A 70407-nucleotide genomic window follows, 5' to 3' on the forward strand; every position below is an offset into this window, starting at 1 on the left:
GCAAGCCCCGGTGCATTTGCCATCTCCTTGTTGTTTTAAAATCTTTATCACCTTGTTTGATGCATTAGGTGATAGGAGTTGTGTGCTAAACCGTTGATGCATTTCCTTCCTTGAAAATTTGATTACCCTTCCTTGATACCCTTTTTGAAAAGAATTTTCTGATGCTTAGCCTTGCTTTAGTAAACAAAAATGTTTTGTTTTAAAACAAAGGTGACGCTTCAGTGGGTGGGAATGTTTTTAAAAATAAAACTTGATGGTGAATCCATCATGGCCATGATGGGTTCAACATCGGAAAAGATGTACCTCTGCCAGGTACCAAACTTTGGGTTTGAAATGATAAAGCTGAGATCGGGCGGGTGACTTGCACGAGAAAAAGAGTCTCGGTGTAGTGTCCCCGTCTGAGTCCATTAAGGACCGTGTCGATGTAGGCTTGATGATCGAGGACCCTTTAGCTGGTCACATTCCTCATCATGGGTAAGCTTAGCCTCAGGCAGGCTAATACCAGAATAAGATAACACGCACTGGGAGTGGAGAGATGGCGAGAGTAGTGTGTACCCTCCGTGGCAAGAGGCTGGACGGTGGTGTATCTATGCTCTCGGTTGGCATGGACCTAATCTGGTCTTAAGAACCCCGGTGGCGAGTTGACATATGCAAGGGTTAAGTGCTACATATGTCGTGTGATCGGAGATCCTCAGCTGAGTATAATCGATTCGGATTGCCGTAACTTCGTGGATATGAAGACTTGGTAACTGCCCTAAACATAGCATTCCAGTAAATAAGAAGGGTTGTTGAAAGGAAATTGGCTAGTATAGGTCAAGTGCTTGAACTAGGGTAGAAAGAACTCTAGAACTCAGGTAATAACTTAACTTGCTAATAAAATTGGACTTTTAAGGATCCATTATTAGTAAGCATTTCTGCAAACAGAGTCATTGATTATTGAAAAGCCCTACCTTGAACCACAAAGGCCAGCATATCATTGAGCGTCTTTTATTTTGATAGGTAAGACTTGCGAAAGTACACTTCGTACTCAGGGCTTTGTCCCATGTTGTTTTAGGTGAGGAAGCGGTAAATTTTTGCTGCTTTTGTTCAAAGGTGGTGCCCAAAGAAGAAAACCAGGAGTGAAGCTTCGGGAGGAAAGAAGCCTCCGTTAATCTTTTTGTTTGATGTTTACCGGGAGGGGTTTTTGCCTCACAGTGATGTAATAACACTTCAACACTCTTATATTTTAACTCTGGTCTGTAATAAATACTACTCTTTCTTACTTTTCAATAAAGTAAAATATGGTAACTGCTTCCGCATTTTCGTACCTCCGATGTATTGTAATGTCTGCGTGATGAGTGAAACATTCTTGGGAAAGGTAAGGTATATAGATACCGAACTTGTCAAGTGATTAAGGGGCACCTGCAGGGTTGTCTGAAGTCCGTTGGACAAGGACAACTGTAGGTGGGCCTAATGACTTGGGAGGTTCCGTCACAAGTATAATAAGGTGCAAGGGTTGAAGAGTGCTAAAGAGATTTGGGACGTACTCAAGACCGCGCACGAAGGAGATGAGGTGACCTAGATCATCAAGCGAGAAACGATCGAGGGGGAGCTCGGTCGATTCATGCTCAACCAAGGGGAGGAGCCACAAGCCATGTACAACCGGCTCAAGGCCTTGGTGAATCAAGTGCGCAAACTCGGGAGCACAAAATGGGACGACCATAAAATAGTCAAGGTTATTCTAAGATCACTTGTTTTCTTAATCCTACACAAGTTCAATTAATTCATGGTGATCCTAGATACAAGCTTATGTCTCCCGAGGAGGTTATAGGGAAGTTTGTGAGCTTTGAATTGATGATCAAAGGCTCCAAACAAATCATCGAGCGAGGCGCCACCTCTACACCCGACGCCTCCAAGCTCGACAACGAGGAGATGACGCTCATCATCAAGAGCTTCCGACAAATCCTCAAACAACGAAAGGGGAAAGACTACAAACCGCGTTCCAAGAAAGTTTGCTACAAGTGTGGTAAGCCCGGTCATTTCATTGCTAAATATCCATTATCTAGTGATAGTGACAGGGGCGACGACAAGAAGGGAAAGAGGAAGGAAAAGAAGAAATACTAAAAGAAGAAGGGCGGCGATGCCCATGTATGCCGGGAGTGGGACTCTGATGAGAGCTCTACCGACTCCTCCGACGACGAAGACGCCGCCAACATCGCCGTTAACAAGGGTCTCCTCTTCCCCAACGTCGGCCACAAGTGCCTCATGGCAAAGGACGGCAAGAAGAAGAAGGTAAAATCTAGAGGCTCCACTAAATATGCAACATCTAGTGATGAGAGTAGCTCTAGTGATGATGAAGATAACTTGCTTGCCCTTTTTGCCAACTTAAACATGCAACAAAAAGAAAAATTAAATGAATTGATAGGTGCTATTCATGAGAAGGATGAACTCTTGGATAGCCAAGAGGAATTCATAATTAAGGAAAACAAAAAGCATGTTAAAGTGAAAAATGCATATGCTCAGGAAGTAGAAAAATATGAAAATTTATCTAATGAGCTTAGGAGTTGCCATGATTTGATTTCCAACCTTAAAACTAAGAATGCCAATTTATTTGCTAAGGTTGAGAAATTAAATGTTTGTGATGATTCTCTTGTCAAACTTAAAAATGATAATGCTAGTTTGATTGCTAAGATTGACAAGTTGAATGAATCAATTTCTAGCCTTAAGATTGAGAATGAAAAATTAATTGATAAGGCGAAAGATTTAAATGTTTGCAATGATGCTATTGCCAATCTTAGAAATGAAAATGACATGTTACATGTTAAGATTGATGAATTAAATGTTTGCAAACCCTCTACATCTATTGTTGATCATGTTTCTATTTGTACTAGATGTAGAGACATTAATGTTGATGCTATCCATGATCACCTAGCTTTAATTAAACAACAAAATGATCACATAGCTCAACTTAGTGCTAAGATCAATGAGCATGACTTAGAAAATGAAAAATTTAAATTTGCTAGAAGCATGCTCTATAATAGGAGACGCCCTGGCATTAAGGATGACATTGGCTTCCAACAGGGAGGCAATGTTAAGCTTAATGCCCCTAAGAAATTATCTAACTTTGTTAAGGGCAAAGCTCCCATGGTTCAGGATAACGAGGGTTACATTTTATATCCTGCTGGTTATTCCGAACACAAAATTAGGAGAATTCATTCTAGGAAGTCTCACTCTAGCTCTCATCATGCTTTTATGTATAAGAGTGAGGCATCTAGTTCTAGGCAATCCACTCATGTTAAATTGCCTAAAAAGAAAACTCCTACTGCATCAAATGAGCCTATTGTTTCATTTAAGACTTTTGATGCTTCTTATGTTTTAACTAACAAATCAGGCAAAGTAGTTGCCAAATATGTTGGGGCCAAGCACAAGGGCACAAAGACTTGTGTTTGGGTACCCAAGGTGCTTGTTTCTAATGTCAAAGGACCCAAGACCGTTTGGGTACCTAAGAACAAGGCCTAAACTTGTTTTGTAGGTTTATGCATCCGGGGGGCTCAAGTTGGATCATTAATAGTAGGTGCACAAACCACATAACTAGGGTGAAAAGGATGTTCTCCTCTTATGAGAAAAACCAAGATCCCCAAAGAGCTATCACATTCGGGGATGGAAATCAAGGTTTGGTCAAAGGACTTGGTAAAATTGCTATATCACCTGACCATTCTATTTCCAATGTTTTTCTTAGAGATTCACTAGATTACAATTTGCTTTCATTTCTCAATTATGCAAAATGGGTTACAACTGTCTTTTTACAGATTTAGGTGTTACTGTCTTTAGAAGAAGTGATGATTCAGTAGCATTTAAGGGAGTGTTAGAGTGTCAGCTATACTTAGTTGATTTCAATAGAGCTAAACTCAACACTTGCTTAATTGCTAAGACTAATATGGGTTGGCTCTGGCATCGCCGACTAGCCCATGTTGGGATGAAGAATCTTCACAAGCTTCTAAAGGGAGAGCACATTTTGGGACTAACCAATGTTCATTTTGAGAAAGACAGGATTTGTGGCACATGTCAAGTAGGAAAGCAAGTTGGTGCCCATCATCCACACAAGAACATCATGACGACCGATAGGCCGCTTGAGCTACTCCACATGGATTTATTCGGCCCAATTGCTTACATAAGCATCGGCGGGAGTAAGTATTGTCTTGTAATTGTGGATGATTATTCTCGCTTCACTTGGGTGTTCTTTTTACAGGAAAAATCACAAACCCAAGAGACCTTAAAGGGATTCTTGAGATGGGCTCAAAATGAGTTTGGCTTAAGGATCAAAAAGATTAGAAGCGACAATGGGACGGAGTTCAAGAATTCACAAATTGAAGGCTTTCTTGAGGAAGAGGGCATCAAGCATGAGTTCTCTTCTCCCTACACGCCTCAACAAAATGGTGTAGTGGAGAGGATGAATAGAACTCTACTAGACATGGTGAGGACCATGCTTGATGAGTACAAGACTCCGGACCGGTTTTGGGCTAAGGCGATTAACACCGCCTGCTACTCCATCAACCGGCTCTACCTTCACTGAATCCTCAAGAAGAAATCATCTGAACTCCTCACCGGTAAAAAGCCCAATGTGTTTCATATTTTAGAGTCTTTGGTAGCAAATGTTTTATTCTTATCAAAAGAGGTAGAAAATCTAAATTTGCTCCTAAGGCTATAGAAGGCTTTTTACTATGATATGATTCAAACACAAGGGCATATAGAGTATTTAACAAGTCCACTGGACTAGTTGAAGTTTCTTGTGACATTGTATTTGATGAGACTAATGGCTCCCAAGTGGAGCAAGTTCATCTTGATGAGCTAGATGATGAAGAGGCTCCATGCGTTGCACTAAGGAACATGTCCATTAGGGATGTGTGTCCTAAGAAATTCGAAGAGCCTCCACAAGCACAAGATCAACCTTCATCTTCCATACAAGCATCTCCACCAACTCAAGATGAGGAACAGGCTCAAGATGATGAAGAAGAAGATCAAGAAGATGAGACACCTCAAGAAGAGGGCAATGATCAAGGGGGAGATGAAGTAAATCAAGACAAGGAAGATGAACAAGAAGTACAGGGTCAAAGACCGCCACACCCAAGAGTCCACCAAGCGATTCAAAGAGATCACCCCATGAACTCATCTTCGGCGATATTCATAAGGGGGTAACCACTCGATCTCGAGTCGCTCATTTTTGTGAACATTACTCTTTTGTGTCCTCTATTGAGCCATACAAGGTGGAGGATGCACTAAGAGACTCGGATTGGGTGTTGGCAATGCTAGAAGAGCTCAACAACTTCACGAGGAATGAGGTATGGCATTTAGTTCCACGTCCTAATCAAAATGTTGTAGGAACCAAGTGGGTTTTCCGCAACAAGCAAGATGAGCATGGTGTGGTGACAAGGAACAAAGCCCAACTTGTGGCCAAGGGATATTCACAAATCAAAGGTTTGGATTTCGGTGAAACCTATGCACCCGTAGCTAGGCTTGAGTCAATTCGCATATTACTTGCCTATGCTACTTACCATGGCTTTAAGCTTTATTAAATGGACGTGAAGAGTGCCTTCCTCATTGGACCAATCAAGGAAGAGGTCTATGTTGAGCAACCTCCTGGCTTAGAAGATAGTGAGTACCCAAACCATGTGTATAAACTCTTAAAGGCGCTTTATGGGCTCAAGCAAGCCCCAAGAGCATGGTAAGAATGCCTTCGAGATTTTCTTATCACTAATGGCTTCAAAGTCGGTAAAGTCGATCCTACTCTCTTTACTAAAACTATTGCAAAAGATTTGTTTGTATGCCAAATTTACGTTGATGATATCATATTTGGGTCTACTAACAAATCTACTTGTGAAGAGTTTAGTAGGATCATGGTTCAAAAATTTGAGATGTCTATGATGGGGGAGTTGAAGTATTTTCAAGGATTTCAAGTCAAGCAACTCCAAGAGGGCACCTTCATCTGCCAAACAAAGTACATTCAAGACATACTCACCAAGTTTGGAATGAAGGATGTCAAACCCATCAAGACACCCATGGGAACAAATGGGCATCTCGACCTCGACACGGGAGGTAAATTCGTAGATCAAAAGGTATACCGGTCGATGATAGGATCTTTACTCTACTTATGTGCATCTCGACCGGATATTATGCTTTCCATATGCATGTGTGCAAGGTTCCAAGTCGATCCTAAGGAAGTTCACCTTAGGGCCGTGAAAAGAATCTTGAGATATTTAGTTTATACTCCTAAGTTTGGTCTTTGGTACCCCAAAGGATCCTCTTTTGATTTATTAGGATATTCAGATGCTGATTGGGCAGGGTGTAAAATTGATAGGAAGAGCACATCAGGGACTTGTTAGTTTCTGGGGAGATCCCTGGTGTCTTGGGCTTCAAAGAAACAAAACTCAGTAGCTCTTTCCACCGCCGAAGCCGAGTATATTGCCGCAGGCCATTGTTGCGTGCAATTGCTTTGGATGAGGCAAACCCTCAGGGACTATGGCTACAAATTTAGCAAAGTCCCTCTCCTATGTGATAATGAGAGTGCAATCCGCATGGCGGATAATCCCGTTGAACACAGCCGCACTAAGCACATAGCCATTCGGTAACACTTTTGAGAGATCACCAACAAAGGGGGGATATCGAGATAGCCTATATTAACACCAAAGAACAATTAGCTAATATCTTTACCAAGCCTTTAGATGAGAAAACCTTTACCAAACTTAGGAATGAGCTAAACATTCTTGATTCTCGGAATTTTGATTGATACTTTGCACACATAGCTCATTTACATACCTTTGATCATATCTCTTTTATATTTATGACTAATGTGTTTTCAAGTATATTCTTATGCTTAGTCATAGAATTGAAAGGGAAATGGAGTATTCGACAAAGACGACGCTTCCACTCAACTCCATCAGTATTATTTACTCTTTGCCGGTATTCCGCCATCTCTCCACATTGGTATAATCTTTCGCTCATATATTGTTTGCCAAAGGGGGAGAAAAATTAAAATAGGGCTCTCAAATGTCTCTGTTTTTGGCGATTAATGCCAAATGGGGAGAAAGTATTAGCCCAAAGCAAAAGGACCGCACCACCACCAATTTTAAAGTTTTTAAAAGAAGTTTTCAATTGGTTAGTATTCTTCAAATTGGTATCTAAAAATAATTAATCTTCTTTCAATTGGTAAAGCCCTCTTGAACACTAAGAGAAGAATTTCATTCAGGGGGAGTTTTGTTTAAGTCAAAGGAAAAGCATTTGAAACAGGGGGAGAAAATTTCAAATCTTGAAAATGCTTCTTTCAATTTTATTCATATACCTTTGACTATTTGCAAAAGGACTTTGAAAAGATTTTGCAAAAGAATTTGCAAAAACAAAACTAGTGGTGCAAATGTGGTCCAAAATGTTAAAATAGAAGAAAGCAATACATGCATATCTATTGAAATGATTATATTGGTCTAATTCCAAGCAACCTTTGCACCAACCTTATGCAAACTAGTTCAATTCTGCACTCATATATTTGCTTTGGTTTTTGTTGGCATCAATCACCAAAAAGGGGGGAGATTGAAAGGGAAATAGGGTCAAACCTTTTTCTAAATGATTTTGGTGGTTGAATTGCCCAACACAAACAATTGGACTAACTAGTTTGCTCTAGATTATATGTTCTACAGGTGCCAAAGGTTCAACATAAACCAATAAACAGAACAAGTTAGGGTTCAAATGAAAGGAGCAAAAGAAAACCGAAGTGTGCCCTGGGCTGGCGCACCGGACTGTCTGGTGCACCAGGGAAGATCAACTCGAACTCGCCACCTTCAGGTTTCTGGAAAAGCCGCTTCGCTATAATTCATCGGACTGTCTGGTGTGCCATGCGGAGCAACGGCTACTGCGCCAACGGCCGTCTGCAAAAGCAATAGTGAACAGTGCGTGTCTGTGCATGCAGAGTCAGAGCAGCGCCAGAAGGCACACCGAACAGTGAACAACACCTGTCTGGTGCGGCACGAGACTGTCTGGTGCCCCATGAAGTCAGAGCTCCAACGATCGAAACCGTCAGAACCCTAACGGTTGGGTGACGTGGCTGGCGCACCGGATTGTCCGGTGCACCCTTCGACAGCAGACTTCCCCAATGGCTGTTTTGGTGGTTGGGGCTATAAATACCCCCAACCACCACACTTCAATGCATCCAAGTTTTTCAGACATCTCACTCAATACAAGAGCTAGTGCATTCAATACAAGACACAATTAGATTGAATCAAAGTCTCTCCAAGTCCCAATTCCACTCAAAGCAATTAGTGACTAGAAGAGAGAGTTTTGCTCGTGTTCTTTGAGCTCTTGCGCTTGGATCGCTTTTCTTCTTCCTCTTTCTTGTTCTCAAGGCACTTGTAATCAAAGCAAGGGACACCAAGTTGTGGTGGTCTTTGTAGGGGTCTAAGTGACCCGTTTGATTAAGAAGAAAAGCTCACTTGGTCTAGGTGACCGTTTGAGAGAGTGAAAGGGTTGAAAGAGACCCGGTCTTTGTGACCACCTCAACGGGGAGTAGGTTTGCAAGAACCGAACCTCGGTAAAACAAATCACCGTGTCATCCGCTTCATTTGCCCTTGATTTGTTTTTTGCCCTCTCTTTCGAACTCGATTTTAATTCTAACGCTAACTCCGGCTTGTAGTGTGTGCTTAAGTTTATAATTTTAGATTCCGTCTATTCACCCCCCCCCCCTCTAGGCGACTTTCAGCCACCATGCTCGGACTTGGTTGTCGGATAATGTGGGGACTTGGACTTTGCCTGATCGTTTTTTTGCATGTCACGGAGCATCGATCATTCGGTCAGTCGAAAGAACCTTTTTCCAAATGAGTTGAGAGGAAGACTTTGTAAAGCAGTGGCATTGCTATCTTATCCGATTATATACATGGAAGTTTAGCCTATTTTTGTTATCGTTATCCTATTACACGAAAAGAAGTTTATCTAGTTGTTACGTGAGACGTGAAAGAGAAACAAAGTCTTCACGTCACACGTGACATAAAACGATGGAAACTCGTGCATTAGAGGCGCATAGATAATGAAAGAGAAATGTGCCCTTGGGCCATTTCTAAAGTGTTTTAGTGATTAAGTGCCCAACACCTATTCTCTAAGTGTTAATTTGTGCCAAAGATTGAAGAAGTGCAAATCATATAACAAGGTACGTTTCTAGACTTAGTACATTGATTTGGGTACTAATGTATTGTGTCTAAGTGCTAGAAACAGGAGAAAATGGATTGGGGAAGTGTACAGCCAACTCCTACTCGGTCTGGGTGCACCAGACTGTCCGGTGGTGCACTGGACAATGTCCGGTGGTGCACCTGACAGTGTCCGGTGCGCCAGGCCAGCCTCCGGTGAACAGGTCACTCTCGGGACTCGACGGCGGTGTACGGCTAAAATTCACCGGACTGTCCAATGGTGCACCGGACTGTCCGGTGAGTCGTCCGCGGCGAAGTCGTCGCTCTCGGGAAAAGTTCAACGGCGTACGGATAAAATTCACCGGACTGTCCGGTGAGCCAACGGTCGACTGCGCCAACGGTCGGTCGCGCAATCTTCGCGCAACGCGTGGGCGCGCTAACGGTCGGCAGGGGGCACCGGACTGTCCGGTGTGCACCGGACAGTCCGGTGCGCCAACTGCCACAAATCTGCAACGGTCGGATGCACCAGAAAAGGAAGGAGATCGTGCACAGGACAGCTACAGGGACTATCTGGTGGCGCACCGGACTGTCCGGTGCGCCACCCGACAGAAGGCAAGATTAGCCTTCCAAGATTGTCTCCAATGGCTTCTAGCTGCCTTGGGGCTATAAAAGGGACCTCTAGGCGCATGGAGGAGTCACCGAAGCATACTTTGAGCATTCTAAGTCTTCCACACTCCGTCTCTGCGCACTTGATCGACTGTGTTAGTGATTTGAGCTCCGTTCTAGCTGTGAACTCGTTGTGCTTCATTTGAGCTCAAGTCTTGGCTTATGTGCGTGTGTATTGCTGCGGATTTGTGTGTGTTGCTTCCCATCCTTACTCTAGTGCTTTCACTGTGATCTTTGTTGTAAGGGCAAGAGACTCCAACTTGTGGAGATTCCTCGTAAATGGGAAAAAGAGAAAAGCAAAGAAAAGCCGTGGTATTCAAGTTGATCATAGGATCACTTGAAAGGGGTTGAGTGCAACCCTCGTCCATTGGGACGCCACAACGTGGAGGTAGGCAAGTGTTATACTTGGCCGAACCACGGGATAAACCATTGTGTCTCTTGTGTTGTTTTTCTCTGTGGTTATTGTGTTTCACAAGAACTCTTCTATAGCCACTTGGTTCTATTGCACTAACACTTAACCAAGTTTTGTGGCTATTAGTGTTGAAATTTTACAGGATCACCTATTCACCCCCTCTAGGTGCTCTCAGATAAGTACTACTCCCTCCGTCTCAAATTAAAATTCGTTTTAGATAACTAATATATGTATATAATATTTGATGTATGTGTTTTATATATATCTAGATTCATTATCATTAATTTGATTACACACATAAAAACCAAAAGCTAAAACGATTGATATTTTAGAACATGAGTATAATACTAGGGCTACGACTAATGTGTAATCATGCATTATGTGTAAGCATTCATTGGATTTAATGTGTAAGTGGTCCATTGGATTATGATTTAAGGCAACGACTAATATGCAAACAGGTATAAGGTATAAACGTACAAGTAGACTTTTTAGTCCGTTAGATCTATATCCAACAGTAGATATAATTGTGGTTTGTTAAGGAGTTTTTTATAAAACTATATCATGTGGTGGTGGAAGGGTTTAAGTGCTAAATATGATCTGTCGTTGGATCTAGATCAAACGGATTAAAATATACCCGCTTGTATATTACTAGATTTAATGGTAAATATAACTATGATCCGATTTGAGTTTTTTTTATATAAACCTTGCAGTGATAGGAAAAAAAAGGGGCAATTGTGTTCCTGTCCCTAGATGAAAGTGCAACTGTGATTTTGCCCTTCAAAATTCGACTTTGTGATTTCGGGCCTCTTTTTTGAAAACGGAAAACACGTTTGCCCCTGTTTCTGTTACCGTTACTGCAAATTGGATTAAATCCATTTTAAAAAATAAATGAAAATATGAAATGACCATACTACCCTCTATCTATTACAGCACACTAATCCGCTCGAGTCCGTCCCGAAGCTCTCATCTCTGCTCTATCCCAACTTCCCAAGAACCCTAGGCAGCAAATCTTGAAGCGGCTGGTCCACCGACGGCGCGGCACGGAGAGGGAGCACGCCCTCGGCGATAGCTGGCTCGGCGGCGCCGGTCGGGCGGACGCGCTCGGTGGCGCTGGACGCCTGGACGCGGGCGCACGCGTTCGGCAACGCCTGGACGAGGGCGCTCGTGCTCGGCGGCGCTTGGAGAGGCGGCTCGGCAGCGCCTGGAGAGGTGGCTCGGCATTGGCTGGTCGAGCGCACGCTCGTCGGTGCCTGGAGACGCCGGTCCGACGCACGGCTTGGGCTGGAGAAGCGACGCGAGCTGCTCTGCAGGAGAGGCAACGCCAACAGCTTCTACTTGCAGTATGGACTCCCAAAATGACTTGAGGTTAGACTAATTGATGTTACATTTGTTGGTTTACTGGTAATGGCGAATTAGGTTGTGATAGGTTTCAAGAAATTGTTCTTTGTAGGTCCAGTGATTTGCAAGTTGTTGTTAGAGTTGGTTCTTATGCTGCTTTACCGGATGGGGAACCAAAGCGCTATTGTCAAGCTAAAACTTTGTCACCATTTCGTTTAGAAAGACAAAAATGTGGTCTGCTCACTCTGGTAGATTACATAGGTGACAATTTCATATGGGGCTCGAAGCAGTACATAAGCTTATGGCGTTCAACCTTTGATGATATTGCTGTAGAGATAAAAACTGATGAACATCTTCTACAATGGTTTGATCTTAATCTTGAGAATGGGATTATGTATATTGATGCTGAAATCAAAGATTTTGATGGGCCTTTGCAAATTTCACCTACCAAACGTCGGTGTCATCCTAGAGTGAGGAAGAGATTGACAAATGAGAAATGTGTAGACCATCCTGCTGATCCGCACCAAGCCACAAATGAGAGCACCAAAATGGCTAAAGCTGTTAATAAGAGCAAAAAATCTAAAATTAAGGGTTCACATCATGATGACGAGGGTGCATATTCTGATACCGATTCACTTAGAGCGTTCAGTGATAGCAGCTATGACAGTGAAATGGCTGCATCATCGGACTCTGACTTTGATTCTGATCCTGAATTTGATCCTGACACTGAAATAGTAGATGAGGATGATGACGATGATGTCCCTAATTTTGTTTATGATGTTGATGACCCATGTATAGATGTTGGTGTGGTATTCCCAAATACTAAGCAGTGCAAGTCAGCAGTATTACACCATGCCATCTTGAATGACCATGGTTTTCAGACTGTGAAGAGAGATGCTATAAGATTTACAGCCAAATGCAAGAGGGCGGACAAGGGATGCAAATGGCGCTTTCATGCTTCTACTAGTACCAAAAAATATGTCGGTTGCAAGGTAATCTTGATACTTACATAGTAGATGTTTTCTGCAGGTTTCAGCTATTGGGAATACTAATGTTTTGATTCTATGTCTGCAGGTTAAGACAAATGGACCAAAGCACACATGTGGTTCGTACAACAATTGTGCAGATAATATGGCTACAAATAGATGGGTTGCTGATAGAGTGGTCAATTTGTTGAGGGATGATCCAACAACTGGACCAAAGTTCCTGCAGGACGAATTGAAGAAGAAGTACAAGATAGTAGTTCCATACGATAGAGTCTTTAGAGGCAGGGAGAGGGCGCTTGACATGATAAACGGAAAGTGGGATGATAGCTATGATTTGCTGCCTACCTATCAAGTTGAGCTATTGAGATCTATCCCTAGTAGTGTTGTTGAGCTAGACACTGAAACATGTCAAGGTGATGTCTGTTTCAGGAGGTTCTTTATAGCTCTTAAGCCATGCATTGATGGTTTTGTTGAAGGTTGTAGACCCTATATTGCCATGGATAGTACTCACTTAACAGGAAGGTCAAGAGGTCAATTGGCGTCAGCTGTTGCAGTTGATGGAAATAACCGACTGTTTCCAGTGGCTTATGGAGTAATAGAGACAGAGTCTAAGGAAAGTTGGATTTGGTTCATTCAGAACTTGAAGAAAGCTATTGGTTATCCGACAGGTATGGCATCCAACAATACTTCTATTTTAACTTGCTTTCTGAAATTCAAATGCTAACATAGTACTATTGTGAGATATAGGTCTGGTTATCAGTACGGATGCGTGCAAAGGACTTGAGGAGGCTGTCCATATTGTGTATTCTGGTGTGGAGCATAGAGAGTGTATGAGGCATTTATGGAAGAATATGAAGAAGAAGCAGTACAAAGGGGCACTTTTCTCTCAAAATATGTGGGCAGCTGCAAAAAGTTGGACCGTTGAGAAGTACAATTACCATATGAGGAAGATAGAAGAGAAGGCTCCAGATGCCATTGCATGGTTGGATGATAATCATCCATTTGTGTGGACAAGAAGTAAGTTCAGTGAACTATCTAAGGTAGATTACATCAATAACAACCTCTCTGAATGTTTTAATAGTTGGGTGGTAAAAACCAAGGACAAACATATTGTGGACATGCTTGATCAGATAAGGCAGATGATCATCAATAAGTTTGTTGAAAGAGAAAAGATAGCTAGAAACATGCAGGGCACAATAATCCCATCTATCATTCAGGATTTAAATGCTAAAAGCAAGGCTATAAAGGATCATGAAGTCTTAATATGTGGAGGTTTTACTGCTGAAGTTACTGTGTCCACAATAAGGCATTCAGTCAACATGGATCAAAAGACTTGCAGTTGTAGGGTTTGGCAAGTAACTGGGAAGCCGTGTAACCATGCTTTGAGTGTTATTGCGAAGCTTAGTAGAGATGTTCAGATGGAAGAATTTGTTCATGAATACTTCTCTGTTGATCGGTTGAGAAAGACATATGCGGGTGTCTTCCTTGCAATTACATCCAAGCATCAGTGGGCTCGTGTTGATTTAGGCTATAAAATCTGCAAGCCTAAACTAAGGAGGAAACCAGGGAGGCCAAGAAAGAGTAGAATCAAAGCATCTGATGAGATTGGCACAAAGAAGAGGAGGAGATGCACTGAATGTAATGAACTAGGTCATTTAGCAAAGACATGTCAAGGAGGTCCTACAGCAAAAGAGAGAAGGGTGACGCTCTCATCTTCAGTAAATGCATCAGCAGTGGGTAGTAATGATCCAAATGTGGCTCACACATCTAAGTAAGTCATTTCTGCTATGCTATACTAATTTTAGAGATGATTACCATACAAATAGCAGTTAACTAATTTTTATTCTCCTATATGAAGTGCTTCTGAAAGTGGAAGTGGAAGGGGAAGTGGTACTGGAAGTGGGGGAAGTGCTTCTAGAAGTGGAAGTGGAAGTGCTCCAAGCACAAGTGCTCTTGCATGCGCTCCTGGAAGTGGAAGCACAAGTGCTCCAAGCACAAGTGCTGCAAGTGCAAGTGAAAGTGGAAGGGGAAGTGTAGGAAGAAGAGGAAGAGGGGGGAGGCTTGCACAATGGTTTGGAATTTAATGATCAAGATAGCATCATGAGGTGTTGTTTCTTTTGTATGACAATGTAATGGGTTCATGGTACTTTGTCATGCTTTTGTGAGACTTTTGTTGAACTCCATATGTACTACTTTGTTGGATTTGTTATGTGACATTGTGTTATTCTATATCTATCTTTGTTGTTGAAAATACTATCGAAATTCTGTTGCAATACAGTCAAAATATTGTCAAAAAGCTCTTGAAATACTGCTAAGCTGTTGTGTGAAAATCAGGGGTAAAATCACAATTACAGAACAGTCCAATTCAAAAGGAGGGACAAAATCACAATTATAACTGAAGGGTAAATTTGTCTTTTGATGTCCTAATTCACACCGTTACTGCATCTAACAGAAACAGGGGCAGACTTGTATTTCGTTTTCAAAAAAGAGGCCCGAAATCACAAAGTCGAATTTTGAGGGGCAAAATCACAGTTGCACTTTCATCCAGGACAGGAACACAATTGCCCCAAAAAAAAAAAACATCGACCCCATCCATAACTGACCCATCCTTGATCCTTCCTCTCCCCTTCCCGGCGCGGCGGCGCGGCGCCGAAACCGACCGACGCCGCTTATCCACTTCGCCCGCTCCCATCGCGGCTTGCTATTCTCATCACGTCCATCGGCGGTCCCTCTCCCCGGGACGCGAACTCCTCCGCACCGCCTTCCACCGAAGCGAAGCACTCTACCCACCTTCCTGCTGCCGCCCTCTTGTGCACGGGCGTGGAACGTAGATCTGTCTGTGCTGGCACTTGTTTTTTGCTTTCATTGGTAAGGAATCCCTAGCTTGCTAGAGGGCTCTCGATTTTTATGTCCGTTTGGATCTATAATTTTGTTGAGGGTCTGGTTGTTTGTGGTCGGGGTACTATTATCTATATATCCTCCAAAAACCATGAGTTTAACTTAACCCCTACGCAACAGATTTATGGATTTTCATTTCGATAGTTGTTTATTCTCTTCCAAAAAATGGTTGCTGAATAAGTGAAGTAGCTTCTTAGCACAAAGTTTCAATTCGTAATTTATTGGTGAGAAAGGGGAGGAAGCAGCAAAGGTAAAAACAAACCATTGGTTTTTTGTTTTGTTTTGTTTTTTGAGAGGAACAAACCATTACTGGAGACAAATGTGTTTTCACCATTTATGTGCCGACTTGAATTACCAGGAAGCTGATGGTGTCCACTGCCCACCATTGCAAATCTAATCGGACTTAGTTATGTGAAGCAAGTATTAGGTGCAAGCATGCAAGCGAACCCCCTGGGTATTTAGATCATGATTCAACCATATATGCAACCATAGTTTATCAAGTGAACTTTTGATCAAATTGCGTGAGCTGGTGGGGGTTTAAATGTTAAATGTGATCTATGGTTGGACCATGATCTAAAGGATCGGGAGGCTTGCTTCCACGCTTCGCATAAGGCTTGCTTGAACAGCAGTCTTTTCCCTTGGTCAGTGATGCTATTTTTTTTTTTTTTTGGTAAATACATATTTGCGTAGTCCATTCTGCAGGTGTAGCCAAAGGTATCACCAGCATACAATGTAGGTTTACTAAAGGACTTCAAACGATTTTGAGGTCACACTTTTTTTAATTAAATTTGGCCACACTTGGGCATGTTGGGTCTCCTGGAGAGGTGGTTCTGTCAAGGCCTAGAGGGAGGCTATCTGTCTCAAGTTTTAATTTCAGGAAACTTTGCCCACAAATCCATTAGCAAACTGATGACGTTACTACCAGAAACAGGATGCTAAATTGCTATATAGATACACTTTCTACACTCCAATACAAAGCAGATGGTCTAATCTAGTAACCAATAGGCAGGACACTAATCTAATGTTTGTACCGAATGATGGGTAGCCATAAGCCCATTTCCTTGTATTGTACGAAACTTTCTATTGTTGATTTAATGATAATTTACTTTTGTTAATGCTGTGCAGGTCAGTATTTTGCAGCTAAAAGGATAATTCACATTTGTTGCTATCAAGGTTTTTGAAAGTTTTATATGATTCAGAGAAATATATATTCTTCGGCTAGTGGGTCTGCTCATTGATGGAAGGCAACCAGATTTTGGTCCAGTCAGAGCAGAGCCTTATACCAGGTGTGCAAACTCTTGTCATCGGTCAAGAGTTTGCAGATGTTGACACTTGTCGGAGGGCTGTCAAGGACATGGCCATTGCTTTGCACTATGAGCTCCGTGTGGTGAAATCTGATCGTAGCCGTTTCATCGCAAAGTGCTCAAAAGAAGGTTGCCCTTGGCGTGTGCACATCGCTAAGTGCCCTGGTGTTCCAACTTTCACTGTCAGGACTTTGCATGGGGACCACAAATGTGAGGGTGTTCTGAACCTGCATCATCAGCAGGCTACTGTTGGTTGGGTTGCTAGGTCTGTCGAGGCAAGGCTCAGGGATAACCCTCAGATTAAGCCAAAGGAGATACTGCAGGATATTCGGGAGCAGCATGGTGTCGCTGTTTCTTATATGCAGGCATGGCGTGGAAAGGAGAGAAGCATGGCTGCAGTTAATGGTACTCTTGAGGATGGATACCGCCTTCTTCCTGCATACTGTGAGCAGATTGTTAAGACGAATCCTGGTAGCGTCGCAACATATGGAGGTATTGGACCAGGGAATGCCTTCCAGCGGCTGTTTGTCTCGTTTCATGCATCCATTTATGGTTTCTTGAATGGGTGCAGGCCCCTTCTAGAAATTGACAAGGCTGACTTGAAGGGAAAGTATCTTGGGACATTGCTTTGTGCTTCAGCTATTGATGCTGATCACATGATGTTCCCTCTAGCATTTGGTGTTGTTGATTCTGAGAGTGATGATAACTGGAATTGGTTTATATCGGAATTGAGGAAGATGCTTGGAGTTAACACAGATAAGATGCCGGTCTTGACTATACTTTCTGAGAGAAAGCGGCAAGTGGTTAAAGCAGTTGGATCTAATTTCCCCACTGCTTTTCATGGTTTTTGCCTGAGATACGTGAGCGAGAGTTTCCTTGACGAGTTCAAGAATACTAAACTGCTTAACCTTTTCTGGAGTGCTGTTTATGCTCTCACAGCATCAGAATTTGATGCAAAGGTAAATGAAATGATGCGAGTTCAAGATGTCATGCCATGGTTACAGCGTTTCCCACCAAACCTGTGGGCAGTCTCTTGCTTTCAGGGTATCAGATACGGCCATTTTAGTCTTGGGATAACCGAGATATTGTACAACTTGTCGCTTGACTGTCACGAACTTCCCATCGTGCAGGCCATCGAGCACATAAGGCACCAACTGACTTGCTGGTTTGCTGAGCGTCAGAACTTGGCACAGTCATACAACTCAGTTCTTGTTCCGTCAGCTGAGAAACTTGTTTCAGAAGCCATCCATGACTCGCAGTGCTACCAGGTCCTTCGAGCAAACAAGGTGGAGTTTGAGATCGTGTCGTCGGAGCGGACAAACATCGTGGACACTGAAGCTAGGTCCTGCTCATGCCGCCGATGGCAAATCTACGGCATTCCATGCGCACATGCTACCGCCGCGCTGCTTTCGTGTGGCGAAGACCCGCGCTTCTATGCTCATGACTGCTTCAGTGTAATGAAGTACCGAGAAACATATTCGCAGCCAATACATCCAATTCCAGACAGGAGCCACTGGAGCAATTCTTCTCCCGGGTTACAAGGTGTGGCCAGCAAGGCCGATGTGATGATGCTCAGCCCACCCAATATCCGGAGGCCTCCTGGTCGACCCAAGATGAAGATTCTAAAGATCGAGAGCATGAAGCGGCCGAAACGGATCGTTCAGTGTGGACGATGTCATCTTGTAGGGCATTCTCAAAAGAAGTGCTCTCTGCGAAGCTGTGACTCGTATCCACATTGATGTACCCTGAACTTCGTTTTATTGATAATTTAGGAATTTCATTCTTGCTTGTTCGTATCAGGTGCAGGTAGTTCTCTTATGGAAGTGCTACTGTAGTTGCTCTGCCTCTGAAACCATGTCGACGTTGAGTCTATGATGGCACTGGAAGTGTCTATACGCAAGCCGCCGTTTCAGGTCAACCACAATCTGTCTGTTTCTTTTTAATGATTTTTGCAGTTATGGTTCTATACTTCTATTTACGATCTAGTGACCCCTGATCTAGGGTTCAGTTCAAGAATTTTAGTTATGTTATAGCTTCTTCTATCTAAACAGGTCTAGCTATACGAGCTCTAACTTTAAAAAAAATAAAACCAAATGCTAGTTTTATGAAATCTTCGAAACTCCTCAAAGGTCTAGCTATACGTAGCTATAACATGCTGGGTAACCTACTCATGAAGTTATACGGAAATTACCCAGCATGTTATTAGTTATTACAAAAACTGGAGTACATGTGGAAGCGAAATGACCCACTTTAACAATATGTTGGAGTTGTTTTATAGTGAAGCTGTAATTTTGAAGTGAAGTCTTACCAAACAGTGCCAGAATTTATGATTTTATTTTTTATGACTTTGATTTAAGGGCCAATTTGGCAAGACTAGGACTCGGACTTCTAAATGACAGCTTAATTTTTCACGGAGTTGAAGCCGTTTTACAAAACAATAGGCAAAAAGGCATGTAGCACATTTTTTTTATAATATTTGTCAAGTTAAGGAGATGAAAAATTGGCCTTTTCTTCAACGGAAACCATTTATTTGATACCGGTTCGGTAGGGCTTGTCTCGATGTCTGGATGTTTATGTATATGTTTTTACCCTCTAGATTATATATAATCTAGCTAAAATAAATTAAAAGACAAATAAACAATATACTATAATTTAAATATGTAGATCCTGTTTGTGTTTTTTAGGATTATATAATCCAGCTCATATATATTATATATAAGCACCTAATGACTTACTTATGGATTATCATAATTTAGATATTTAGAATATATAATCTATGTTGTTTATATATGTCTCTTAACTTATTTAAGCTAGATTATATAATCTCAAGGGTAAACAAACAGAGCCCTAGATTATAATAATCCATAAGCAAGTCTTTAAGTGTTTATATAATCCTAAGCTGGATTATATAATCCTAGAAGAAAACAAACAGGGCCTTAAACCTATATATGTGTTTTAACCGGTTTGGTGTAAATTTTAGTTTAAACTTTATAACAAACAACTCTAACAATTGAGGTAAAATAAAATCAATATGTACGTACAGACAAGGGAGCTGAAAACATGCAGCTGCTGTTTGACGAAGTACGTGCGTGCTTTGGATACACAAAGAAATATAAGAAGTCTGGACAGATAGCTTCACATGAGTCAAAATTACAAGGTCAAGCAGAAACACCGGCGGCTGTTAAAACCCAGGTGCTCCAATCAGGGTCGTGTTCACTCGAGGCGCCGATGAGAGCCTATGACCAGCCAAAGACGTAGTCGAGGATGTAGACGAGGACCAGCGAGAACGGGTAGAGCATGTAGGCGACGAGGCAGGTCCAGAGCGGGAACGTGGTCCGGAAGCTGGTGAAGAGGGCCATGACGACGCAGACGAGCAGGATGATGAGCACCTCCGACGAGAAGTCCCATGTCAGGTTCCTGAAGTAGATGAGCGCCAGGAACACGCCGAGGCACAGCGTGTTGTTCATCGTCACGCCGCCATACACCTGCCGATCAGTCAACCAAGAAGAAGCGTCATAAAAAAATGTCTGCTGCGGACGGCGCATCAGTCGCCCACGTTGGGTGTTTGTCAGTGGTACAGGTGCAGCAACGCCGACCACGTACGTACCTCGGAGAATGTGAGGGAGCAGGTCCGCTGCTTCTTCCTGCTGGCGAAGATGATGGCGGAGACGGCCTCGCTGGAGTTGGTCGCGAGCGGAAGGGCGATGAAGGAGATGAAGAAGGACGGGATGTGCGTGGCGTTGGAGAAGTTGTGGACGGCGTCCACGAGCGGGTCCGCGAACGCGGCCGCGATGGCGGCGCCCAGCAGCAGCAGCGCCACGGCCTTGGCGATGCACCACCCGGGGTTCTCCACGCTCTCCACCGCCTCATCGGACCTGTCAACCAGCTCGTTGTGCTCCTGCCTCGTCCTCTGGACAAATTCCATTCCGTTCCATTCCATTCATCAGTGCTCTGCCCACTGCCGTCCACAATTCCTAAGCCTACCGGAGGCTGCGGGGGCGGAGCAGATTACCTCGTGGTATTCATTGATGAACTTGGTGGAGAAGGCGCCGCCCACGGGCACGCTGCGCTTGGCCTCGTTGAGCCATTTCTTCATCCCCTGCACAAACTCCTCCTGCTCAACGACATCGTTGCGGGACGTGTCGAAGTCGTCCATGACCTTGTCCACCGCATCCGTCCTGTCAAAGTCAACCTCCTCGAAGTTGATACCGACGATGAGGGCGTGCAGCTCAGCACGGGACAGGGATTCGCTCTGGTCCATGTCGATCTTGCGGAACAGCCTGCGCGTCAGCATAAGAAAAGGTCCATGACATCACCATCTCCATCTCCATGAATTATTATTAGTGCTCTCCTATCCTACCGTGGTTATGCAACAACAGGATGTTCAGGGGAACGCACTTTCTGATGACGTCGTCATTGGGCGTGCCATCATCGTTTAGCAGACGGCCGAGTGACTGCATCTGGGCGTGCCTCAGTATCCCAGAGATCACGTGCTTGTGCTTTGCGTATGCAAGCTTCCTCCTCTGAATCCAAGGCTGGAAAACCTGGTGCAAGATTTGAGGATCCAATTTCACTGTCGAAGTTATCCTTACAAATCTTATAACCTGCTATCCTCTCAGGAGACTGATTTTACTTACCTGATACAGACAGTAGGAAAGCACGAGCAAGAATGACACAATGAGGGCCAGCAACATAGCTAGACGCTGCCCGTGGTGGGTCTTCAACATCTTTGGGAACTGAGCGATGATGAAGGGGATAACAGATAGCCCCATGATCCGCGCTGCATAGCTGGTCTGCACGTCGGTTGTAATACCAGTGCCTGCCACCAGTTTTGCCAGTCAGTAAAAAAGGAGACGATTGTTCAGGACTGGTGATTGAGTACATGACAGAGACTACCATTATATTAGGTGGTCTCCATTAGAAACATGTTGCATAAGGGAAAGCATTATACCAGTCAAGCTGAAGCCCTTGGTGTCTGTTACATCAACTGCCTCACGGTTTGGCCCAAGGTCACATTTGCCAACAACGACACAGGTCCCCCAAAGCAGGGTGAGGAGGAAGACGGTGGAACCAGCAAGCAGCCCCATTCCGATCAGTACCTGACTCTGTGCCTCCTCTTTACTCCCGGACAGGCCAGATACTGTAACATGATCAACAAACAGATCAGGATAAACCTTTTTCCTTTTTTAAATGGCTGTAGGAGTAGCGAACCATTCTGTTAACAGAATCGGATGAAAATAAATATAACGATGTGGTGCCCAAACCAGAATAATGATATGATCATATGAGGTTGTTGTACAGCACCGCAAGGTGCTATGTCGTATCCATAATGTTGACACCTTTTTCGGGTGCCAAACACTCAACAAGAACCGGCGGCGGTGCTCTCTGCACAGGCGCGGACGGTCCGCGACCAGGGACCGGACGGTCCGCGACCTGGAGCAGGGGCAAAGGTTCCCTGCCTGACGGCCGGACGGTCCGCGCCTACAGGCCGGACGGTCCGCGCGTGCGCAGGGGGTGGCGAAGGTCGCCGGCGGCGCCTGGATCTCGCTCCCGGGAGGGACCCCGTCGGGGAGGAGAGATCCTAGGTGTCGTCTAGGCTCGGCAGGCCGACCTAGACTCCTCTAATCGACGTAGAGTCGAAGAGAGACGGAGAATTTGGAGATTGAGAGGCTAAACTAGAACTAGACTAGAACTATTCCTAATGCGTAAGGTAAAAACGAGAAATAGACTTGATTTGTTCGATTGATGGGGGGTTCAATCGGCTGTAGCCCTTCATCTATATAAAGGGGAGGTCTGGATCCGTTTCCAACTGTTTCCCGAGTTAATCCCGCGGTTTTAGGCAACAAATCCCGCGAGAAACTAGGAACCCTAACTGACTCTGCGCGCGCGCGGACCGTCCGCGCCGCCACCGCGGACCGTCCGGACCGCGGACCGTCCGGCCTCAGGGCCGGACCGTCCGCAAGGCTCATTTTAGCCTTCAACATATGCCCCCCTGCCTTTTGGTGAAGGTTGACGAACCAAAAGCATATGAACTAAACCTGATGTAAGTCATCGGCTTTTCAAAATAGAGATCATTCAATAAAGCACCAATGTATAAAGGCCGTTTTGGATTGTATCTTTCTCGGCCATGACCATTTCATTAATGGATCAAAATGAATAGAATGGAGGTGCCCCCCAGCCTGGATAGACAAAGGGACTATACATGTACCATGCATTCATCACCATGTTATTCCACATTTGGGTAGGACAATATACCGACGATGAATAAACGGGTGGAAAGTACCCTGGTCTCATAGGATGAACAGACGATGCTTGTCGCGTCGCCTTTTGGGCCATTTTGTTCGGCCGTTTCGTTTTAGTAGGTGACCGGGGTTTCTTTGTTGACCGATCACGTGGAATGGTCTTTTTGCTAGCATTTTTGGAGAGCAACTGATCAACAGTAGAGTCAGCTTTGATCAGTCGACCATTTGTGCTTCGCCGTTGTGTCTCCTTCCCTTTTAAGGTTTTGTGTGGAGGCTGACGCCTTTGGGCATAGGCGGACTGTCCGGCAGAGTTAGCCGAACCGTCTATCTGAACACCGGACCGTCCGCTCGTAGGTGCCAGATCGTCCGTGATGCTCAGGACAGGCTGTCGTGCTTGACTCATTAATTGTGCCTGCCCCCCGGTGCCTCCGGACTTTTTAGCCTTATTGTCCGGAGCCTTTCGAACAATCTCCTTTTGTGATATATTCGACGTGCGAGGACTACCAATGATTATGTCTTTGCTTTTGCCTTTATCGGCCATTTCGGGCCGAACTAAGATCTTTTTGCATGCGATATCTATTGTATTAACAGGAAATGGTTGTGTGTCCACTTGCATTTCCTGAAAAGCCAATCGGCCCTCATTTATGGCCGATTGTACCTGTCGACGAAAAACATTACAGTCATTGGTGGCATGAAAAAAAGAATTATGCCACTTACAATAAGCACGTCTCTTTAATTCATCTATAGGAGGGATAGTATGAGTTAATTTAATGTTGTCATTTTTAAGTAGCTCATCAAATATCTTATCGCATTTGGCAACATTAAAGGTAAATTTAATCTCTTCTTGCCGATTCTTTTGAACCGGCTGTAAGGAAGAACATGCTGAAGATTTGGCCTTTGTTGGCCAAATAAACTCAACGGTATATACATCTGCGGATTCATCATCTGAACTATCACGCTCTATTAGATGTATAGTACGGGCGGCCGATTTTGATGTCTCTTTAAATCGGCTTTCACAGGCTAAAGCCCGCTGATGTAGCTGGGCTATCGAAAAGAACTGGGTCCCATCTAATTTGTCTCTTAAGTAGGATAGCAACCCATTAAAAGCTAACCCTGCTAGCTCTTTGTCTGCGACATGGATCCGAAAGCATCGATTTCTAGTGTCCCGGAACCTCCGGATATAATCATTAACCGATTCTTCGCGTCCTTGTCGAACTGATGCTAAGTCAGCTAGTCCTAATTCATATTCCCCGGCAAAGAAATGTTCATGAAATTTACTTTCTAACTCATTCCAGGAATTAATGGAATTAGGAGGCAGGGCGGCGTACCATGCAAAAGCGGTACCAGTAAGGGATAGAGAAAATAACCGAACACGAAATGCTTCTCCATCGGCCAATTCACCTAGGTGTGCTAGGAACTGGCCTATGTGTTCGTGTGTGCTTCTCCCATTCTCACCAGAAAACTTAGAAAATTCTGGTATCCTTGCCCCTTGTGGATATGGGACAGTGTCAAACCGGTGATTATACGGCTTTTGGTATGATTGCCCTACTCTGGCTACACTAACTCCGAACTTATCTCGAAATAGTTCGGTCATCTCTTCCCTAATTTTTTCCATTGCACCCGGTGGCAGACCACCGGACCCTGGGCTGTGGGGCTCATTTGGTCGGGTATTAGTATACCGGCCTTCTTGCCGTGACCGATCGATAGTGTTGATCGGTCTGTGGTTGTATGGTACGTTATGGTTTAAATATGTAGAGGGCGAAACATACTGCTGCTGAGGTGTGTAATAATTTGGTGCATGGTGTGCAACAACAGGTTCTGCGTATGTGTATCCAGTTTGTCCGGTGGTAAATCCGAACTGATCGGTTGCGTTCGCCATTATCGGGACGCCATGTGGTAGTCCTGTGGCAGGCCCAGACTGTCCGGCAGGGAAAGCCGGACGGTCCGTGTAAGGGCCGGACGGTCCGGGCAGAAGCTCGGACGGTCCGACCGCGTCCAGGGTCACCGGTCTGCCAAGCAGGGACGGCGGTGGTCCTAGGGCGGCCCCAGACTGTCCGGCAGAGCAAGCCGGACGGTCTGCATATGGGCCGGACGGTCCGGGCAGAAGCTCGGACGGTCCGACCGTGTTCATGGGTGCCAATCTACCAAGCAGGGATGGCGGTGGTGGTACTTGTCCTGTATATGAGTTCATCGGCATACCATATAATGGCTGGGGCTGCAAATCCCCATTTGTTGCCGATGTATTAGACATAGATATCCTGTTACTAGTCTCATATGATGGAAAACTAGGAGCAACAGACTTCTCCAACGTACGCGTTAATTTTCTAATTGACTCTTCTAACCCTACAATCTGTTGTTTCATTTGATCCTGCTGCTGATCTACATACTGTTTAATAAATTGGATGTCGTCGGGTTTACTTACGTTGGGGACTTGAAGCGAAGATAGAAGAGATGCGACGTCGGTCTCTCCATGTTTGACAACTTTCTGGTGGCGATCCACCGTGTATTGTGATAAGAATTTCTCCGTCGCTTGACGCATGTAGTCCTCGTATTGCTGTTGCTCATCGGCTGTCAGACTTTCAACAACCGGCTTCAGGATATTGTCCGGGGAGATATCGGTGTGATCTTTAGAACCGGCCATTTGAGGGTCTGATTTTTAGTAGATCTAAACACCTTCCCCAGCGGAGTCGCCAAAAAGTATGTTGACACCTTTTTCGAGTGCCAAACACTCAACAAGAACCGGCGGCGGTGCTCTCTGCACAGGCGCGGACGGTCCGCGACCTGGAGCAGGGGCAAAGGTTCCCTGCCTGACGGCCGGACGGTCCGCGCCTACAGGCCGGACGGTCCGCGCGTGCGCAGGGGGTGGCGAAGGTCGCCGTCGGCGCCTGGATCTCGCTCCCGGGAGGGACCCCGTCGGGGAGGAGAGATCCTAGGTGTCGTCTAGGCTCGGCAGGCCGACCTAGACTCCTCTAATCGACGTAGAGTCGAAGAGAGACGGAGAATTTGGAGATTGAGAGGCTAAACTAGAACTAGACTAGAACTATTCCTAATGCGTAAGGTAAAAACGAGAAATAGACTTGATTTGTTCGATTGATGGGGGATTCAATCGGCCGTAGCCCTTCATCTATATAAAGGGGGAGGTCTGGATCCGTTTCCAACTGTTTCCCGAGTTAATCCCGCGGTTTTAGGCAACAAATCCCGCGAGAAACTAGGAACCCTAACTGACTCTGCGCGCGCGCGGACCGTCCGCGCCGCCACCGCGGACCGTCCGGCCTCAGGGCCGGACCGTCCGCAAGGCTCATTTTAGCCTTCAACACATAATTAAGTCGATGTAGGCATAAGGTGCTATGGTATATCCATAATTAAGTCTACGTAGGCCCGTGCCTCATTGGTACATGGACTCCAGATCGCATCGAGATCTGATCTACTGTGCTAATATTATGTTAACATCAGAATCTGCAACCCAGTGTAGCAACGAAGTGGTACTCTTTTCTAAGTAGGGAGTATTACACAACCTTCCTTAGATACAATTTCACAGCAAAGAAGCCTATGATTCGGTAAACAATAAACGCGTACTAATGCTTGCTGTAATAAATTAAAAGGGGGTCAATTATGGGAGGCAAATAGAAGTGAAAGGAAAAGGTTAAAGGTCAAAATGCTTTGATGGAGCTTTTAAAAAGCTAAATCTAACTAACTGATGAATTTCAGAAGAAGGAAAAGGCTGGCCAGGCTTTATCGCTGGAATAATGACCAAAGGCTTACACTCTGATCTAGCACCAAAGCAAATTAGACTGCTAGGAAGGTCAGATCTAAAGCAAAAGAAATAGGAGCAGGCAACAGGAACGCGTTAAAAAAAATGAAAGTGAAACCATGTTTTCAACTCCATCACCACTACGATTACGCAAAAGCAGTTCAGTTCAGCGATCCTTTCTAGGCTGAAAGTGCGAACGAAGCAAGCTCGGCGCAGCGGAAACTAACGCTAGACAGACTGGAACTATGGACTAGGAGAAGGCAACTGAATGCTTGGCGACTCGTCAAATCAAAGCACAGAAATGAGGCGGGCGAGGGGTACGGAGAGCGAACCGAGCACGAGGAGCGCGTCGGGGAGGGCGCCGAGGATGGGGAGGAGGAGGCCGCCGACGAGGCCGGGCCCCATGATCTCGAGCAGCAGCTCGCTCCCCGCCGACAGGTACGTGGCCGCCTTGTACATGAGGTAGCCGTACGTCAGCACGAGGAAGAGGTTCCCGAGCACGGTGGTGGTGCAGGGGAGGAACCCGTAGGACTGCTCGCACTTCTCCTCGGCCTTGGCGGCCGCCCCCGCGGCCGGCGAGGACCCCGAGAGGCGGATCACCGAGAGGAGCTGCGCGGACGGGCCGCCGTCGGAGATGAGGCGGCCGTACGCGGCGGCGGCCAGGAGGGAGAGCAGGAGCGGGACCAGCGGGAAGCCGCGGCGGTGCTGCCGGCGAGCCGCCATTGGCGCGGCGGTGTGGTGAGAGCAGGACCAGGTGGATGTGGATGGGCTCCTTGCCTCCTCTGGGTGCGGTGCGGAGGATTGGGGGCGCGTAGTTTTTTATACGGCCCTGACGCCCGGATCTTCTGCAGCCAATGGAGATGGCTGTTGGTGTTGGGAAGTGGGTGGCTGTGTGGGATGCGAATGCGAATGCGCTGCAAGAAGCGGAGTATGTTTTTTCCGTGGGGCACTTTTGGCTACAAAGATGGCCAATCGCCCGCCGAATGGATGGGTCATGGGTGAATAGAATAGAGGAGTGAGCGCGCCGGGCCCAGCACAGCAGGCGTCGGATCAGCTGCCCTGTGCGCTGTGCATCCCGGATCAGAGCAGCGAGGTCCGTCTGACGCAGTGCGGCCGTACGTACCGAGTGGTACTACTTTTCGTGCCAAGTGGCCGGGTATCACATCTGAGACTCCCTCGTTTTGTGCCACCAATCACGGACAGGGTACCAATGAATCACGAACCAAATAATACTTCGCAAAATGATATGACTTTAAATAAATTTTAGATAAAATAAATAGAAATAGTGTCCGATTCTAACCTAATTTGATCCTGAAGTGTAAACGTCTCCCGTACTTATGGGCGCGCGGCCAAGCGTCAGGGCCACGTGTATTGGGGCGCCCAGGTGCGTGCGTGCATGAGAGCGTTTGTTGAACGAATGAATGGGTTGGTCGTGCGTGGAGAACCATCGTGCTGCCGTCTGTTTTGTTTTTGACTATCTGTTAGCTAGAGAAGAGACTAGAGTGGTGGCGTCCATGATGCATGATTTAGCATTGTTTAAGCTTCAGCTACCGCTCACTGCTTGCTCAGTTACTCCCGCCGTGTATTTGCCCCGTCGGCGGGTCACACGGAGCCGCCTCCAGTCGACACGTAGCCACACACCGACTCCGACTGAGCTGAGAGTTCCTTAAGGGTCTGTTCGGATATGCCGGATTCAACCTCCGGAATAGTTCCACTTAGAATGATAGTTTAATTTATATAGTAATTAAACATCTAGAATAGTTCCGAGTCTCATTTCGATGTAACCGAACAGGCCCTAACGCTGCTGAAGGTGTGTGCAGGATGGGTTTAGATGACATACCTCGGATCCAATCAGTCATTCAGTCCACACGACATCCAAGCTATACAGGTACCTCAGCTCCTCCCCAGGGCACGGTGAATTCAAATCCAATCCTTGGGCGCAAAGCGCATCATTCGCCTTGCACGAGTGTCCAAAATCTCAACTTTTCTGTAGTGTCTACCACTTCCGAGTACGATATGCTAGTCTCACGTCTCTCGTGTCCTTTTTCCGAAAGGGTCCACTAAGGTAGAAAAGAAAATACTCCTACATAAGAAGAGCACTGGATACCATGCCGGCTCTTCAGGTTTTGAGTGGTCTAGCAGATCTAACTTGTGCTTTACCTCAATGGCAAGACAGTCTCTTGATATGGAGCGTTTCGGATTCTCCACTTGTCGAAACAAGCTTACAAAAAAGTCGACGACGAACCCCCTAGCACTGCTTCCCCTCCCTTTCTTGATACTAACTGATTGGTGATTTGCTTATTTTACAAAACGAGAAGGCTGGTGCGATCGACCGTCGACGTGGATAGGATGACATGAAATCCGACATTCCTGTCGTGGATAGGATGACATGAAATCCGTCACTCCTGGCGCTCGAACCTGACTGGCAGATGAGACTATCCTACTATAATATACCATACCATCCCACAGAAACAAGCTAAATGCTGCAGTCATCCTGTTGATAATGCAGGATGATTGGGATTTAAGAGGTAAACCATGCTCTGATGGGGCAAAAAAGAGACAACTCATCTATATAGTCCAATAAACTGCATCCTCCCATAAACTGACAAGAACAAAATGTGGGCAAATTCAAGAGGTTGTACAAGTTACAGATTTCTCGCTACTGTGATTTTGGGATAAACCGACAAGTGTGATTTTGGCCGTCCCATCATCACTGGAATAGAATAATGCCACAAGTGCTTAGCATATACAAATATTGGCAATCCTTTTCTTCAACAAAATTGTGGCCCTAGGAAAGTTAAGTTCTCTAAAATTACAAAACGACGTGCAGTCCTGCCCTGTAAATCAACATCAACGACACGGATCAGCCAATAATCAAACAAATACTTTCACACAAAACATCTTTCATTGAAACTGCTTTTAGCAATAAAGCCAGATCCATTCTGATCCACAGGACACCTTTCATCCCATATCCAACTGGGCCGATAAGCCAACTGGGGGGAAAACATAATCTTGCCATTGAATCATTGTTAAAACTTCACTACATTTGTTGAATGTAAGGCAAAGATAACTGAGTAGCCAAAAGAAATTACCACAGTAATGTTAGTGGGGAGCAGGATTGAATGCTCGGAACTGATAAAAATGTGGTGCAGCTTCCGTAAGCCATGATGGCTCAATGGCAATAACGTTCCGCATATAATGCTTGTCAGTTGAGACGAGAGACTGGTAGACAACCCACTTTGGATTGACCCTAAATGCAATGATGTCACTTAAGGTATTAATATAAATTGAAAAAAACTAATTCATCAAACATAAGAATTATTGCTGAGCTCACCTAAAGAGAACTGAAGATGGATGAATATAAACTTCTTGTAATGTCCTAATTGTTTTATACATTCCGTTTTGGCTGTATTCCTATATAGCAGAGAAAACGATTAGAATCACTGAAAAAATAAATGTCAGCTACTTAGCTGCATGGTGATTGATACCTTCCTCTTTGGGATAAACAGAGTACAAATGTGCAAAAGGATGGTAACAAAAGAACTCAAAAGTCATATGTTTTCAAATGAGCCAGAAGCACAGACAGCAGCTAACTAATCTTAGGTCATGTTTGGAAGCAAAAGCAATTCAGTTTTTAAGAAAGTGGCTTTTATTTTTTATCTAGTAGTGGTCAGCTTCTTTTTTTTTTTTTTTGAACAAACGCAGGAGAGCTGCGTGTCATTAAATTAAGAAGAAAAAAAGAACATAGGAGAGACAAGACATGTCAACCCCTAATTACAAAGGCCCCTAGGCCGAGACCCCTCCGGCAATAACACAACGCACCACACACACACAAGGTAACAACCCGACCAAAAAACGACTACCAGCAGGAAAACTGCTAAGGTCCCCTAGGGAGCTGGCGCAGCAGGAGGTCCTGCAGAGCTGATGCACCAGCCAAACACCAGACGTTGCCCTCCTCAATCACAGCACTCTGAACTCGCTGGGTGCAGGGCACAACCCCCTCAAAAACACAAGCATTACGGTGCTTCCAAATCTCCCAAGCAACCAAAATGATCAAGGAATTAAGACCTTTTCTTAAACTCTTCTCCACTTTCTTGATACTTTGGCACCACCAATTTGAGAAACGAGTGCATCCATGCTGAGGCACAATGGCAAGGAGGCCTAAATTGTGTAGCATGGACGTCCATATCTGCCGAGCGAACACACAGGAGACAAGAATATGCTGGATGGTTTCCTCAGCCTGATCACACAGAGGGCAAGCAACTGGATGGGGCAGACCTCTTTTTGCAAGTCGATCAGCTGTCCAAACCCTGTTTTTGATTGCCAACCATACAAAGAATTTGCATTTTAAGGGGGCCCAGGTCTTCCAGACACGTCGCCAAGGGCCAAAAGGGATAGAGCCAACAAAGAGAGCATCATAGGCCGATTTGCTACAATAAGTACCATGAGCAGAGAGGCGCCAGATGTGTTGGTCTGCGATGTCAGGTTGCAGAACTACCCCATCAACCAAGTTCCATAGCTGCAGATACTCTACTAGTACCGCTACAGACAATCCTCCCCGAATATCTGACACCCATTGACGATTTGTGAGCCCCTCAGCTACTGTTCTTCGCTTTAAAGCCCTTCTAGAAATCACTTGGATAAGGGTTGGACAGTGTTCAGCCACAGTTTTACCAAGGAGCCAACGATCAGACCAGAACTTCACAGATTCACCACTGCCTACCACTGAGGTAATAGCCACATCAACGAGGGCCTTTGCATTACGGTGCACTCGGATAGGGAGACCAGCCCATGGCCTTGACGCGTCAGTCTTTTGTAACCAAAGCCACCTGGCACGTAGGGCCCATCCAAACATCTCCAGGTTGAGAATACCCAGACCACCATACTTGAGAGGCCGCTGGACAGCTTCCCAGGACACGAGACAGTTACCTCCATTTGCATCACCTTGCCCCTTCCAAAGAAAGCCTCGTCTCCTCTTATCGATTGCCTTAAAAACCCATTTAGGGAGTTCTAAAGCAAGCATAAGATAGATAGGGACAGAAGACAACACTGTCTTAACCATGACAAGACGACCAGCCCGGCTGAGAAGATTAGCTTTCCATCCTGGAAGTTTATCAGCAACTTTATCAACAAGCGGCAGGAGATCAGAGTTAGCAAGCCTATGGATTGATAGAGGAATCCCCAAGTAAGTGCAGGGAAAATTTTTTGTAGCACATGGTAATAAGGCAGAAATGGTGGTCAGCTCATTCGCTCCACATTGAATGGGTGTAACAGAACTTTTGGAGATGTTCGTTTTTAACCCAGTAGCATGACCAAAGATGTCTAAAATGCTGATAATTGCTGAGATATCCTGATGAGAGGGCCGCATGAACAAAACAACATCGTCAGCATAAAAGGAGATACAATGTTTGGCATGTTGATTTGCAATCGGCTGCAGCATATGTTCCCTGAAAGCATAACTGACCATAGCATTCAAAGCCTCCATGACAAGGATAAACAGCATGGGGGACAAAGGATCGCCTTGCCGAAGACCCCTATGATGCAGAATGTATTCCCCAGGCTCGCCATTGACAAGGATCCGTGTAGAGGAAGTGCAAAGCAACAGACTAATAAGGTTGCACCAGCTTCGACCAAAACCCAAGTGTTGTAACATGTCAAGCAGGAATGGCCAGGATATCGAGTCAAAGGCCTTTGAAATATCCAACTTCAGCAGGATGTGAGGCTCTTTTGAGTGGTGTAATGATCTGGTAAGTTGCTGCACCAGTAGGAAATTGTCTTGTATACTCCTTCCTTTGATAAAGGCACTTTGGTTGATAGAGACCATACTTGGCAGGTGGGGTGCCAACCGAGCTGCTAGCACTTTGGTCACCAACTTAGCAAAGCTGTGAACAAGGCTTATTGGCCTGTAATCCTTGACCAGCAGGGCATCCACCTTCTTAGGCAGGAGGGTGATAAAAGCCGTGTTGAGGAGTTTGAGTTTGGAGACATGCCCACATTGCACAGCAAGCAAAGCACCCATCATATCCTCCTTGATGATATCCCAGCAAACCTTATAAAAACGACCTGTGAAACCATCTGGCCCAGGAGCCTTGCCCAAAGGCAGATCTTTTACAACTGACCAAACCTCCTCCATAGAAAAAACAAGCTCAAGATCCCCCAAATCATGTTGTTGAATGCCCAGGCTGTGCAGGTCCAGGGTGTAGTCCCTATGTTCAGCTGTACCTAGCAGGTTATCATAAAAATCCAAGGCTGCTTGCTGTTTTTCTTCCTGTGAGGTGACAATAAGTTCCTCAACCTGGAATTTTCTTGGTTTTTAAGAAACTGGGAATCCAATTTCTATAAAATGAGTCATAAATTGGTATGTTTGGAACAACCTCAATTTCCATAAACCAGTTTTTTTTAAAAAAAATAAAAACTGGATGCTTCCAAACAGGCCATTAGTGGTAGAATAAACAGTATATGACTATATTTTTGTCCAGGGTTCCAGGCTACTTGTGTGGGAGGTTGCAGCTTAGATGTGCCCCTTTTTAGGTAAACAACCAAGAAGGTGGAAGTCTATATGAAAAATGTGTTAATCCCATACATATACAACATTATATCGGCTAAGAGATCAACATTTTGGACAAACACGCATCTACACTTATGAGGAAAAAGGATCACAATTATAAGACAGCTACATGTCACGGGCCAAGGAAAACTGAAGAAATGGACTGTTGAACATAAGACGAGTTAACTGTGGACCAGTTCAACCAAGCTACAGCGCCCAGGGAAAGATCAGTCCCAATCATTAGGCCTGTCTAGAGTGACCTAATCTCCTTGGGAATGTTTTCCCGGTGAGACTGACAAGTTGCCATTTGTTAGCTGCACACCAATAAAGATTTACAGGCACAAATCACATATGAGACGTCTCTGGGGGAGAAACCAAATTTTGTCCACAAGTTAGTTATATAAGGGACCATCCAATCAGCTTGGTGATAAAAGAAAAAGATCATATTTAATTAAATAGAGCAAATACCTCCAGATGACATGCATTAGTAAATGAACCAGCAATAATGGCCTTTCTAACTGCCTGCAGAATATTAGGATAGCAATGCCGTAAGCTCAAGGATTTGGGTATTTTAGATAACTTCAGAAAAACATAACAGTGGAAGAGTATATGTACAAAGTTGATAAAAATAACAAGTTCTAAGACAGAACGACGGTAGCATTCGAGCTAGCATAACAGTGGTTGCATTAGGCATGTCCCCTGATCAATTTACATATATGATATATCCTCTAATGAATGTGGTTATTTGTACATGTTTCATTAATTTGAGCCTAGGGCCAACCAGGTGTGTTGGATTGGATGTCACCTCGATGACATAAAAACTTTCCTGGTTGTTGGCCTAGGGTGGGACCGTGGGAGGTTGACCTCGGCTGTCAAAGATCGGTCATAGGGGAGCAAGGCGACGCTGGGTGGGATATAAGACCCTAGTAATGCACAGAATAATGGCACCAAAACTAGTTCAAATACCATACCTGCATATCTCTGTCACATGATTTCAGTTGTATACCAAAACTCTTCACTATCCTGAGAAGTTGTCCCCTAATGTCGACAACTTTCTTCTGTGGTAATGAAAAAAATATGTGCCCTCAGTCCCTCACTTGTAACAATTGGAGAACCACAGCTTTGCATATGAGCAGATTCCTAATTTAAACGAATCATGACCTTGTGTAGTGAAGACATACCAGTGCTTGGTAATTCAAAAAGTTCTTGTAACACCATTGGCTAGATTTTCCAGACTGGTGAAATCCTTTGTAGATATTCAGGAATGTTACATGATCTCCCTGTGGTACATTATCCATTTAAGGCATAAGAAAATATGAATGGTCATTGGCCAACCGAGAGCAAAACAGACAAATCAAATACTTATAACATGCATGTGGGAAGACAACCTAAAACATGGATACACTGGCAATGATGCCAATCTTAAATAGAAGCTCTACAATAAAAAAGGTGAGCCACCAATTGGCCTGTCACCAGTGTCAGTTTGCTGATCCCATGCCATCAGTGCAAATGCCACACCAGAAAACAAACACGCTTTCAGCAGTGTAAGACGCTGAGGATTTTTCTCAAATACAAATAAATTAAATGACCTCTTTAATTCAGAAATGCAACCAGGAACAGGGCAAATTAATGATGGGCATAATTTTATGATGCGATATTCTTTAATTCTTTTACTGTAATAAATGGGTGTCCCATGCTACTTGTGTGATCTTCTAAAAGCAGTGAGCACCAATATAATAGTCAATATTAACAATTAAGTGGCATCAGGGTTCCTGAGTAAACAATATAAATGTGTCATATTGATTCCGCAAACCTCAGCAGCAGCAAATCGAAGCTTTGCTTCATCAAATTCCTTCTTCACTCCCCTCACAGAAACCCATACAGACTGTATAAACCAATACATATCAGAATAATTGAAAGATTAAAACTTTAAAATGGACAAGAAAAAGGAGAAGAGATACAAATTCTTACTTGAACAGACAGAAATGATGCTATGGTCAATATCTCATCAGAGCATCCAAAATCATTCGCTGACAAGATCATTTTCGAAATCATGGGGTCCTGTAAGAAATTAAAGTTAGTGTATGCTAACCTTGGGAAAAGAATGTTGTTCAGAACGATTGTAAGAATATAAGAGCATATATTGAGAAAAAAACAAGCGTAAAATAATATAAGAATGGCCGCATTGTCAGCTAGGTTCAGCATGTAGAGATAAAAGATGTATACCAGAGTGTAGGGTAAGTAAATAATTAAAACATTGCAACTGTAATCTGGGGGAATAGCATACAGCATCTACTGCCTCAAAAGCTTAGCAACAAAGCAAAGCATGTAACTATTTTGATTCATGCACATATTACATACTTCTGTTATGGCAAGTGGAGCCGGCTCAGGGGCCCACACACCACTGTATCGCGTAAACAGTGCCAGAAAGATAGATTGATTTTTTTTCTCGAATACGCAGGAAAGTTGCGCATCATTACATTAAAAAGAGGAAAAGGGGGTAAAGAACCCCAAGAACAAACAAAAACACACAGACCCACATCCACAAACTCACGCACACGCCCTAACCGAAACAGACACTAGCAGGTCACTAGCCACACAGAGAACAACACGGCCAAACCACACATTTAACCTGGCTGGTCCAAAGCTTGGATAAAAGGCAATCCTTTTGCTCCAGCCAAAGACAACAAGACAGCCTCCTCCTTAGCTGCAGCAAGAGCTACAAGAATATTTACATCTATTCCTATGCTTCCAAATGCTCCAAGCACCTAAGATGACAAAGGAATTAAACCCCTTCCTATGCGGTTCAGCCACCCTACAGTTGCCCGTCCTCCACCAATCTTCAAAGGAGCAGTCAGTAGGTTGAGGCACTAAGTCTTGAAGATTTAGCAGCCCAAGCAACTCGAACCAAACTTGCCGCGCAAACACACATTCCACCAATAGGCGGTTGATGCTTTCTAGCTGCTGGTCACAAAGAGGGCATTGCTCTGGGTGTTGCAGGCCCTTCTAGCCAACCTGTCCGCTGTCCAACACCTATTGTGCTCAACCATCCATGCGAAGAAACGATATTTGCTCGGGGGCCAGGAGCCCAGGACTTCCATATTCTATCTGCAGGTTCAAGCGTCTTCGCTCCATAGAACATGGCCTCATAGGTGGATCTGAAAGGAATACTGTCCTGAAGATAGATTGATTTGGTTAGGATAAGGAAAGAGATAAGTTAGATCGATTTGGCTAGTTAAGATAAAGAAAGATTTGGTTAGTTAGTATAAGGAAACCGATATGTTAGATTGATTTGGTTAGTTAAGATAAGGAAATATTTGGTTAATAGTTAAGATAAGGAAATATTTGGTTAGTTAGGATAAGGAAATAGATAAGTTAGATTGAGTTGGTTATGATATTTTCTTAGAGGTCAAGTAAGCCAATAAGCCTCTATATAATTAGGGAAGATATATAAATCTAACCAAGCAAGAATTAAGAAGGAAAACTATTCCCTCTTGCTCGGTCATAGGCAAGGCCCTCCTTACGCTCCCTCAACCCTAGCTCTGGCTGCCGCCATAACAACTTCACACTACACAGCAGTCTCCTTAATAAAGTTTAACAGGCAGTCTGTCAGGCAAATATAACATGAAGTATTATGCCGAAATAGTAATTGCAACACAATCCATATCCTGTTTTTTATTTAAAAAAATGTTTTGTTCAATATCTTATTTTGCAGTCCAGCAGATCAGAATGACGCTAGGATAGACTCTTTTCCCTTTGCAATTTTTCATTACAAGGGGTTTCAGATAACCCACAATCGTTTCATCATGCTTATTAAATTTATTCTTTGAGAGTTAGCAGTACTCTGAATACTTCCAAGATATTTTGAGTGAACACAGATACTGCGACGATTTAACAGTGTTTAATACCAAAATTCTTGTGGCACAATTTAATTGGCTCTGGTGTGAAGCGGTGTTGGGGTTGTAAAATATCATCTTCATGAATGAATTTCACACAGTTCTCCGGCATGTTGAAGTAAGAAATGCACTGCAGTGGTAAATATCCAGAAGGGACTGTAGAATAAAAGTGTGACCCCTCTAGACCTCTGAATTCTAACACAGTTTAATTGACCTTTGGGTTTTCATTGCAAGAATGTGTGGCCTATGCATTTTTTTGTAGAAATTCACAAGTAATTCCAAAAATCAAAGATTATTAGTCTAGAAAAAAAACTCCAACCTAGAAAGAACTAGGTGGGATTTTTAATTGAGAAATGGCAATATAGCACCCAAATTTGGCTCGACAAGGACTTGAACTTGGGTGGTTGGGGCATTCCTTGGCCAACTGAGTTCGGTTTAGTTTCCCTGCTTAGTAGTCCAGAAATGGTACCAGTTGGCGGACATGTCTAATCTCACCAAATGCAAACCCAAGAATGAGCTGACCCGTCACAGTTGCCATGGTTGATTTATCAGGGTACTACTACTATAGCAACTACACCCTCTATCCCAGTATATAAGGTGTAACCAGCTCTGGTTCAAAGACCAAGAAATGTATCTATTTTTCTCTATCAACACTAGCACTACTGCATCAATGAACGTTTGTCTAGAGAGAGCACGCCTTATATATTATGTGACAAGAACAAAAAATGATTACGCCTTATATTATGAGACGGAGGAAGTATTCCATAAGCACATCGTAGAAGGTTCAGAACATTCTATTACACATGGAGTTATCAGTGGGAAAAGTATTAAGCAGCACATACCAGAGGGATCTCAGCAACTTGGAAGCCAATGGGTACTGTTAATTTGGCATCTTCATCGAGGATACCTAGGGAGAATAGAACTTCAAGAGCCCGAATCATTGCCTCTGGAGATGGAGAAGCTGGCCAATCAAAGCCCAGGATGTTGTCTATGCCTAGGGCTTTTAACTGCCATGATGAAAAGTAGATCAACAAGGCATTACATTGGTGGACTTCAAAGAGAAAGAAATTATTTACGAAGTCATACACTTTGTTCAGTATTCAGCTAGGCACACATGCTAGATAGAGCTGGTCACATGGACATATACATATTGGAACAAGTTAGTTATATGCTCAATTCTATGATTAACAATATTAATAGTTATTATCTTCTGTGCAGAAGAAACCAACAAGTTTTTGTGGTTTTTGTTAGAATCCCGTTTAGGGTTTTGGCTTGAGTCCTCCCATAATTACCTGACTACCCCTGTGTAATGGCCTAATGGGCTTGGCCCAACTACTTGGTCTATTTAATACACTCCCAACCCTGATTAGGGTTAGGGTTTCCCACAATTTTCATCATTTACTCAAAGTACATGCTTCAATCCAAATTTCTAAAACAAATTCTGATCGATTCTCCATGTTTTGCATTAATTTTTTGGGGAACTTTCATGGTTAGATGCAGCAGACCCAACAAAAAAAAATTGTGTAATAGCATAATTGCACATCTAAACCAAAAAAAAATGGAATTTATGCTGTATGCAATCCATACACCATTTTCAGATTCACATAGAAGACCAGTAATGAAAGGTACAGTGCACAAAAATTATCTGTTTACAGCATTCATATACAATGATATTACTAGAAGAATCAGGAAACAGACAAACAAGGTACCTGTATTATGCAGGAGACCAGGTTGGACCTTTGCATTTCTGGAATTCCTTCTGACTGCATTTCAGTAAGATAATATTCCTCTGTATAGATCCTGCAGGAGATATGATCTAACTTATGAGATGTGCGAAGACTGATAAATTAAACTCCAAGGAGAAAAATGAAACACACAACATAAGTTATTGTAGTAACTACATTTATTTTGTTTTATTAATATCAAAACAAAAATGTGTTCAAAATCAGTTATGTTGAAATTACGGCAGCATGTGATTGCCATCAGAAGCAGAGAATCATAAGTTGACCTCATAGTTTGTATTATCAACAAAAAGAAATATAATACTTAAATAACAAAACTGTCTGACTTACCTAAAGCACTTCCCAGGTCGCACCCTTCCAGCTCTGCCTGCTCGTTGTCTTGCAGATGCCTTGGATATTGGTGCGACAACTAAACTCTCTATGTCCGAAATCTAAGCCAAAAAAAGAGTTCCAGTGTTATAACACAAGAAAAAGACTAAAACCGAACAATATAAGGAATACACCGACCAATTTTGTCTCAGTTTTAATTGTCTCATCTAACCTATCTTAAAAAGAGGCGTAGGGGAATTCTGAAAATAAATAACCCAAAGGTGCATGATAAATATCTTTTTCAGATATGAGAAGGATATTACCCTTTGAAAGTTGGTACTCTTACACGTTGATGTGTTTAAGAAGATGTATACAACTCTTATTGAAAGGTGAAGCATAGATGTATTTATTAACAACACCAGATTCTAGCAAACAAGATAGGGGCCTGAAACTACTCATAATGAATGCCTTCACAGATATTGATTACAGAATCCAAAATCCAAGAATTATCATGCTTGCATACAAAGTAAACGGGCACGGGCAAGTTGGAATATGAAGGTGATTGTACAGTTGGCATTAGAATGTTCACTCCAAATATTCTAAGAAAGGGATAAGAAAGTGTTAAAGTCAGAATGCAGTGTTAAAGTCAAGTTTTGAAGAAATAGTGGACTATTTGCCATAGAAACAGAAATGAGAAGTACCGGATTATAACATTTCTGCTTGGAAAATCCACTATCAACAACATATACCACACCCTGCAAAACACTCGCAGAATCAATAGCATGTTTACAATCAACATTGTATTCATTAGCCTAACCATGCAATACCTCCAGAGTCAGCGATGTCTCAGCAATATTGGTTGATAACACAACTTTCCTTTTCCCTTTTGATGTAGGAGCAAAAATGAGATCCTAGAAAGTCAAAGAGCAACAGCCAGGGTCAACATGCAGATGGAGTGGTGCCAGTGCAACATAATTTATTACTAACACTAATGTGGATAACTAACTTGATCTCCCCGCGGAAGGCCGGAGTACAAGGGCAAAATCAGCAAGTCTGAAAATTGAAGCAATCTGAAATTCTGAATGCTTTAGAAACCAAAATTTACACACCAAGCATAATGCAATTTAAAGTAGACTTGTGCCAGAGGCCAGAGCGATGTGGGGGCTCAAATACAAGTGGTGGGCGCAAACTGGATGTGGAACACGACATGCATGGCTTGAGTCGGATGCAAAGGGGTTGTCTGGCATGAAAAGTTTAGCTGTTGCACCCTTATTTTTAACTAGTTTGGTGGCTTGCTTCATGATCATATTAGCTGTCTTTTACTCTTGTTAGCCATCAGTTCCTAAAGATCCAGTTTGTTAACCTCGTTTTTTAGGGCCAGCCTATCAAGGCATCAGAATATCAGTCTACTTCCCTAATCAAGATTTAGCAAGTATGATATCTATGTTCATTCATTCTCTCATTGTTCACCCCTTCCTGTGTGTGCCAAATTCTGGAGTCACTTCCAAACCACGCATGATGGCCGGAGGAAGCTGGTCAGATACAAGTGACAAGTCTGGTGCCTCCCTCTGACCAACTGCAATAAAAATCCCTTGTATGTAAGCATAACTACCTAGCATTCACTTCCGGAATATCATCCCCTGAGACATGATTAGTAGGATTAACCTATTTTAGTTCTCCATTTTCTATGATGCAAAGAGAAGAAATTACCCAAATAGTGTCTTCCAAGGTGCTGAATTTCTTCATTCAACAACTTAACAGCAGCTTCTATGTCATCCTGACCAGTTAAGAATACCAAGATATCCCCTGGTGGTTCCTGCATGAAAAATCTGCAAGTGAAGACAAAGCAATGCAATTCAATAGACAATAGAACTACTAGTGAACCAATATGAAAGATAGTAGTTCCATATATTACTTCGGAAACTAAAAACGCCATAAAATGGGATCAGGAAACCATGCCTGTTTATCTGAACTATGATGCCATCATTTAAGTTTCATACCTTGCCTGTCATCATAACCTCATAACTGATGAGAGGCAGACTGGCAATGCTTACAATGTAGGTAAATATTTAAACATAAAATGCTAATTACAAGGATAACAGTTTTTCCTTTCTTTTTCTCAACTTGTTTCATCCAGAAACATTTCAAATTGCTATCTCTTAGTCACAAGAGTGTTTTATTAGACGGTTACATTTTATGAACTTAGCTACGGGAATTTAAGTTTATTGTAACTGCCAAGTTATAGTTTGAGTACCAATGCTTCAACAATGAACATGTGGTTGCACATAATACTTCTATAGGTCACACATAGTAATGGCAGTTCACAAGCACTTATGTAAATCACTGGTAAGAGTTTATGTTAGCCTCAGAGTTTCATCTAAAACTGAAACAGTAATATGGATAAGATTGATGTTTGTTTTGTTATAAGCTGAAAAACAGCCTAATGGAAGTAATAAAATATTGAAGAATAGATCAAATTTCGGGAATAAAGGAAACTGAAGTCACAAATCATCAAAAGTATCACACATGATAGCCCAAATTACATCTAAATTTCCATTACACAGCAAAAAGTAAACAACCTTTTCGTGAATAAGAAGTACAGTATTCACAGTAGCCTGTAAGTAGTCTGAGACAGGTTCTTCAACATAATGGATTTCCACGGTGTATCCTTTACCCTGTAGAACCAGATTATGTCTTTATCAATAAAGAGCATTACAGCATTCTTCCATGCTTATCTCATCTCAAAAGAACATACTTCAACAGAAAGTACAGCAGGTTCTGGGCTGGGCAAATTATCAGAAGACCCAAGCAAAGAATTCTTTCGCCTGTGTGTGGAATAAAATACAAAGATCAGGACCGCAGAAGTTTGAAGCAGAAATGGAGTCAGTAGTGCATATGATGGATGTATATGATGTTTGAACACCAGTCACCAATGCATGTGTCAGAGTTAACAATTGGATGCAGTTGAGAAATAGGATTCTCATTGCATTAACCATGTCAATGCCTTTATCTTGTTCATTAAAAGTTACAAACAGTGAACAAAGGCATGCTGTGTGAGATCTTATTTATACCAGTATGGAAGTATGCTTAGATTTATCACTAATGCATGTATCATGGCTACCACAGATTGGGTATTAGTTACATGGCAGTTATTGAGAAAATCTTTCTGAATTTCAATGGTATGGGAAGTTAGATAGGCAATGCGCATTTTCACTTGGCAAGGCTATAGGCAAAAGATAATAAAATGCAGCCAGAAAGAAATGAAATTCCTTGATAGTGGTAGACCTAATGTTGAAGAAGGTTGACATTGATCTTGCTTCAATTGTTGCAGAGGAGATAATAAGCCGTAACTCGGGCCGACGACGTTGAATCTGATTTATCCATGAAAAGATACAGGCATTGCAGGGAATTTAAATACTATTCACATGCAAGAACAGTAAGAGAAAGGCAACTCTGGTATTAAAGAGATACTGACCTTTTTTAAGAGACCCAGCAACATGTCGGTTGAGATGGACCTTTCATGAGCTTCATCCACCATAATTACACTAATAGAATAGAAGAGCATGGATCAATGTGTGAATGAAGGGAATTGGTATGGAACTCTCCAGGACGATAAATTAAGTAACTATTAATGACTTCCACCCAATATAAAAGGAGTTTACTCCATTATGAATTAGCCAGTACCGACATGTACTTATAAGGAATAAAAGAAAGTCACTTCTACTACTGGATCAAATTGAGTAATCATGTCGAAGACAGGTGAACTATTTGGGCTTCAATCTCATGGGCTACCTATACTTGGTAAGAAGAGGATCTTCCATCATCTCTCTAATCAATACCCCATCTGTGAGAAATTTTATCATGGTCATACCCTGAGAAACCAAACACAGGCAGGCATAAGAAGATTAATACTTAATAGGACAAGAAAAGTGACAAATTTGAGTACTCTGCTTTGGTACCAAAATTAGTTTAGCATGTTTAAAACTAGTATAAGGAGTAAAACTTGATTGTACCGGGTTTGTTTGATCTTCGAATCGGATGGTATAACCAACTTCTTCTCCAAGCTTTACACCTACTTCTTCAGCTACTCTTGATGCAACCATCTGTTCAATAGTAAGATGAGTTGAAAACGCAATGATAAGAAGCAAATGAGAAGGAGAAACATCTGCATACAATAATAGGAAATACTACATGACAACATCACAACAGTATGTCACAATAGTTAAATCTGTAGTCAGCATCCATCGAGTCAGTCAAGCATACTATTCTACCCACAGATTGTTCTAGAATGGGATCTAAGAAAAGTAGGATCACATGAATATGTGTTCATCATAGTACTTCCCAATGCTGAATTAGTACATAGGGTATTCTTCGCAAACATCCTTTTGCCAGGACATAATCAAACATTGAATTTCTGGTCAGTAAATAATGTTAGAGGGGAAATAACTACAAGTACAAGTTTCAGACATTCAATACTAAAATATTGATCTAGACCATGTATGTTACATGATTAGTTGCAGAATCAGAGCATGCTAAACCTGGTCACACAAAATTTCGTGGTCCGCAGGTATTGTTAATTAAAGTATCACACAACACAGTTGGAAGTTTAGCCATCCAAAACATGTAGACAAAGCAAACTGTGGCATCATATAAGATGAAAAGCAGAATACTTTTGTGTACCCCAAAATAATACCTGCACAGACCTCGTCAGATAAACAAACAAAAGGACCTAGTATCGCATAATAGTTCTCACAAGCACAACTGAATTAAGATTAAAAGCACTGGATACCTGAACAGCCAGTCGTCTGGGCTGAGTGCATCCTATAAGCCGACCACCGTCAGCCCAACCAGCCTCCTTAAGGTACTGATCAAAGTACAGTGAAATTATTAGAAATAAAACATAATCAGAAAGAAAGACACAAACTGTTTGTAGATTACTATTTTCAGAAGTTTATATGCTTCAAAGCTTTAGTCTTCCTTGCACTCTTGTTGGCTCATTTTTGCTCCTCTGGTCCTCTTTTCCACCTTTTTGGTTTATTGCGCGCATCTAAATGATTGCACACTAGTGTATGTCTATGTGCCCAATATATGAACTAGCTTTGATGTGGATCTACACGCACAACATAAAACCTATAACACCACCAGTAGGCGTGGATGGTCAGTGGTAGCTGGCAAACACCACCTCGAGGGATGAATCCATGGCAAAATTGAGTCATCAAAGCTCCATATAGAATTACTGTCCAAGTTCTAATCCAATCAGGAATCCAGTCACATTGCATATGCCAAATTCACACACAAGTTGTGGATGAAATCCAAACAGAATTATCAAAAATAATTGACCATTGGTTAAGTATACCCATCGACCTCGTCACCTTAAGGCAGTAGGTCAACCCCGAAAAAATCACATATCTAGAACACAGAATGTATGAATGCTAGCCATGGGAACTCAACCACGCGCAGCAGCTGTTCGACCAAATGCCAACTGACATAAGTGCAGCACGCACAATCCTAACCATCCCTTTAGGCAGTAAGCCGGCCCCGAAAAATCCACACCCCGATGCGTTCGATGAAGCAGCGAAGGACTTATTCAGGGAGTACCTGAGGGATCTGCGTGGACTTGCCGCTGCCAGTCTCGCCGACGACAATGGTGGTGGCGTGCCGCTCCACCAGGTAGAGAATGGCTTTGCGGTACTTGTACACCGGCAGCCGTTGCCGCTGTCTCTCTAGACTCGCGTAACCAAAGCTACCGTCGAACACAACCAAAGCAACAGCGAGAACACCCAGTCTCAGGTTTTGAAACGTCAAGCAGCGGGTGTGAGGACAAATGCGAGACGGAAAGGGAGGGTTTAGGGTTTAGAAACGCACCCGGAGGAGGAGACGGAGCTGGAGGAGGGCAGGAAGACGACTCCGCCCTCCTCGTCGTCGACGAGTAGGGTGCTCGGCTTCTCCGACCCTGGCTTCCAGAACCTCGACATGGCCTGGCCGCCGACTCTGATGGCCAGCGAATCAGCGATGGCGGGGGCTGAGCCGAGGCTGACGCTGGGGCGAAGTTAGCGACAGAGCGTCGACAGTCGTGAGATGGGCTGGGCTGCGTGAAAACACACGGCCCAGTAGTCCAACCACGCCGGCTTGAGGCATAGCCCACTACGAGTAGTGTTTTTTTTCTCATCTTATTTCCTTTCCTTTCCTTTGAATTGCATCTCTTTTCCTTTCTTGTCGATGTTTGTTTCAACAGTTTTTTTTGGTAAAAGGTTTCAATAAATGTATCATCTAATGAATGCTCATAATACTAACTTTTACCTCTATATATAATGTTGTTATTGGAGAACTAGGTGAATGCCCGTGCGTTGCGACGGGAGTAAAAAAATTTGTATGAAACATATATAATACCAAAGGAAAATCTTGATAGGATTATTGGGGTCAACATATTTTAATATATATCAAGTGTTTTGCCAATTCAGTTAACATATATCAACACACGTATGACACATCCTATCATACACATATTGCAGAGGGTCCACAGATTCCCTGCTGCATTGACTGAGACAAGGTTTGGTGCTCGACATATTAATCTGGAAACAAAATATGCTGCTCTGATCCCACCACGATTCTTACTACAAAATATAAATAATGTCAGTGAGAAAACTGACATCTATGTTGAGTGGAAGTGCTTGGTTCTACCTGATGTTGATGTGGGAAAGAGCTACTTCTGTTGGCAATGTTTCCTCAAGTATTTGGAAGCCTACTGTTCCCAAGCCGATATCTGTAGCATTTAAAGCTCGTACATGTGAACCCAAGAATCTGGCCAATGCAGCTGCCACAGGACTGCAATCGCATTTCAATTAATATGTTGACTTAATACAGCACAACAGAACAAAATGCATGAAAAGACATACAACTCACCTCCCTAGATGATTGTCTGCAATAGATAGCACATCAAGGAGTTGCTTCGCATTTGTGAGGCAGTCCAGAAGTATAATCACACCAATACTGGACAACTCACAGTTCTCAACTGTTAATCTCAGAAGTGGATTTTCCTTTTGAATAGACCATGACATGAAAGGGATCAATGATCTGCAATTTAAGAGAAACTGGTGAGTGCTTCAGTAAATAAACAATAAACAGTTTGGCTGAGGCAACAATTATTCACAAATATTCAGAAGTATTGTGCATATGCAAGAAAGTTGGAGGCAACTGAACACAAACATGAAAAAACAACTGGACAACCTGTATTGATCATTGTAGAATACTGATGGATATTCTGTTAAGTCAGCTAGTACCTGATACCTTCATCCATGAGTTCCTCTTCATCAGCAGTCACTCCCTACAAAAGCATGCCTTGAGAAGCTCCATCTTGCTGATACCAAACTTTGATGTTGTGAGGGCAGCAGGGTTGTTCTTGGTTCGATCGAAGGGCAGCTCGAGCTCCGACTGCAAACAATGTGCATGATCCACTGAGATGCAGTTATGTGCCCGTGCGTTGCCACGGAAGTTAAAAATTAGTATAAAACATGTATACCGAACACCATGTTCTAGACAATGCTAGTGAAACTGAAATAAAAATAGCTACATAATTACTTAAATAGTTATACAACTCGTAGCACAAACAAAACAAAGTTGGGCATAACGTTAAGTAACACTTTTCTTGTATCAGGCTTGGACTATGTCCCGGCTAATGCTTGTAGCCTTTTAACATTATCAAGACCCCTTGATCACTACACTCTACTTGATCACTGCACTCTACTTACACTATAGCAATCTCCAAATCCTTAGGTGGCGGGGGCATCTGCTTCATGATTTATGGAGCATCGTTTATCCTGCAAACATTTTGCATGGGATCAGGACTTGCATATCACAAATGTTGAATTTGGACATAATAAAATATTTTGTGTAGACCAAAGAAGTCCCAGCGATGTTTTTGGCAAGGGTGTGCATTTGTGTTTCTGGGCCTTTTAATGGCAGTGAACTTCCTGTAAGATTTTAGAATTCCTAACAGCTAAAAAACTAAGGGAACTTCTTCATGCTAGTAAGTAGCAGCAAGCGGCACTATAAGAAAAAATCTCTTATATGCCAACCTGGACGGAGCTTCTAACTCAGCCAAAAACAACACCAAATAGTTGCAGGAGAATCTGAAACATAAGAAGCCTGAGCGGACCTGCACGGGGCTTCTAACTCAGCCAAAAACAACATCCAATTATTGCAAGATAATCTGAAATATAAGCAGACTGAGCCAAGCTGAAGAAGCATAGTAGGATTTTAAGGCGTGATAACAATAGAAAAAGATGAAGATAAAACTGAAGTTGATACGGAAATAAGCAATAAAAGAAGAAGGATATATCTAAGATTTATTCTTGAAAAACAATAAAATAAAATACCCCAGCTTGCTTACAATAAAATACTTCGCTGCTGCTGCTGTGGTAAGCAGAACATTATTATTGTTTTATCCTAAGTTTTCTTGTTCAGTAATTATGCAAGCTTCTCTTGTGGATTTGCTTACTGGAACTGGATATGTGTGCTATTTAGGTTGCAAGAGTGAGAAATACTCTGGCATACGCAACTCATAAATTCTTTTCAAGACAATGGATTTGTTTGGGTTTCGAGCCCAATTATTACTGCCTCAGATTGTGAAGGAGCTGGGGAGCAGTTTTACGTGACTACTTTGGTTAGTTTTTCTTCAATATGTTTCTTTATATAGACTACTTACACTATTAGAATTTGGTTGCTGCATAGAAAATGTTCTGTTCATCTATGTTAAACTGAATCTATGCCCATCTCTGTGTTTACCCAAATATTTCGATCAGAGTGTATTCTCTGAATTAGAAACCATACAACCTGGTAAGCTTCTCAATACAGCTGTATCATTTTTGGAGTGGACATGTTGCAATTTTTTTTACCAATATTGCTTATAGCCTTATAGAACTTCCTCGAAGTTGTGCCTATCAGGTATCTGATATTCTGATGTATGGAAGTCATAGAAGTATCAATTTATCATCATCAGGTTGCAAGCAGGAGAATTGTAAATGTAATCATTGAAACTATACTATAACAGTCATATCAGAATCTTTCAGTCATTATCCATATGTGTTTTAATGCATATATGTATAAGAATATAACTAAGTTCATGATTACTTGTGGCATCGGTCTTTCCGCAACTTTTCCTTTATGTAGCCATCCATTTTGCCTTCTTGCTCCTTGGTTTTTCTTGTTGCATTCTGGTTTGAATACGTTTAATATTTTTGTCCACTTCTATAATATAGCTTTCAAACAGCGCTGAAGGTGGTTCTCTACTCAAAGATATTCCTGCTACTAAGGATGGAAGGGTTGATTGGTCACAGGTAGCCTTTGCCTTTGTTAGCATGTTACCTGAGTCAATTTGGTTATAGTTATACCATATAATGCCCTATATTTAATGTTATTTAGTTGCTCAAAACTGTACAAATAATATGAATATTTTTAATGTTACTTATGCTAGGATTTCTTCTGCAAACCAGCATTTCTGACAGTGTCTGGACAGCTTAATGGTGAAACATATGCTTCAGCTCTATCTGATGTAATTCTTTTTCCACATTCATTTGAAACAATTAACCCTGTCATGTTTGATGGCTTTAGTTAGTTTTTTATTTCCTCATTGATTTTTTCGCTCCAGATTTACACATTTGGTCCAACGTTTAGGGCTGAAAATTCAAACACTTCAAGGCATCTGGCTGAATTTTGGGTATTTGAAATCCTCAAACCTCTATCTTTAGAATCCGACATAAACACTGAATTTACATCTTTTGCTGTTTTATTGTTGTGGGTCAAGATGATTGAACCTGAGCTTGCCTTTGCGGATCTGAACGATGACATGGCTTGTGCAACTGCATATCTCCAGTATGTAGTAGGTGCCTTCCTCTATCATTTTAAAATATTTTGTGTAGACCAAAGAAGTCCCAGCGATGTTTTTGGCAAGGGTGTGCATTTGTGTTTCTGGGCCTTTTAATGGCAGTGAACTTCATGTAAGATTTTAGAATTCCTGACAGCTAAAAAACTAAGGGAACTTCTTCATGCTAGTAAGTAGCAGCAAGCGGCACTATAAGAAAAAAATCTCTTATATGCCAACCTGGACGAAGCTTCTAACTCAGCCAAAAACAACACCAAATGGTTGCAGGAGAATCTGAAACATAAGAAGCCTGAGCCGACCTACACGGGGCTTCTAACTCAGCCAAAAACAGCATCCAATTATTGCAAGATAATCTGAAATATAAGCAGACTGAGCCAAGCTGAAGAAGCATAGTAGGATTTTAAGGCGTGATAACAATAGAAAAAGATGAAGATAAAACTGAAGTTGATACGGAAATAAGCAATAAAAGAAGAAGGATATATCTAAGATTTATTCTTGAAAAACAATTATCTATATGCCTGAATCGTGCATTCTACTAAGTTTCTTAACCGGAGTCTACCCCAACTTGCTTACAATAAAATACTTCGTTGCTGCTGCTGTGGTAAGCAGAACATGCTGCTACTGCTGCTCTTCGTCTGAGACCGGCAATCTGTGGTGTTTATATTGCTTACAGCTTACATGATAAAATAGGAAACCAACGAAATATAAAGATCGTCTCTGAATCAGACAGCTAACATGAAGTAAGACTGGGCAATGTTAACCATGGAAGGGATCTCTGAATCAGAAAGCTATTTTGAACCGTCATAAAATCCAGAGGCGTCTCTAATAAATGATTCAGAGAGCCTCTGATCTGAAATCAGTTTCAGTGGGCCTGGGCCATACATCGTCGCTAATCGCAAACTGGAATTTTTCAGGTGGTATGTTCTACAGTGGGCTTTTGGCTCAATGTTCAGAGGACAATGCTGGAAGTTACTAATATATAAATATTTGATATAACCTTACAGATATGAAACCTTTTGATAGTTTGGTTATACAATTTCAAATACTAATATAATTTTTCGGGCTTTGAACAGCTAATATGTCAAACAAGGACATTTTCTTCTAATTAGTTTTTCATTCAAGTAAAGCTGAAGATTCAGGAATATAAGATAAGCGTCCTATGGAAACATCCAGAATCACATAAGGGCAGACTGCATCATAGTACTCTAAACATAAACAATCCAAAGATTAGTGAACCTGGCAGAGAATTTAGGATGCTTTCAGTTAACTTAAGAGCATTACCCCAGATATAAATATTAACAAGACTCATCTACCCCCATCTACCACATGCCGAACAACAAAATAAGAAGAAAAAATATCAATACACTTGAAGTGCCTACATTTCTCTATAAAAAAGGGATCCTACTCCTATGTCCTAACACCACCAGTAGCAATGAATTGCCACCCATAAAAATCATGACATCGAACTGACATGTTAAATTTCCAGTGCCACATCGATTATGAATACATGTTAAATTTCTTATACGTACGTTATAGGGATCCATGATGTGTAGGGATGCTACTTGTTATATGTACCTTTGTCTAGCTTGTATATATGTTCATACCATAGAAAGCCAACCTAGAAGAAGAGACACAACACCAAGTCAGTACAGTATTAACAACACAGTGGTGTCAAGTACTTGATTTAAAGAAATCCAACAGTTTCCACAACAACAAAGGTAAGAGGTGGAAACTTTCCGTCAACGAAAGAGTGACAATGGTTCCCTTGATTGATAATCTAACCTTAGTCTCAGATTCTTCCAGCTTCTCCATCCATCATTCAACCTGTTTACGTCAAAAGCTACATGTTAAAGTTAGCATGATCTGAACAAAAGAAACGATGCTTAATATATATAGAGATTAGGGAAAATATATCGAGACGTATCCAATAAAATCTCGCAGATACAGTCGCAGAGGGTGATCAGGGTAATATAGGTCCATATCTGAAATACTTACATTAGGATGGAAGTAAGCATAAATCATTCCAATAATCCATATGTATCGATCGAGGCCAGATCGGAAATGCCACTCATGTAGCAGGGGTAAGTGTGCCTTGGATGGTGATGGATCTTTATAGCCTGAATAGGAAATAATTAAGGTTGGTCCTGAACTCCTGAGCATGACTGGTAGGTAGAATGTCATACAAAACTACATCAATAACTTACCTAGCAGAAATGTAAAGGGGTCCACAATAATTCAAATACCCCAGGGATTTCCCATATCAAAATTACAGACAAGAAGCAGCAAACAATCTTAATAGCCATGATTGATGGTACCTCATTGTATGTGTTAAACAGACCAAGTGATCCTTGACAATGATATCATGCTCTATTATATATGCCCAATGCAACAGAATGCCACAAAGAAATTTAACCTCCGCATCATCTGCATGGAAAGTATAGTTATTGGTCTAGTGCTTAAAAGGCGGTAACAAGAAATACAGGAGACTAAACTCATTAGGACATAGCACAAAATAAGACTGATGAGGTAGCATAGGCACCTGAGCAAATCTTGCAATACTAAAATCTTTCTTGATTATCTGGTAGACGAGAAAAACAGAAGCCAGAAATCTGCCTTGATGAGCGCTTGCATCAGTGTGAAATCCTCTCCTCTACGAAAGAGCGAGGAGGAGCTGAGCGGAGAGGGGGAGGAGGGCGTTGATGGCAGCTTCGTAGCAGATCACGGGATCTAGGAGGGGAGGAGGGAGTCGAGTATTCATCTCCATGAAGTAGAACTCTCCAGAAAGAGTGTCCACAATAAACTCCACTGTTCCAGCATTGTAGTAACCAACTGCCTTCCACACAAACAATCCAATAAATGACCCTATATGTGAAATAGAAGGATTAAACAGAATAACTGCTAAAAACGTATCAACAGAGAAAACAAAGAAAGAACCACTTGTTTTATGATAGATAGCATGAAAATGTTAGGTAGCTTGCCAACTGTTGAGTATTATTAGAAAAAAATTCTACTAAAATGATCCATTAGATAATACATATAACTTTGGATTGGCATTCATGTGAAGCAAATTGCTCGCGCATTTGTCATTCTATATTGGTGCAGAAAATTTAGCGGGTAGATAATGAAAAGATCTTAACCAACAATAGTGAACTGAGAGCAACAAATTTGTCTTCTAAGCACATACTAATGTTCAGAAACATTCACCTTTGCTGCAGATACAGCAGCTCCACCAATATGAGACCGAAACTCAGCTGACACATTTGGCTGCACAACATATAAACAGACAACATGTATTAGGGACTGTACCAAGACACTAAATCAGCTATCTTGTTGATAGCTCTGTACCAAGACCCTATTAGTAATATATAGGAACACAGTAAAACATGAAGAAAAACAACTTCAACTATCCATGCTTTGGTTTAATTAATATCATTTTTAAGTGCAAAATGAACATGACGATAACATGTATTAGGGACTGAAAAAAAACTATATCTTAACTTTGTGGCAGCCCACAAGGTGCACCAGCCTCAAGACTTCTACTGTTGATATGTTTGGATTCAACATGAGAGCTTATTGTTACTCTGTTTGGATTCAACTTTGTAGAGATGTTAATTCAGTCAAGGACAACTCCTACTGTTTTGGATTCGATCCATCAAGACTTCAAGAGGCAATGCATATGATGGCTCTCATGTTGCCAATTTTAGTACATATGGGGTTGTGAGATAGCCTAGCAGTCAGCATATCATCCAACAAACATCTCTACAAGCATCAAGCTGTGAGAGACATGCAAACAATCATGCATATTTCAAATTTGCAACAAAAAACATCTCAGGCATCAACTAAACAAAGTAGCACCATCTTTCCTCTAACAGTACAAACCATCCAAGTCATAAGAATTCAAAGTCTGGAATCAGGTGCAACTCAAAAGATCAGACAAGAACTCAATTATACCTCATGTTTGTGTTCACAACTCTTATTACCATTGAAAACTTCAGAAAGTAAAGGTACTTGCCATACATGTTCATCTAGTCTATTATCCAGCTGATAGTAAAGATACTACTACTACGACTCCAGTGACACTAACAAAACGGTTAACCCATTCTCATATAGGCCATAGCAGCAGATCAAAACTTCCGCGCATCGGACCACCAGATTACCTCTTGAGGTTAACAAGACCACTGCGATGCCAGCCGTGGCAGCTGCTCCAGCAGCCGCGGACCAGTGCGGGAGGCACCACGCCCTGATCCTTAGGCGTCCACCACTAAGTATGATTCGAATACAAATAGCTCAATTTTGCACAATAGGGAGGGAATAAGAATGATTCGAATACAAATAGCTCAATTTAGGGTTCAGGTGCTTAATTTTGCACAATAGGGAGGGAATACGGGGATCCAAATACTCAAAGCCACAAAACAAAAATACTCACGATTTGCTTGGCTCCTGCCCAGTGCACTTTGATCCAATCTCCGCTTCGGCTCCTCCCATTCCACACCGTGTCAGATCCATGGCGGCGCTCAGCCTCCGCCATTAGCAGCTGCCAGCAGCAAATCATGAGGGTCAGTGAAAACTAACATGATGCCAGTACCAAAAATGAGGGAAACGAACCAAAAATTGGGGGGGGGACAAACCTCCTTGTGGGTCGTCTACGCCGAGTCTGGAGTCACACGTCGTCTGCTGCCATGAGGGCTCCCACTGTGCCGAATGTGGAAGCACACGCGCAGTAGCTTGGAGGAACAAGAACCAAACCTAAGATCACGAATCAAGAAGCAGATCGGGTTCCAAGAACTCATAGGGACTGTGCATTCATCGCGTGTATGAGCAGCGGCGGACACACCCTTTGTGTGGGCAGCCGCAGGGCGTGTCTGCTTCGTAGGACAACCCTCGGCATCGCGGACGGCTTCGTAGGACAACCCTCGGCGGCATCACCATGAGGAGCGATGGAGCCGTAGTCGCTGGAGCCCTCGTCGAAGGAGCGATGGACTGCGCCTGAGTGGTGAATGGGGAACACCGAGGCTGAGGGCTTGTATTCTCCTCCTGTCTCTTCTTTCGGTACCGAATCCCGCACGCCGAGGTCGGGGGCGAGGACGACACGCTTGGGCGACATCGATGGCGAGGACCTGGCGTAGTTGACAGGGGGCGGGGGGAGCGGCGTAGATGCGGGGATTGGTACGGTGGTGGGGAATGGGGTTCAGAGTTCCTCGCGGTGGCTGGGGGAACAAGAGAGCGAGGGGGGAGGAGGCAGGGGTCGCGAGGCGGACTGGCGGTGCCATACTCGAGAAGGACGGGGGAGAGTGCCGCGGATCGAGGGGGAGGCGGTAATCCCTGGAATGCTGGAATGGTGCCGGAGAGCGGACGAGGGCGAGAATGGTGCGGTAATCCCTGGAATGGCGCCTTCCTTCGATGGAGAGCGGGCATGGCGGCAGAGACGCGAATCGCGGAGGAGGGGGTATGGCAGAACCGTGCACCAACCTAACCTGTGGACGCCTACGCTAACAACTTAAGGAGTAGTAGAGATATATATGCACCCGTACACTAGAAAGGTGGTCCCATTTTGTATGCTCCTACACTTACTTTTAACCAGTATAAGAATAAGTATGAATTGGTCTTTTTCGCTACGGTTTTAAGTCAGCTGTTCGGACTGGTACAGCTGTAATTTATAGAGGCAAAATATTGTAGGAAAAGTAGAAGCCGTTTCAGAATAAGTCGCAGCGAACAATATTGATATAGAAACTAATAGTATTTAGGAAACATATCCAGCTATAATATTTACATATAGTTAAACTATGCAAAAACATATTATGAATATAGTCTAAGGCGTCTAAACATGTTCACTACACACAACCAAATAATATAATGTGCTTTCGTGGCTACGCAACATACACTTCGCAATTTTGAAGAGTTTTGGCCCAATGACAACTCCATATTGGTGCGAAAGACGAAAGGAATGGTCCTTTTTTCTTATTATTATAAAAAATGCTCGTTTTAAGTAGTGTGGTTTAATTTGGAACTTGATGCCCACTACGATTTAGAAAGTAAACAGTGTCATTTGATACCAACAATTAGGTCCCTTTAGCAGAGCTTTGTTTTTTTAAAAAAGAATATAGCTTTGGCTTCTCGGTCTAAGTAGCTTTTTGACGAGCCAAATTCGTTAAAAAACATTTATCAAAATAGCTTCAAGACTGGTTTTGAAGAAGAAAAAAAACTATCAATTACCAAAATAGCTTCTAGACTTGTTTTTAAGGAAAAACAAACTATCAAATCTATAACTCTTGGCCGAACTATCAATTACCAAAATAGCTTCTAGATTTGTTTTGAAGTGGGGGGACTATCAAATATGTAACTCTTGGCCGGCACAAGCCCGTGGCATCAAGCGCGAGGAAGCGGGGAGGGCGCGAGGAGGCGAGCAACAGAGCCCTAACGTCAAGCGCGAGGCGGAGGCAGGAGGCAACCTATATACGGTCGTCAAAGCTGAGCAAAGTAACGACAAGGGCGAGGAACTCTTTGGGAAAGTCGTCAATAGTCTTACTAGGTGTGGAATCTACACTTGTACATTTGTATCGGGTCTAGTGGCTGGTTCGAAGCACGGAAAAAGGTATAGCACGATGCGAAATAATTTTGGGCCGGACTGACCCAAAAATATGCATGAGGACGTGCTTGAGCCGAGGTCGCGACCACAGGCGGGCACGAGCACGGCCCGTTTAGGAGGCACGAAATAGCTCATTTACAAACATGAAAAGGTTCATATTCATTTAGTCATCTTCTAATCAGGGAAACCAACCGCTCCAATAATTTAGCTAGTCGCATGCTTAATCATGGAGATGAGGTGACAGTCACCCATTGGTTTCGTGTTCTTTGTTTTTTGTAGTTATAAAGCTTGAAATGTTAATATCTATTAAACGATATATGTGTTTTCAATTTCGAGCTTTGTTGTGAATTTTGGGTTTTGATATGAAATTTGGGCTTTGTATGAATTTCGGCCCAGAATTTGAATTTTAGGCTTTTATAATTTCAAACCGACTGAAATGAGCCTGGCACGTTAACCAATAGCTTGTCGGACCGAAGGCTAAGCCCATGGACCGGCCTAGCGTGGTCCATAATAATTACGGGCCAGATCGACCCGAAATTCAATCACGCAGGACCTTTTTTGGCTTAGACCAGATCGAACCGAGCGACCCGAATGTACCCTACAATGGAACCTAAACTAAAACTCATGTGGAGAACATATGCATTTGGTGGGACGAGCCTTTTGCAAAATGTAGGCAAATCATTTGCAAAAATGTACGCAAACCAAAGCTATAGCATTCTATTGGAATTGAGAGAAATGCTTTTGAGGTAAAGTCATTAAAAAAACACCATTTGGTATGGCTTATGTGAAAAATAACGAAGGCAGAGCAGAAGCGACCTTCGAGATGTCATGCTAAAGGAGGCCTTATTACTGTTACGGGGCATTTGATCCCTTCATTTTACGACTCGTTTGAATAATTGAAATTGAATTCCATTAGGTCCGGTTTGTTTCCTTTCATTTTGAGAAATTGGAATCTTATTAATGGGATAGGCTATTTTTTTAGAATGTGACATTCCACCACTTTTCAAAATTATCATATAAGCCTATCTCAAATTCATAGGGTGAGAGATGAAAATTGATTTTATAGATTTGCATGTTATTTTTCCAATGCTCAACTTATAGCACACTCTTCTACTTACTTTGCTATAACATAAATGTAGTATATAACTATCTCTCTCATATGATTTAGGATAATATACAAATATATTACATATTTAAATATATGAACTTATTTTTTGTCTAAATTATAATTATTAAAATGGAATTCAATTCCAACCAAACAAACGGGACCCAATTTAGAGGAATTAGAATTCACTTAATAAAGTAACTTATTTAGTTTGGATTTTAATATTCACTACTTTCCAAAGTTCAGATATAAGACTATCTCAAATTCATATGGCGAAGGATGAGAAATAATGTTATGCATTAATATAATATATTTCTACTCTGTAACTTACATGACACTCTTTGTCTCACTTCTTTATAGTAAACATGTAGCATATAAATATCTCCGACATCTTTCTAACAATAATATACAAATATATTTTATATAAAACCGAATTAGCTTTATTAATAGATGTCTAAATTACTATTATTAGAATGTAACTCAATTCTAATGATCCAAACGGGACGTTAGATCGCTCGCTTTTGAATTTTGATTTGCGTTGTTGGGACGTGAGAGGGTACGTAGGTGAAGGGTCCAAGACTGGAGTGAGAAGATACGTGATGCACTAATGCCTGACCGTTGTAATCTTGTAGGCTACGATAGATCGAGGCCCAGTGACCAGGGCCGAGGCCCCAGCGGAGGGAGAGGGGGTCGTCCACCATCCAAACCCTGTCTGTATGTATGTTTGTTTTTGTGTCGCGCGCGCGGCGCGCGCTGGCGATCGATGCCCATGCCCCGCCTAGCTAGTGGGCCCAGATGCGCCATTGCCAAGTCTTCGATTCGTCGTCCTCCAGCCCTGCCTCTAATCATCATCTCCACGAAGGTGCATGCAGTTGCACCCTGTACGTGTCGTGCGGTGCCGTTGTTCTTGCTAGTATTTTTTTCTCTTGCCTCGATCTGGATCGAGATAAAAAGAACGACGATGAACAGTGGACGACGTCATATGAGTACGACGTGTTATGCCAGGCTAGCTGCGTACTACTCACAGAATGACAGCAGGCGTGGGCTGTGGTGCGCGCCGTGCTTGCATGAGTACACTAGCATGCAGTGTGAGGTGTTGCCTGTGCGTCCTCTGATCGATCGAAATCGAACATGGATAATTCTCCGCTAGTCTATATATACCTATACTATTATATAATTCATCTGTTTAAATTTTATAAAACACACCCAACAACCAATCACCTCATACGTATAATCTACACTAAATTTACCAAACAAGTTGTATCCAGACCTAGCTAACACGTCATAAAAAACAACAGTTTAGATCGCTACATATCCCCTCTCCATTGCTCAAATTCAGTGAACAATATTTGTCGGGGACCATAATTAGGGGTACCCTCAATGCTCCTAATTCTCAGCTGGTAACCCCATCAACATAAAGCTGCAAAGGCCTGATGGGTGCGATTAAGTCAGGGATCAGTCCATTCGAGGGACTCGATCACGCCTCGCCCGAGCCTAGCCTCGGACAAGGGCAGCCGACCCCGGAGGATTTCCGTCTAGCTCGAGGCCCCCCTCTAGCGGCAAATATATTCCCGGCTCGCCCGAGGCCCTGTCTTCGCCAAGAAGCAACCCTGACCAAATCGCCGCACCGGCCGACCAAATCACAGTAGCATTTAATGCAAAGGTGGTCTGACACCTTTATCCTGACGCGCGCTCCCCAGCCGACAGAGCCGAAGTGACCGCCGTCACTTCGCCGCTCCACTGACCGGCCTGACAGAAAGACAGCGCCGCCTGCGCCGCTCCGACTGCGGTGCCACTTGACAGAGTGAGGCTGACAGGCAGTCAGGCCCGGCCGCAGGCACCATAGGAAGCTCCGCTTCGCCCGACCCAGGGCTCGGACTCGGGCTAAGCCCCGGAAGACGGCGAACTCCACTCCGCCCGACCCAAGGTTCGGACTCGGGCTCAGCCCCCAGAAGACGACGAACTCCACTCCGCCCGACCCAGGGCTCGGACTCGGGCTCAGCCCCCAGAAGACGACGAACTCCACTTCGCCCGACCCCAGGGCTCGGACTCGGGCTCAGCCCCCAGAAGACGACGAACTCCGCTTCGCCCGACCCCAGGGCTCGGACTCGGGCTCAGCCCCCAGAAGACGACGAACTCCGCTTCGCCCGACCCCAGGGCTCGGACTCCGCCCTGGCCTCGGCCGACGGTCTCCGCCTCGCCCGAACCAGGGGCTCGGACTCGACCTCGGCCACGGAAGACAGATTCGACCTCGGCTTCGGAGGAGCTTCCACATCGCCCAACCTAGGGCGCAGACCAGTCACGTCAATAGGAGGCGCCATCATCACCCTACCCCGAGCTGACTCGGGCCACGGGGAACAAGACCGGCGTCCCATCTGGCTCGCTCCGCCAGATAGGCAATGATGGCGCCTCGCATACTCTGTGACGACGGCGGCTCTCAGCCCCCTTACGGAAGCAAGAGGACGTCAGCAAGGACTCAACAGCTCCGACAGCTGTCCCTCCGCCAGGCTCCAGCGCTCCTCCGACGGCCACGACATCACACCAGCAGGGTGCCAAAATCTCTCCGGCTGCCACAACGGCATGTACTTAGGGCGCTAGCTCTCCTCCGCTAGACACGTAGCACTCTGCTACACCCCCCATTGTACACCTGGATCCTCTCCTTACGCCTATAAAAGAAAGGACCAGGGCCCTCTTAGAGAGGGTTGGCCGCGCGGGGACGAGGATGAGACAGGCGCTCGCGTTAGGCCGCTCGTTCCCTCTCCCGCGTGGACGCTTGTAACCCCCTACTGCAAGCGCACCCGACCTGGGCGCGAGATGAACACGAAGGCCGCGGGATTTCCACCTCTCTCACGCCTGTCTCCGGCCACCTCACTTCCCCCCCCTTCGCGCTCGGCCTCGCGTCGACCCATCTGGGCTGGGGCACGCGGCGACATTCACTCGTCGGCTTAGGGACCCCCCGGTCTCGAAACGCCGACAGTTGGCGCGCCATGTAGGGGCCTGCTGCGTGTTGACGAACAGCTTCCCGTCAAGCTCCAGATGGGTAGTCTCCAGCAACCTCTCCAACCCGGGACGGTGCTCCGTTTCGGGAAGCTTGAGTTCATGTCCCTCGACGGCAGCTACGACATGATACTCATTCCACCGTCGGGCGACAGCGACAATGGCGGCCGATAGCCCGCCCGCCGGCGGCGGAATCGACGACGTCTTCCCCGCGTGGTGGAAGAACAACATTCGAGCTCGCCCCGCCCTCTCCCCCGCCGACGGAGGGGAAGGCGGGACAACCAAGGCCAAGCAGGAGGCAGCGCCTCGTCGGCTGTCGAGCGAGTCGATAGTGCCAGCACCCCAACGGGGGGCGCACCGGGCATCGACCTCGCGTTTGAGACGAAGGCGAGCGCCGTCTCCCCGCGACACGCCAACTCCGAGCAAACGGACGACGCCAGCGCGCTCGCGAAAGGCTTGCTGGACGTCACCCTCGTACCTGAGACGACGGTGCAGTCAGTCCCTGACGTGACTTCATCACCGCCCGTCGACCAAGAGGTACCGACCGATTCCCATCCCATGTCTTTCGGATTCAGCCTCGACCCGCCTAGCGGCTTCGCTTTGGCGGGCGCTCTCGTAGGGGCGAGTCCAAACCCTCTGGGGTTTCGTATGCGGTCACCTTGGGACCGGCTGACAGACGTCTCGACCTACGGGCCCTCTGGGTCCGAGGAAGACGACGAGCCCAGCTTCTGTTGGGATTTCTCTGGACTTGGCAACCCCAACGCCATGCGGGACTTCATGACCGCATGCGACTACTGCCTTTCCGACTGTTCCGACGGTAGCCGTAGCCTCGGCGACGAAGACTGCGGCCCAAGCCGCGAATGTTTCCACGTCGATCTAGGGGGTCCCTCCGAAGGCAACCATCTCGGCATGCCGGAGGACGGTGACCTCCCTAGGCCGGTGCCTCGCGTTGACATCCCACGGGAGCTAGCTGTGGTCCCCGTTCAGGCGGGGGCCATGACCCACAGCTCGAGCAAATCCGCGGGGTGCAGGCCAGGCTCGACGAGGGAGCAGGAGCGCTTGAACCGATTCGCCGGGACGTCGGGCAGGCATGGGCGGGCCAACCTCCGGCCGGAGAAATACGTCATCTACCCCAGGGCTTCCAGCACCGCATCGCCGATGATGCCAGGGTCAGGCCGCCACCCGCATCCAGTGGGGTCGGCCAGAACCTGGCTGCAGCAGCAATGCTCCTCCGCGTGATGCCAGAGCCGTCAACCACCGAGGGGCGGCGAATCCAGGGAGAGCTCAAGAATCTCCTGGAAGGCGCCGCGGTCCGACGGGCCGAGAGCTCCGCCTCCCGAAGGCAGGGGTACCCCTCGGAACCTCATGCCGCGACTTCCCGATTCATGCGGGAAGCCTCGGTCTACACCGGGCGCACGCGCAACACAGCGCATGCGGCCCCGGGTCGCCTCGGCAACGAGCACCATCACCGCGACCGTCGGGCCCACCTCGACGAGAGGGTGCACCGAGGCTACCACCCCAGGCGTGGGGGACGCTACGACAGCGGGGAGGATCAGAGTCCCTCGCCCGAGCCACCCGGTCCGCACGCCTTCAGCCGGGCCATACGACGGGCGCCGTTCCCGACCCGGTTCCGACCCCCGACTACTATCACAAAGTACTCGGGGGAGACGAGACCGGAACTGTGGCTCGCGGACTACCGTCTGGCCTGCCAGCTGGGTGGAACGGACGATGACAACCTCATCATCCGTAACCTCCCCCTGTTTCTCTCCGACACCGCCCGCGCCTGGTTAGAGCACCTGCCTCCGGGGCAGATCTCCGACTGAGACGACCTAGTCCAAGCTTTCGCCGACAATTTCCAGGGCACGTACGTGCGCCACGGAAATTCATGGGACCTCCGAAGCTGCCGACAGCAGCCGGGAGAGTCCCTCCGGGACTACATCCGGCGATTCTCGAAGCAGCGCACCGAGCTGCCCAATATCACCGACTCGGATGTCATCGGCGCGTTCCTCGCTGGCACCACCTGCCGCGACCTGGTGAGCAAGCTGGGTCGCAAGACCCCCACCAGGGCGAGCGAGCTGATGGACATCGCCACCAAGTTTGCCTCCGGCCAGGAGGCGGTCGAGGCTATCTTCCGAAAGGACAAGCAGCCCCAGGGCCGCCCATCGGAAGATGCCCCCGAGGCGTCAACTCAGTGCGGCGCCAAGAAGAAGGGCAAGAAGAAGTCGCAAGCGAAACGCGACGCCGCCGACGCGGACCTTGTCGCCGCCGCCGAGTACAAAAACCCTCGAAAACCCCCCGGAGGTGCCAACCTCTTCGACAAGATGCTCAAGGAGCCGTGCCCCTATCACCAGGGGCCCGTCAAGCACACCCTTGAGGAGTGTGTCATGCTTCGGCGCCACTTCCACAGGGCCGGGCCACCCGCGGAGGGTGGCAGGGCCCGCGACGACGACAAGAAGGAAGATCACCAGGCAGGAGAGTTGCCCGAGGTCCGCGACTGCTTCATGATCTACGGTGGGCAAGCAGCGAATGCCTCGGCTCGGCACCGCAAGCAAGAGCGCCGGGAGGTCTACTCGGTGAAGGTGGCGGCGCTAGTCTATCTAGACTGGTCCGACGAGCCCATCACCTTCGACCGAGCCGACCACCCCGACCATGTGCCGAGCCCGGGGAAATACCCGCTTGTCGTCGACCCCGTCATCGGCGACGTCAGGCTCACCAAGGTCCTTATGGACGGAGGCAGCAGCCTCAACATCATCTACGCCGAGACCCTCGGGCTCCTGCGCGTCGATCTGTCCTATGTCCGGGCAGGCGCTGCGCCCTTCCATGGGATCATCCCCGGGAAGCGCGTCCAGCCCCTCGGACAACTCGACCTTCCCGTCTGCTTCGGGACACCCTCCAACTTCCGAAGGGAGACCCTGACGTTCGAGGTGGTCGGGTTCCGAGGAACCTACCACGCGGTACTGGGAAGACCATGCTACGAGAAGTTCATGGCCGTCCCCAACTACACCTACCTGAAGCTCAAGATGCCGGGCCCCAACGGGGTCATCACCGTCGGCCCCACGTACAAACACGCGTTCGAATGCGACGTGGAGTGCGTGGAGTACGCCGAGGCCCTCGCCGATTCCGAGGCCCTCATCGCCGACCTGGAGAGCCTCTCTAAGGAGGTGCCAGACGTGAAACGTCATGCCGACAACTTCGAGCCAGCGGAGACGGTTAAGGCCGTCCCCCTCGACCCCAGCGGCGACGCCTCCAAGCAGATCCGGATCGGCTCCGGGCTCGGTCCCAAATAGGAAGCAGTGCTCGTCGACTTTCTCCGCGCGAACGCCGATGTCTTCGCGTGGAGTCCCTCGGACATGCCCGGCATACCGAGGGATGTCGCCGAGCACTCGCTGGACATCCGAGCCGGAGCCCGACCCGTCAAGCAGCCTCTGCGCCGATTCGACGAGGAGAAGCGCAGAGCCATAGGCGAGGAGATCCACAAGCTAATGGCAGCAGGGTTCATCAAAGATGTATTCCATCCCGAATGGCTTGCCAACCCTGTGCTTGTGAAAAAGAAAGGGGGGAAATGGCGGATGTGTGTAGACTACACTGGTCTGAACAAAGCATGTCCAAAGGTTCCCTACCCTCTGCCTCGCATCGATCAAATCGTGGATTCCACTGCTGGGTGCGAAACCCTGTCTTTCCTCGATGCCTATTCAGGGTATCATCAAATCAGGATGAAAGAGTTCGACCAGCTCGTGACTTCTTTCATCACACCCTTCGGCATGTACTGCTATGTCACCATGCCGTTCGGCTTGAGGAATGCGGGCGCGACGTACCAGCGATGCATGAACCATGTGTTCGGCGAACACATTGGCCGCACGGTCGAGGCCTACGTCGATGACATCGTAGTCAAGACGAGGAAAGCCTCCGACCTTGAAGTGACATTCCGATGTCTCAAGGCGAAAGGCGTCAAGCTCAATCCCGAGAAGTGTGTCTTCGGGGTGCCCCGAGGCATGCTCTTGGGGTTCATCGTCTCCGAGCGGGGTATCGAAGCCAACCCGGAGAAGATCGCAGCCATCACCAGCATGGGGCCCATCAAGGACTTGAAAGGCGTACAGAGGGTCATGGGATGTCTCGCGGCTCCGAGCCGCTTCATCTCACGCCTCGGCGAAAGAGGTCTACCTCTGTACCGCCTCTTAAGGAAGCTCGAGTGCTTCACTTGGACCCCTGAGGCCGAGGAAGCCCTCGGGAACCTGAAGGCGCTCCTCACGAAGGCGCCTATCTTGGTGCCCCCAGCTGCCGGAGAAGCCCTCTTGGTCTACGTCGCCGCGACCACTCAGGTGGTTAGCGCCGCGATTGTGGTCGAGAGGCAAGAAGAGGGGCATGCATTGCCCGTTCAGAGGCCAGCCTACTTCGTCAGCGAGGTACTGTCCGAAACCAAGATCCGCTACCCACAAGTTTAGAAGCTGTTGTACGCGGTGATCATAACGCGGCGGAAGTTGCGACACTACTTCAAGTCTCATCCGGTAACTGTGGTGTCATCTTTCCCCCTGGGGGAGATCATCTAGTGCCGGGAGGCCTCGGGTAGGATTGCAAAGTGGGCGGTGGAAATCATGGGCGAGACGATCTCGTTCGCTCCCCGGAAGGCCATCAAGTCCCAGGTCTTGGCGGACTTCGTGGCTGAATGGGTTGACACTCAGCTCCCAACAGCACCGATATAGCCGGAGCTCTGGACCATGTTCTTCGACGGGTCGTTGATGAAGACAGGAGCCGGCGCAGGCCTACTCTTCATCTCGCCCCTCGGGAAGCACTTACGCTATGTGCTACGCCTCCATTTCCCGGCGTCCAACAATGTGGCCGAGTATGAGGCTCTGGTCAACGGATTGCGGATCGCCATCGAGCTAGGGGTCCGATGCCTCGACGCTCGCGGTGACTCGCAGCTCGTCATCGACCAAGTCATGAAGAACTCCCACTACCGCGACCCGAAGATGGAGGCCTATTGCGATGAGGTTCGGCGCCTGGAAGACAAGTTCTACGGGCTCGAGCTCAACCACATCGCCCGGCGCTACAACGAGACTGCAGATGAGCTGGCTAAAATAGCCTCGGGGCGAACAACGGTTCCCCCGGACGTCTTCTCCCGGGATCTGCATCAACCCTCCGTCAAGATCGACGACACGCCCGAGCCTGAGGCACCCTCGGCCCAGCCCGAGGCACCCTCGGCACAGCCCGAGGCACCCTCGGCTCGGCCCGAGGCACCCTCGGTTCGGCCCGAGGTACCCTCGGCCCCCGAGGGCGAGACGTTGCGCGTCGAGGGGGAGCAAAGCGGGGTCACGCCTGGTCAAAACTGGCAGACCCTGTACCTGCAATATCTCCACCGAGGAGAGCTACCCCTCGACCGAGCCGAAGCTCGGTGGTTGGCGCGGCGCGCCAAGTCGTTCGTCTTGCTGGGAGATGGGAAGGAGCTCTACCACCGCAGCCCCTCAGGCATCCTCCAGCGATGCATCTCCATCACCGAAGGTCAGGAACTCCTTCGAGAGATACACTCGAGGGCTTGCGGCCATCACGCAGCACCTCGAGCCCTAGTCGGGAATACTTTCCGACAAGGCTTCTACTGGCTGACGGCGGTGGACGACGCCACTAGAATTCTCCGCACCTGCGAAGGGTGTCAGTTCTATGCAAGGCAGACCCACCTGCCCACTCAGGCTCTGCAGATGATACCCATCACCTGGCCTTTCGCTGTGTGGGGTCTGGACCTCGTCGGCCCCTTGCAGAAGGCACCCGGGGGCTACACGCACCTGTTGGTCGCCATCGACAAATTCTCCAAGTGGATCGAGGTCCGACCCCCTAAACAGCATCAGGTCCGAACAGGCGCTGGCGTTCTTCACCAACATCATCCATCGTTTCGGGGTCCCGAACTCCATCATCGCCGACAACGGCACCCAGTTCACAGGCAGAAAGTTCCTGGACTTCTGCGAGGATCACCAAATCCGGGTGGACTGGGCGGCCGTAGCTCACCCCATGTCAAATGGGCAAGTAGAGCGTGCCAACGGCATGATTCTACAAGGGCTCAAGCCTCGGATATACAACAACCTCAACAAGTTCGGCAAGCGATGGATGAAGGAACTCCCCTCGGTGGTCTGGAGTCTGAGGACAACGCCGAGCCGAGCCACGGGCTTCACGCCGTTCTTCCTAGTCTACGGGGCCGAGGCCGTCTTGCCCACAGACCTGGAATACGGCTCCCCGAGGACAAGGGCCTACACCGACCAAAGCAACCAAGCTAGTCGAGAGGACTCGTTGGACCAGCTGGAGGAGGCTCGGGACAAGGCCTTACTACACTCGGCGCGGTACCAGCAGTCCCTGCGACGCTACCACGCCCGAGGGGTCCGGTCCCGAGACCTCCAGGTGGGCGACCTGGTGCTTCAGCTACGACAAGACGCCCGAGGGCGGCACAAGCTCACACCCCCCTGGGAGGGGCCTTTCGTCATCGCCAAAGTTCTGAAGCCCGGAACATACAAGCTGGCCAACAGTGAAGGCGAGGTCTACAGCAACGCTTGGAACATCCAACAGCTACGTCGTTTCTACCCTTAAGATGTTTTCAAGTTGTTCATATACCTCGCTCCCACACAAAGTTTAGTCATCAAGGAAGGGTCGGCCTCGCCTCGGCAAAGCCCGACCCTCCCTCGAGGGCTAAAAGGGGGGGAACCCCCTCTGCGTCGAATTTTTTCCTCGAAAAAAGATCCTTTCTGCCAGAATGTCTTCCGTGCTTTTTGACTACTTCGAAAGTGGGTCCTGAAAACGACGGAGTACACGTAAGCAGCCAGGGCTGACTGAGCCGAGGGACTCCTACGCCTCTGGGATATGGATACCTCACTCATCACCCTCAGCGATAAGTAACTCGCGTTCGGATAAGTGATTCCGCGGACCGAACAAGTCTTCACGTTCGGAAGCTCTTCTGCCGAAGCGATTCTTCGAGCCTTCTCGACTGCGTCGGTGACAGAACCCCATGGACGGGTGAGAATGCGCGTAAGCGGTAAGGCCGACCGAGCCGAGGGACTCCCACGCCTCCGGGATACGGATACCTCACTCGTCACCTTCCGTGAGAAGCAACTCTCGCTCGCGCAAACAATTCTGTTACCGACAAAAAAGTCCGAGTGCTCGAAATAAGAGAAAAGGAGACGCAGCTTTACAACACGGCGAGGGTGTGTTTTGGCCTCGGCGGTCGCAGAAAACACGCGCTACAAGACAATCCGATCCTGCAGGCTCGGACCCTAACGCTTGAGGGGAGCAGCAGCACCCTCGGCGTCGACATCATCTTCGGCGAGGTCTGACCTAGCCTCGGACGGCGACACGGTCCGAAGATCTCCACTCTGAAGGACGGCGTCATCACCAAGCCCGGGCCGTCGCCATCAGGGTCTTCTCCGAAAGTCCGGCTCGGCTGGCCACTCCCAAGGCCTCGGCCAGCTGTCCCCCGAGGATATCAGCCCGACCCGAGGCCTCGACAGGTCAATTCCGGCGTCGGTCCCGCTAACGGACGACCCGACCAGGCTCCGGCCGACCAGGTCTTCTTTTCGGGCCAACTCTGCCTCTGTTCGCGCTGACACCGCTACCCCCAGCCTTGGCTCATCGAAGGGCGGCCGAGGGGTTCCTTTAACTGAGCAAGAGAAGCCTCGGGCAACAAGGCCGACCGAGCCGAGGGACTCCTATGCCTCCGGGATACGGATACCTCACTCGTCACCTTTGCACGGGGCGACTCACGCTTGGTGAAGCGGTTCAGACAACCAACAAGCGAGTCTTAGTGCTCGAAAATGAGGAAAAAACACGGCTCCGTGCCAAAATTACATACATGTTCAGGCCTCAACAGCCACAATGAACAAAAACACTGGCATTCGAAGTGCCATTACAGACGGAACTCTGGTTCCATCCCCACGGGTATGTACAACCTCCACACCGGGGAGCCTGCGGGGCGACGAGCACCAGGGGACCCGCCAGCGACCTCTGCAGCAGCAACCATGGTCCCAGGACGGACGCGGCCGCCAGAGAGCTCTCGTTCGCGTTCCCGCTCAAGGGACGCGAACCAGTTATTAAAGCCAAAGAGCGGGCCGCTCCAAAGCGCACCGGCAGGTCCTCGCTCCCGTCCTCGCCACGAAAGCGAGGAAGAGGGCGGAATGTTGCATCCTAGCTGGGCAGCAACAGTTCGCCTTCCCCAGCATGGCTGGAGGACGTCTCCTCCGCAGAGCTGGAGGATGGTTGCCACCACCAGAAGCTAGAAGAAGAGGTGGCCCGCCGGCCCACGCGGGAGGTAGAGCCCCGGCTCACCTCGCTCCCCGCCCGAGCGAGGATGACGAACACCCTAGAGGCTGAGGGCGGGACCAAGATCACAGCCCGGCTTGCCTCTCCCCATCAAGGGGCTGGAGGTCACCGTTTTGGATGACCACCAGCGGAGGGGTGCAACCGGGCTGTGTGATGAAAATCCTTGAAGCCGAACGATGGCTGAAAGGTACCAACTCCCACGGAGTTGCGTTCCCCTAACGACAATGCGGAAAGACGGCGGGCATCCCCCATCCGGGGGCTTGGAAGGTGGAAGGACACGACGCATAAGGAAGCACGAAGACATGGTCGCCTTCTAAGGGGGTCACTCTCCTTTTAAAGGCAGCTCTCCTTACTTGCGTCCCTAGCCGTCGCGGGCTGAGTCTTCTCCGACATGCTCCAAGGTCTTCCCCTACGGCGCGGGGGCTGGGTCCCACACGTCATGCAAGCCGGCTCAGAGAAAAAGAAGCCAAACCGCCGTGCGCGGTGCGTACGACCGCCCAGCGGTTACAAGCGACTCTCCACTTTTGCCCAGACCAGCGGGTGAAAGGGCGGGCAGCCATGCAGGCGGCATGCAACCGCGCCAAGTGGGCGCACTCCTCCGACTCCCAACACGCCTGGCATGGAGGCCCAGGCCCACGCGTCATGCAACCGGCGCGCCGAATGCTTCGTGCATGCAACTGCACCGCCACTTGCGCCACCACCGCGCCTCCTCGACTGCGGAACCAATACCGCGACTCGAGGCGACCCAGCGCACGACCCAGCAGCGCCAGCCTGGCGCGACGGTCAATGCGGCCAAAAATGGGCCGACAGTAATGGCGGTGGCAGGCGGGCAGGAGCAGCGGCCCCGTCGTCAGCCAAGCTCACGTCCCATCCGGGGGCAGCGAGAGAACCCTCTCTCACGGCGTGAAGACAACGCGCCCGTGTTCCGTTCCTCAAACGGCTCGCGCACGCGCAACGGCCGCCCCGCCAACCACTCGCCTCGTCGCATTAACTCCGCGGCGGAACAGGCGGCGTCTCTGGCAGGAGAAGCGGGCGGCGCTTCGCCTTCGCCATAATGACCGCGCCAGAAAAGGTACGCAGTGTCGTTCGATTTCGTATCCTTTTCCTTTTTTCCTCTTTATCTCTCTTGCAACAGGGACCGGGAAAGGGGGATACCCCGAAAAGGATCCTTCCCCGTGAAGGAACCAGGCTCTGAGCCTCCTTACTGATCAGAGGTTCGAAGGCTGGCCCCTCGGAAGGGTTCGACAACCGCCTCAGATCGCGTGGGCTCTACACCCACTACTGGTCAGAGGTTCGAAGGCCGGCCCCTCGGAAGGGTTCAACGGCCGCCTCAGGCTACTCGGGCTCCACGCCCACTACTGATCAGGGGTTCGAAGGCTGGCCCCCGAAGGGTTCACAACCGCCTCAGACACAGAGCGAGGGATGACCATGGGTACATTCGATACATAACCAAGGCTCGGGCTGCGCTCCCGAGGTACCCTAGGACATTTCCGAGACCAGCGGGAACGACCTTGTAACGGAATCCCATCAGAGGGAGGCATCGAGCCCTCGGACCCCGTCGCCAGGGGACCGGGTCCGGCAGATCACCCGCAGGTACTTTTGGGCGTGCCTCTGGGCCCCTAGCCGACCCCTAACGAACGGGGCACGGACGTCCACTCGGATTACCCGCCTGCAGCTCACCGGAGACACCATGTTCGGCGCCCATCGAGGGCAACATGACGCTTTCCCTCCTCCTCCTTGCGGAAAGGCGACGCAGGGGCGTATATAAAAAAGTCGAGTCTGTCCCTGATCGCCCTCTCGCCCTGTGCAGAGGCTCGGGGGCTACTATCGCAAACCCGGCTCCGGCCGAACCGTTGACAGCGTCAACATACCAGCCCGAGAACTTGGGACCCGACCGTACACCCGGGCTACGACCAGCTCGCATGAGGGAACGACCAGACCAGCCGAAGCATTACGCGAGGCATTAAGACCTCGGAGGAGTCAAACCACTCCTCCGAGGCCTCGGGGGCTACATCCGGCGGGTGCGCTCGCGCGCACCCACCGGAACAAAACGCAACCGAGAAAGGCTGGTCCCCTTGCAAAAAAGTGCGACGAAAGCCTCCAAGCGAGTGCTAACACTCCCTTCGAGGCTTGGGGGCTACTGTCGGGGACCATAATTAGGGGTACCCTCAAGGCTCCTAATTCTCAGCTGGTAGCCCCCATCAGCATAAAGCTGCAAAGGCCTGATGGGTGCGATTAAGTCAGGGATCAGTCCATTCGAGGGACTCGATCACGCCTCGCCCGAGCCTAGCCTCGGACAAGGGCAGCCGACCCCGG

The 70407-nt window shown here is 46.2% G+C and overlaps 4 protein-coding genes and 2 long non-coding RNA genes across 12 annotated transcripts; 2 read left to right on the forward strand and 4 right to left on the reverse strand.

The window, feature by feature from the left end:
- Positions 1-15132: 15132 nt before the first annotated feature.
- Positions 15133-18688, forward strand: LOC100191723 (uncharacterized). Its single transcript, NM_001137152.1, has 2 exons — positions 15133-15413; positions 16569-18688. Exon 2 carries the CDS (start codon positions 16681-16683, stop codon positions 18484-18486), a length of 1806 nt encoding a protein of 601 aa, NP_001130624.1. The 5' UTR covers positions 15133-15413; positions 16569-16680; the 3' UTR covers positions 18487-18688.
- Positions 18689-19759: 1071 nt separating this feature from the next.
- On the reverse strand, positions 19760-27533 carry LOC103649588 (uncharacterized). Its single transcript, NM_001323593.1, has 7 exons — positions 27073-27533; positions 21699-21887; positions 21385-21566; positions 21146-21291; positions 20760-21027; positions 20355-20657; positions 19760-20232 (listed from the first exon to the last, which is right to left on the reverse strand). Exons 1-7 carry the CDS (start codon positions 27461-27463, stop codon positions 19984-19986), a joined length of 1728 nt encoding a protein of 575 aa, NP_001310522.1. The 5' UTR covers positions 27464-27533; the 3' UTR covers positions 19760-19983.
- Positions 27534-29284: 1751 nt separating this feature from the next.
- LOC103649589 (ATP-dependent RNA helicase) lies at positions 29285-45346 on the reverse strand. The gene is made up of 24 exons (XM_008675331.4): positions 45100-45346; positions 44833-44977; positions 44024-44098; positions 43248-43337; positions 43027-43106; positions 42710-42779; positions 42520-42605; positions 41990-42059; positions 41814-41909; positions 40945-41050; positions 40241-40287; positions 40062-40145; positions 39936-39989; positions 39256-39356; positions 38893-38983; positions 38026-38190; positions 35259-35348; positions 35101-35172; positions 34469-34567; positions 34259-34345; positions 33756-33809; positions 30075-30154; positions 29833-29990; positions 29285-29577 (listed from the first exon to the last, which is right to left on the reverse strand). Exons 1-23 carry the CDS (start codon positions 45207-45209, stop codon positions 29843-29845), a joined length of 2100 nt encoding a protein of 699 aa, XP_008673553.1. The 5' UTR covers positions 45210-45346; the 3' UTR covers positions 29285-29577; positions 29833-29842.
- A 439-nt stretch (positions 45347-45785) lies between these two features.
- LOC103641932 (uncharacterized) lies at positions 45786-52389 on the reverse strand. 5 transcript variants are annotated; one of them, XR_002268530.1, is made up of 13 exons: positions 52319-52389; positions 51654-51947; positions 51430-51538; positions 51110-51231; positions 50897-50938; positions 50690-50732; positions 49334-49467; positions 47310-47402; positions 46983-47051; positions 46522-46665; positions 46138-46308; positions 45916-46059; positions 45786-45848 (listed from the first exon to the last, which is right to left on the reverse strand). It is a non-coding gene; the product is annotated as an uncharacterized lncRNA (long non-coding RNA). The 5 variants fall into 5 exon arrangements; XR_002268527.1 differs by lacking the exon at positions 49334-49467; XR_002268528.1 differs by lacking the exon at positions 49334-49467 and having other exon boundaries at positions 46462-46665.
- Positions 47704-49117, forward strand: LOC103641931 (uncharacterized). Its single transcript, XR_560570.3, has 5 exons — positions 47704-47896; positions 48492-48569; positions 48707-48784; positions 48881-48949; positions 49037-49117. It is a non-coding gene; the product is annotated as an uncharacterized lncRNA (long non-coding RNA).
- A 641-nt stretch (positions 52390-53030) lies between the features above and the next one.
- On the reverse strand, positions 53031-54565 carry LOC103649593 (uncharacterized). Of its 3 annotated transcripts, none has more exons than XR_563586.4 (4): positions 53949-54565; positions 53743-53860; positions 53541-53648; positions 53034-53400 (listed from the first exon to the last, which is right to left on the reverse strand). XR_563586.4 is itself a non-coding variant. In XM_020550658.2 (3 exons), exons 1-3 carry the CDS (start codon positions 54216-54218, stop codon positions 53629-53631), a joined length of 408 nt encoding a protein of 135 aa, XP_020406247.1. In that variant the 5' UTR covers positions 54219-54565; the 3' UTR covers positions 53031-53628. The 3 variants fall into 3 exon arrangements, 1 of the variants encoding a protein (XP_020406247.1); XR_002268291.3 differs by having other exon boundaries at positions 53043-53375; positions 53949-54477; XM_020550658.2 differs by having other exon boundaries at positions 53031-53648.
- Positions 54566-70407: the final 15842 nt, after the last annotated feature.

Source organism: Zea mays, chromosome 3 (genome assembly GCF_902167145.1).
Source record: "Zea mays cultivar B73 chromosome 3, Zm-B73-REFERENCE-NAM-5.0, whole genome shotgun sequence".
Taxonomy (NCBI): domain Eukaryota; kingdom Viridiplantae; phylum Streptophyta; class Magnoliopsida; order Poales; family Poaceae; genus Zea; species Zea mays.

Coding starts and splice junctions, on each gene's coding strand:
- LOC100191723 (NM_001137152.1), top strand. CDS start 16,681: ATGGAAGGCAACCAGATTTTGGTCCAGTCAGAGCAGAGCCTTATACCA.
- LOC103649593 (XM_020550658.2), bottom strand. CDS start 54,218: ATGTCGCCCAAGCGTGTCGTCCTCGCCCCCGACCTCGGCGTGCGGGAT. Junction 53,861..53,948: donor TGCGGCTGCCCACACAAAGG/GTGTGTCCGCCG, acceptor TCGTGATCTTAG/GTTTGGTTCTTGTTCCTCCA. Junction 53,649..53,742: donor CGTAGACGACCCACAAGGAG/GTTTGTCCCCCC, acceptor TGCTGCTGGCAG/CTGCTAATGGCGGAGGCTGA.
- LOC103649588 (NM_001323593.1), bottom strand. CDS start 27,463: ATGGCGGCTCGCCGGCAGCACCGCCGCGGCTTCCCGCTGGTCCCGCTC. Junction 21,292..21,384: donor TTTCCTACTGTCTGTATCAG/GTAAGTAAAATC, acceptor ATCTTGCACCAG/GTTTTCCAGCCTTGGATTCA. Junction 20,233..20,354: donor GCTCCCTCACATTCTCCGAG/GTACGTACGTGG, acceptor ACTGATCGGCAG/GTGTATGGCGGCGTGACGAT.
- LOC103649589 (XM_008675331.4), bottom strand. CDS start 45,209: ATGTCGAGGTTCTGGAAGCCAGGGTCGGAGAAGCCGAGCACCCTACTC. Junction 43,107..43,247: donor TCGAAGATCAAACAAACCCG/GTACAATCAAGT, acceptor TTGGTTTCTCAG/GGTATGACCATGATAAAATT. Junction 35,173..35,258: donor CATCATTTCTGTCTGTTCAA/GTAAGAATTTGT, acceptor TGGTTTATACAG/TCTGTATGGGTTTCTGTGAG.